The sequence below is a fragment of the Haemaphysalis longicornis genome, unplaced genomic scaffold, assembly GCF_048455015.1.
Source record: "Haemaphysalis longicornis isolate Haplotype H1 unplaced genomic scaffold, Haemaphysalis longicornis Haplotype H1 scaffold_13, whole genome shotgun sequence".
NCBI classification, from domain to species: domain Eukaryota; kingdom Metazoa; phylum Arthropoda; class Arachnida; order Ixodida; family Ixodidae; genus Haemaphysalis; species Haemaphysalis longicornis.
The window spans coordinates 57,729,821-57,801,909 of NW_027526233.1; positions in this window are offsets into that span (position 1 = coordinate 57,729,821).

The following is a 72,089-nucleotide window of genomic DNA, read 5'->3' on the forward strand; positions in this document are numbered from 1 at the left end:
CGTATTGCAGCATGATCTGATCAAAGCGTTTGGAAGCGCTTCGTGTAAAGCGTGGCGGGCGTTATTATCTTGTTTATTGCGGGGTGTGCCCTGGCATGAATAACAATGTCTTATTGTATAAGGTTACGTCCGGCGTCTAGTCAAAAGTTACCCTACACAAATTGCCCTGACAATACAAAAATTAGGTGCCAAATCAATATCCTGGACGGTGATGCAATCGTGGGTACAGGATGAATTGAAAAGGTTCCCACAATTTAGGAAACATTGACCTGACTGGTGCCAGAAACTCTCCGCATGTGGTGCTAAACTGTGGGTGCCCTTTTTTGAAACTCGCTTTCTTTTCCATTTGTTAATGTTGGTCTGAACGTTTGGTGACGGGGAGCCAAGGGAATCGCCGAGCCAAGTAATTTGTGAGGCCCACTTCGCTTTTTGCAGGTGCGGCACGGTGAGCTCGTAGCCTTCTCTACCCAATACAGTAACCCGATGGCCGTAGTGGGCCTCTCACTGGAGATGGGCGCTTACCTTTTCTTCATGAAGGAAGCGGTAAAAAACTCCAGCATAATTCCTTACGCTCCATGCAAACGGCGCATTCTTACCCGCTTGGACTTGGTAAGTTTTCAAGCTGCTACATCTCTGATCAGCAAAATAACTGCTGAACCGTTACTTTATATTTGACGCATAAAAACACCACTACAAAACAACAGATATTGCATAGACATGAATATTAGGGACAGTGTTGTAGCTTTTATTGCTATCAAAGGTTCTGGCTTGGGCCTCTTAATGTTAAACATTCCCGGCCTCCATCAAAAGGAACGGTTCAAGCCATTGAAGCGAAAAAAAAACTTTGTTGCAATAATTACTATGACTATACTGTGTAGTTTGGTCCTATTGCTGCCGAAGTCAACTGCCGCTTGGCGTTCGAGTGCTGTGGAAATACTGCGGTACACAATGCTCTACTTGGTGTCCCACGTGAAACAGGTGTCCAGCCAATCGAATTACCCTGACTTTGTGGTGACCTTTACATAAAAGCCGATTGCAAAAGCTGTGATATGAAATGGCGTCGCCAGTCACGTTGTTCTGTTTCTGCACATTTGCAACAGTTTCTGCGTAAAATTAGTGCCAGGTAAGAAAAGTAGTTGTCATGAGAAAGCAAAACTCAGTTGGATTCCCTCTCTTCTGCAGACAAAAAACGGGCTCCTCAAATGCATTCTTCCACCGGTTGGAGGACACTTATCGTGATCATCGCAATGATTGGGGACATGCGTCTTAAACGTTGAGTGCCGAGATTTCCCTACACCAGGCCACAACAGCCTATATCATATTGGTGATATGATGTGATCTCATGTGATGTGAATATCAGATAGGGACTGTGTGGGAGACCACCTTTGATTACACTGTAAAATTATTACTTGGTAACGATTTGCGGAGGTAATGGTGTATATTACATAAATTCGAACACTGGACCAATAAAAATCTCACGTTTTTATAAAGTTTGAAAAGTAACAAATTATATGGAGAGCACTGAGAAATTTCGAAAGATAGAAGAACCCCATTTTTTTGTTACAACTTTGCATTGAAGCAAAGTATTGTTTCTTAACTAAAGCTTTTTACACTGTTCTTAGAGCTGCTACAACCTATCTGAAGAAAATACAGCTGCGTAGGCTATTCATATTGTTACAGCACCCCACAGAACTGCACATTAAAAGGTGACTGCAATCGTCACGCGAACGTACCCCCTAAACAAGGAGTGTTACGCCAGTGTAATTAAGGTTTTTGACGACATCTAATTAAACGTTAGAGCTGTCTACTTTTTAATGAAGGGAAAATGCTTCAAGCAAGCCCCATATGACACTGAAAATTGGGCAAAGAGGAAGCTGCAACGCACGCCAAAGCATTCATGCGCCTCCTGCACATCTGAATTCAACACACGCTTTCTTCACAAAAAAGGGCGGACCTATGTTTTCTAATATATATGTTAATAAATTGACAAGTGAGATCAACAAGATTGTCAGCCAGAAAGGTGTTTAGCACGCGTGGATGTAACCCTTAAAGGGATGGCGGCACGGCTCTACCGTGTCGGCATTCTGCATTTGGGGGTAAAATAAAATTTGGGATTTTTAACCGCTGCTCTACATCTGTTCGGGTGAAGCACAGGTACTGTGCTTTCTTTTCTGTTTTGGCCCTTTGCCCATATGCAAGTGAAATGGGATAAACAGACGCCAGGAAACGCAAAAGGCGTTGGGTACGAATGCTCTTTGCCTTTTCCACATAACTGTCTTTCAGCCGTGACATTTTTGGAGTAAGCTATTCATATTTTTATCAAAAAATAGCCCTCAGTGTAAAATTCTGCAGCCGAACTGAGTAATAAAAAACCGAAAGATAAAAAAAATATCTGTGGCGCTGGTGCAGCGAGGTCTAAACAGTGTATAAAAAAACAAAAAATGGGGACGTAGCAGTCCTTAACACGCAACAAAATATGGGCACAGCAACAAATAGGCGTTTATAAAATCGTTAACGACAGCAAGTGAAGATAGCTGCGATCTCTCAAAAGGAATAACCCCAGCATAAAAAAACAAGCACACACAACAGTCTGTAGTAAATAAAAAAATGCCTTAATGACCCTTCCTTTGAAACGTTCATAAAACACAAGCCGTCTTGAAGACTTCTTGAAGCATCTTGAAACATTCGAAAACTGCTTCTGTGTGGCAAAGTATTTTCGGAAACATATAGAACAATCAGTATAAAGGATTTGTTTGTAAACAGGTTTGACACATCTTTGTTACAACAGACATACTTCATAATTTACAAAAAGGCACCCTGAAAATGTTTTAAACATCTGGCTTGACTAGATATTTTTGTTGCACAGAAGACAGTTATTGCCGCTGTTTTCGAAGCACTTGGTTTATATATTTTTAAATTATTTTCTTGGGCTCGTGCTCTACAGGCGTGTGGTACCTCAAAGCGCCGAAATGGGTTGGTTGTGGTTAATTACACTAGTGTAGTTATTTAAATGTATATTTCGCGCAGATACTGTTACACTGTTAACCAACATGCAGTGCCCCCACACGGAGCTTATACCTTTGTGTTAGGGTGACCTAGCCCGAGGTGGCTATGACCAGTAAAAAGGAAAATAAAGTTCGTTCTGGGTAACTGAACGGGCTCCGAAAACAGGACTGTGTTCCTCCTTTCATTGAAGAACTGCATTCCTTATTCGTTGGCCTAATGGTCTTCGGTATGCAGTAACCCCTGCTCAGCCATTCGTCCTTCTCTTAATCATCGTGGTGTCACCTTTGGGCCATCCCTATATATGACAACCGTTGACGAGGTGAAACAATCACTAAAGTAAGTAAAGTTAATTGTCCCGCTCAACCTTTCTGTACCCATGCCTAATTTGGGAAACATCGAGCCCTCTAGACCATGCGGAGACGTCTGGCCCTGTTACTAAGAGCAGGACGAAGCATTCTTCTAGGTCAAGCATGTCACCCCCGACACGCGACTAGACATACTTTTCAGCTGCCGCGGCAAGAAAACTAATTTGTTACTCCGAACCATTGGCATCCCTGCAAAGCCAAGGTACAGAATACCTGCCAAAAGTTTTCAAGTTCTTTGAAACCACCTCTGTCCAAGGCCGTCCGCTGTCGTGTAGCAGTTATATTCTAACTCGCGCGTTTGCGCAGAAAAAGAAACCGTCAGCAATTTTACGTGTCACTAGAAAGCCTCTCTGAGCACTGCAACCTAGTTTCTCAATTCCAAAACCTGCAGCGAGACAGCACTTGCTGTGTCACCAACAATGCGCACGGAAAAGACGCTGCTGAGAAAAACACATTGAAGTTAAGACTTTCTGGTCCCGACTGCGCTAGCGATGGATGCATCCAAGAAACATGCATTTAAAAACGCTTAACAAACATGTCGGGCGGGGGGAGCTCACCCTTAATCGCTGCAGGGAGAGACACCTTGCCACCAAGTGCAAGCATTTAAAAACCGTCTGCAGCGTCTGCTCCAAGCGACGATATTTGGCCAATGTTTGCAATTAGAAACCCCAAGCCCACTGAAACAGTTTTCTGAAGCCACGTTCATTCTCGGCACGCAGTTCATCATTGTCGACGAGTCATCTTGGTATAAGGATTGTCCGCGGGGAAAACATCGCTATAGCTTCGTCTTCCGAAATATTCGACATGTGACAAGTTTCTGAGTTCGCACCATCTCCGCCTTTCACAGTCACGATTGACATTTTCGGCAATATGTCCGCATGCACTGGGATAAGGGGGCGAGTGTATTGGTCATGGTGAAACCGAGTGGTCAACGGGTTCTTTCGTCAGTACCTGTACAACCATACCAAATGCTTCCCCGGAGGTCGAGGCAAAGATGTCCGTGGGAATGTTCAGGGCAAAAACACAGAGCTCATTTTTCCAGAACGGTGACGCATCGTCCTCTCTTATAAGATATAACTGTATGTATAAGTTAGCCATCGGTGTCTCGGACGTTGAGGTGAATATCTACGCATTTTCCGACGTCAAACACTTCATCAAACACAACAGTGAAGTGTTTTACGACTGTCTCGGTACGTTCAAGGGCAGTGAAGCTTCAATGCAAGTTTCTTCAGATGCTCCACAGCAATGTTTAAGCCTCACGCACTGCCGCATGCCTAGACAGATTTAGTCACCCAAGAAATGGAACGATTGCAAGTGTTTTTCACCCTGTTGGGATCCGAGGGCAGATATGCTATTACTACAAGCGATGCAACCACAGCCCCCTTATTTAGGCCAAGATAAGCTGTCGCAAAGCCTCGGTCTTCCCTACGCAAGCCACGGCAGCAACGAAGGGAATGGCATGCGCCGCTAACATTCTGGTGTTGGTAAGGCTTGGTCGTCACACACCAATCTTGCAGCCAAGCCCCATCATGCTAATACTACAAGCGGCGTAGCCAGAACTTATTTAACTGAAAACAAGCTATCGCAAATACCCGATCTCCCCGATGAAAACTAAACAAGCCACAAATGAATGAGCGCTTTCGAACAGAAATAGCTTGCAATTTGTCTCAAGGCAGCCGATAACCGCAAGTTAAAAAGAAATTGTTTCTCTTCTGCTGAAAGGAATGACCCCAAAGCACGAGGAGGAAGTGAAACCCGACAGCCGCTGCCAGCTTTCTGCTGCTTGCTTGCGCTGCGTCGACGGATATCTGGCGACCGTAGACATTAGCGTTGCTCACGCGTCAGCTCGCGTCGCCAAGCGAGAAAACGCCGAACGTACGCTGTATATGGTTGGGCCTTTAAATTCTACTAAATGTGCGTCAGCTTCCTAGCGCATCAGCCCCAGCCTCACGCACGGAGCGAAACCATCGGCCGCCGCCCAAAACGAGATAGAAAAAAAAAATCCTCGCCGCATGAAGTAGCACACCAAGAGAAAGTGACGTCACGCTGTGACGTCACGCGCCGGGGACAGCGCCCTCTACCATGAACCTGTGACTATTAAAAATTACTCATGGTTTGCATGCCTGCAACAGAGTTTCTGGCAGATGCTTCTTTACCCAGGGTGTCATGGCCTGCACAGCCAAATTCCTTCTTGTCATCGACTGGGTGTATGGCTCTGAGTTGCACAATGTGGTACCGCTATAGGGTCTTCACAGAGTGCCCGCAGAACACTTAATGGCTCCAGACATGCTACAGTGCTTACAAAATCGCAATAACTTCTTCAAGGTGATTTTAAAAGCGCTGTAGCCCGAACCATTAATTGAACTAGCTTACCATTGAGATAAGCGCGGTTACTCGTGCATTGCTGTCGGCAATACTTTTGCTAGGGTTACGTAAGAAGATAATGCATCCTTTTTTACAAGTATGTCCCAGGAGTCTTTTTTTACTTCACCCTTCATTTCTACCTAGTTGAAATGCGTCGCGTGTTGTCAGCTCTAAGTTACAGAACTAGGGGCTTCGTTGCCCTGCCTAGTCTTCATGCTTTGTTGCCCGTAAATTTTGATTGCTGAATTGAAATTAGCTTAACAGTACCATTTCTTTATAGGTGTATAATACAAAACAACTCTAATTATTATCATGTGGTTGTATATATATAGGAATAAGGTTTGTTTGATGTATTCAAGAAGACGTTTTCATAGAATTCATAGTGTAAAGTAAGTTATCGTTTCATTATACTGAATGGATTCTCTGGGGACTATCACCAACAATTACTACATAAATGCCATTTTTTCTAGAAAAAAAGTGCCTAAAGGGCGAAAAAAACATTTATTCTTTATAACTGCATACATGCCACTATTCGGCCGATCGGAATTATAAAAACATAATAAATAAAAATATCAATTTTTGAAAAAAATGAACTCAAAAAAATAAATATGTGCATCTGATACATCTCAACTAAAAAATAGAGAACAAGGAATAAACAACAATGCCTGGAAAAGAATGTGTCTGCTAAGAATAACAATGCGATAACACGCCAAACAGGGTAAAGCTCAGCATTTATACAACTGCGAGGAATTACACAGATTGGTTATGCAGAATATCGAAAAAGCAGCAAAAAAAGGAAACGTGAAAAAATTCGCAAACATCATTAAAAGAAATTAAAAATGCGGATTTTGTATTTCTGGTCCAAAAACCAACGGTTGAAATAAACAGGCAGAAATGAAACTTGGAAATAGGAAAAAAAAAGTCAAAACGAGCAAACTTTGTAACCGCTGCCTTTTCACACCCGTGCAATAACGGGGAAGTAACCCATTTGTTGTCGATATTAGTAGGTGCAGAGGTACTTGGTCCAATGATCTTTAACCAAACCACAAAATAAAAGCGCCTAAAAATTACAAAAACGATCGCACACAATCAAAGTTATGCGTCCGAATAAACACTTAGATCAAACAATAATAAAAGAAAAACTCTAAATAAACCACGAAAACACGAAAAAAATGTACTCACAGTCCAACCTGGCACTATTATCTTAACACTGAGAAAATACATCAGTGTCTTATAAACACACTAGATCACTCTATAGTTGTAAATTAGAACAGTGGCAGAAAACAAACGAAGAAAACAAACTAAAAGCAATAAACTAACCCAATACACTTGGCTACTCAGCCTGTTCTGCCTGAGAACTCACAATGTAGTATTAAGAATGGTCAAAATGTTCTTGATAATTTTCGGCTGTACTGCACATTTTTCGGAAAGCCGGAGGTTTTGGGCAAGGTTGTTTATAAGGGTTCATGGTGCGACCAGGCCTCGTTAGTACGGATCGTTCTTCGTGATATGCTTGCGAATTCCTGATATTTTCCCCTTTCTATTTGGCTCTGTACTCTTGTATAAGCATGCTGGCTTTGAGATTCGGTTCTGAAGTAGAGTTGCGATTTTTATACTCTTATACCAAGTAAATAGGAATAGCTAAAGCATATAAAAGAATTCAATAAACGAGCGTATATTGACCATGGTCAATTCTCATTATTGATTGTCTGCGCCTATGAAGAAAGCGCTAAACGTGTTGGACAGTTTTAACTTATTCGAAGCCGTGCAATGGGGTAACAAATCCCTGTGTCTCTTGACGTCAAGATTGGAAATCCGTTGTATACCCAGAAGGGGAAGAAAGGCGTCTAATAGACTAAAATGCGAATTCATGGTTCTGATTTCCTAAAGTAAACGTGTTTAGCCGTCCTAGCAATATCTTTTTTTGCGACGGAGGTCCATAATTCGCTGGGCAGTCCTGTGTTAATTGGAACCTAATTACCCTCACCTAATGAACCTCGTTAACTCAACGGTAAGTACAAGCAACGTTCGAACGTTGCCGCTCAATAACTGAATACCAATATGAAATATTGGTATTCTGAATACCAATTGGTAAACTGAATAGGTAAACTGAATTCTCAATTGGTAAACTGAATACCAATACTGAAATATTGTTTCGAAGTATTGCAAAATCGTGGCTACAAAATACACGCAATGTGGTGAAAACACGTTTCATAAGATTATTCTGTTTTATACAGTTATTTTGCGATAAAAAACACAAAGCTTATACACAAAAGTTTAGTAATAGACAGTGGCAACAAACAGCACGCAGAAGGGATAAATTTGTTTTTACAGATGTATTTGCGAAGATAAAAATGTCATTTGAAGATCGGACACCCGCCTCTCGAAAATATTTATTACTATATTTGGAAGTGTATGAGCACAGCGCATGAGCGCAAGTGCAAAATTGGTCTCGCCAATTTCTCAGGGTAAATATTCTATTCTTTTCCAGGGCTGTGAAGTAGAACACTTTGTTAAAGTACCAGAGTCATCATATGCTGCTACCGTAGGACAATTTAGGGACAGAACCGTGCTTTATGACTTGCCGACCACTATTGAAGAAAAGGTAAGTCTGAATTTGCGCGAGTTATCTCCTCGCTAAAAGTCACGGTTTCAGCCATTAGATCGTCGAATCTATTTAGTCTTCTTATGTCACGTGCTTGCTCGAAAGAATCACTGGAATTACAGAGGTGGAGCGTTTAATTTAACACAACGGTAATGTATTTGGAACACCTAGCAACACTGAAAGAAATGATATTTAGCACGAAAACAAATCACCCTGAACCCCTGAAGAAACCCTATATTGAAATACAGTAAAATCAGAAGTCAATACAGTAATGTTTACATATAGATCGACAATCATCATAAACTTCGTATCTAGTAAACGCAATCCCAAGAACAGTCTTCAGAAACTCCTCTGCAGCGGATATTTATAAAATGTGCTAAAGCAGCGGGTACTTATTGGACGGGCCTACCCGGTCCCTGGCGTTGACGTGGTGTAGACGTTGTGTGGCCATGACCAGGTGGCAGCCGGAGTCAGTTATAGGTTTGGGGTTCCAGCATGGATGCGCGTGGTTAGTTGTTGGGGCGGCGTCGTCATTGCGCTGCTTGTCCCTATCTGTGCCCTCCGTTGCTCACTCATGGATGACGAACGAAGCAGGAGACATCGCCTTTGTCTGGTCAACTGCTTTAGAAGCACACGGAACCTTGGAGTACGGGGAAGGGTAGCCGTATGAAGGACGCGAAGAAGTGGTGTGACGGGAGTACATGCAAGAAGCAGCACGCCGCAGCTCAGTCAAAATGGTTACCTTCGTTGCACAAAGGAACGTTTTTTCTGGTTACGTTTTGGTCAGGTTAAAAACAGGCATGGTAAACACTTGTGCTACACGGTTAACGTGCGTTTGGAATCGGCGGAAAAGATGACAGTGGCTTTTAAATTGCAAATACCAATCTTCTCCTTTGCGCACAAAACTGCGCTTGGCCTACCCACTGCTACTGCGACCCACAAACTACTCGCCTTGGGAGTTCACAACACGTGGGAAGAGCTGCAAGAAGCCCATCATTCAGCTCAACTACAGCGCCTGCAATTGACTCCCACTGGTCGACAGGTCCTTACAGCATTAGGACTCCGTCCGATACCCCCGAGGGAACAAAAACAACGCATTCCTCTAGCCCTGCGAGATGGCATCCGGGTGGCCCCAATTCCTCGCAATATGCACGCCAACTACCACCTTGGCCGCCGGGCTGCCCGTGCTCGAGCTCTGACTGCGCGATACGGCGAAGACCCCAGCGCCCTATATACAGATGCTACCCCCTACCCTGGCCGCGCCGGCCACGTAGCCTGCGTAGTTACTCATACCGGCCAATGCGTCACTGCCGCCACTACTACCACAAGCTCAATCAATGTCGCCGAAGAAATAGCCATTGCCCTGGCCGCCATTTCCCGCCCTGACCAAGTAACCATCCTCACTGATTCGCAGACAGCCTGCCGAAATTACCAAATTGGCCGAATTTCTTCATCAGCACTTCACATCCTCAAAAACTGCACAACGACCCCTGACATCCGCATCGTCTGGGCTCTTGGACACGCCGCCATCCCCGGCAATGAAGCGGCTCACGCCGCGGCTCGCGATATAATACACCGAGCCATTGCCGACGTTGGCCAATGTTTACCCCCTCACGATCAACTCCACCCAGTCAGTGGCTACACGGAGATTCTCGCGCATTACCGGCCAACTCGCCGTCGTCTCCCGCCACCACACTGGCGCCTCTCCAGAGAGGACGCTACAACTTGGCGGCGGCTCCAAGCGAATACCTATCCACATCCCACCCGCCTCCACCTCATCTTCCCCACCCAACAACCTTCCCTCTGCGCTTACTGTCCCCAGCCTGGCACCATCTACCACATCATATGGGAGTGCCAACGAACTCCAGACTTGCCCCCCCCCCCCTTTCCAACCCAACCTTCGAGCAGTGGAGGGCTTCCCTGGCCAGCCCGGACCCGGATATCCAGCTTAAGTTGGTGACCCGAGCACGGACGGCCAGCCGAAATCAAGGCATCCCGGACTAGGGACGCCTTCCACGGGGCGACGCCCACCCATCAGCCTCTGCTGGAGAAATAAAATTTTTTTCTCTCTCTCTCTCTCTCCTTTAGCCTCCACAGAACATTGCCTGTCCCGCTTTCAAATTATGCGGGGAACTTTCATAGCCTGACCCGGAGGATAAATTCTTAAGAAGTACGGGAAATGACACACGACTCAAACGGGCGATGCGGCCGGTCTCCCCCATATTCGCCTATCATATTCCGGACCTAAAATCGGGTACCAAAAATATTTCGCCCTGTACACGTTGTCCAGGCAGTAATAAATAGGTGTGGGCGGATAGACGACTCTGTGTGTGATGGGCAGGCAATAATTCTAATAAAAATAGTACTCGTTTTTAAAACCAGAACGACAGTATATTCCCAGGGAATGTTAGAAGTTCAAACAACATGGTTGATGGTGTCGTCTACGAGTGGCCTGCTGGTCCAACACTGAGGTGGAGGAACTTGATACGGCCGTCGCCAAAAGGGGAATGGGGTTAGTTTCGATAGCGTGCTCTACTGTGGACGTACGCCCAAGTACCTCTTCTGACTTGAAAGTTGAACGTAACCGCTAACGCAGCCGAACAGGTTGGGCTAGTTGGGTATAATCTAGAGCATCGTCAACACTGGCACAAGAAACGTCAGTCGACAATTCTAGAGGTGACGACCCGGAATCCGGCATATCTCTCTACTTCAACCTGCGATGTGCCATATTTGAGGTTGAAAACAGTAGCAGGGACTATACGTTTCAGAGTTTCAAGAGTTTCAGTTTTGGTAGGCTGCCACAAGGGCCGGTACGTTTCCAAAAACATGGCACCAGCCGCGGATTAGAAATTATAAATGGAAACAGCAGAAGAAAAGAGTTTCCAAAGAGAAAGAAGACAGATGGTGTGAAATACGCATTGCATTGGGGTTAGATACACAGCATACAGGTACGCAAAACAAAGAACATGGTGGAATGTTTGCGTCTCCAGACACAAGATTCGTAGCAGAGCGAAATGGTCAAAGTCATAAGGTTCACCTGAAAAAGTATAAACTTCCCCTTATGCGTGCACAGTAAACCACTGCGTTATTACACGCGAGGAATTCCGATCATAAAATTGCACCACGGGGGCAATGTGGATGCACTATTACCACAATGTAGTACAGGGCTCTATAAATAACTACTCGAGCCGTGATTAAAGATACTGGCTATATCTGCTACGCTCTCGCGTTTCCCAATGGTAGTCCATTCTTCTGAGTCTCTCTTTTGCAATGCGAGCAGCAGAGATTGTCGTAAAACGCAAGCACGGCAGCTTGTCATAACTGGAGCAAAAATATGAAGCCTCCCTTATTAACTTTGGTGACATTGGTAAGAAACGGTTGAGGTTAAGGCTTTTTTACTTTTCCACATCGGCGCTGTACTTCGATAAGGAACTGCTGTGACTACTTCTCTACATCGATACGAACAGGACGGCCTCGCCTCAAGAATCGACAACGACAACCTGGTGATTGCGAATGGCTGACTGTTATTATAGATGGTTCAATTTGAAAAGAGATTTGAGATAAATGAACGTAGCTTTACTTAACCACGGGCAAACGGATCAAAGCTTTAAGCTTTAGTGCGTAGTGTTATAGGTTGGTGGCAGACGACGGCAGTAGCGTGCAACGTGCCCAGGAATCCAACATCGAAAGCGAGTACAGCGATGTTTGGGTTTTGCCATGCACAACGGGTATGCCGTGTTATCTGAGGTGGAGAAAGCACAGGCTTCAGACCGCGGGTCGAACTGTCCACGTCGGCTGGAATGTCCATGTGGACTCCATAAATAGTCGCGTAACGGTGACGACTTCGACATCTGTAACTTGGAAAGTTAGTGGCACGTACTGCGGACACAGCGCCTGTTCTTCGGCACCTTGCCTCTGAATGACATATTTGAGGGCAAGCTCTAGCGTGGAGAACGGCTTCGCAATGGAGGATACGAGGGACAACTGATGGACCACTTCCTCACTCAGGAAGTCCTCTTTCTGGAAGCGCAGAGAAACCGGTGGAAATTGCCACCAAGCATAATCCAAAATCATGGCGTGCAGTGAGGCCCCTTCCTTCTCGAGTCGATGACATTTTTACACAAGGTAATGAAATGGGAAATCGTGTGCAAGTCTATTTACCCAAGCATTTAGAAGGCGTCGTGATCTGTACCTTTTAAACACCGCCTAATCCGTTTCAGCTTTCGCTAAAGATGACTCGACCACTTACGTAGGTTGAGCATGTCTTAATTTTAATTACTGAATCTTTCACGAACTTGTGCTTGAATAGCCAAAAGCAGCGCCGCTTGAAGCCAGCGCACTTCTGGTTGACGGAAAATTACATAATGATCTTGTACTCGGGCCATGTCCTGAAATTGCTCTCATTGTTTCGACACCATAAATTCTCGATGTCGTTCAGATACAAGAAGCTATTGAGTGTTAAAGCGCCATCTCGTTTTTTGTGCGTGCTCGCACGTTCATATGACCACAGCTTATCGAAGTCGCTAGCATTGGTGCCGCTAAAGATTAGCGGGGGTCACTGGCGAACGTCCATGTAGCGTGTCGGAGTCCGCGACGAGATTTTACCTCTCTGGTGCGGTTTGTTGTCCATAGCCAAGGGAATCTTCACGCTTACGTTTTCTAGGTTAATATATCAGCTGGGTCTTCCCGCACTTTAAACAGGCATTATTGCCGAAGGTTCTAATGTAGGCGACTGCTTAGAAACCATTAATTGTGAGCAGCAACAAGCAGTCAGAAAAAAAGGATACCCATATGTCCCAATGGTGACACTAATGATTTTCAATCTCTGTGGGCTGGCCATGAAGCTGCTTACGATCTTCAACCTGAACAATACTGGGTAATAACGTTTCTGGCGTTTTTTGTCTTCATAAGCCATCTCCAGTACGTAATAAAAATTAGAACAGCGGTAAATACACGTACTGGAAGAATATATACACGTAGGACAAAAACTGGCCCGTAGTTTCTATTCCTCTATCCCTCTTTTGTCGCGCTGGTATAATATTTCATAAACTTGAACCAACAACCTCGGAGGAAACTCCTAATACGGTATGCAGTTAGCAAAGTTCCTTGTATAGTTTTTATAGAAGCGGAACATATTTCTCATACAGGAATATGGTTTGTAACTGTTATTGTTCATATTAGAAGTTTTCTTAGGGCGATCAGTTTTAACGAGAAAGCATTATGTGCAGCAAGAGGCAAATAACCTGGCATTGTGAGAAGTGCAAGGCCCCGAAATATCACGCACCTTCAACCAAGAAAATAAAGGGAGCTCACACTAACGCGTTACACTTGAAGGCAGCGATGCTGTACGCAACTTCAGCATCATCACAAAGGTTTCCGATCACGATCGCAATACATTTGCTGCTTCCTCCCTCCTCCCGCAACGACCTTTATTCCATTATTATGGCTATAGGTGCGATGTTGCTTAATTTTTTAGAAGTGATAATCATTGGACATCACCTTAGAGGGGAGTAGGCTCCAACGTGTTTTTCTCGTTCCGAGCAAGTATTGGCGCCATTATGGCGAACGCTGGAGTTGGCGAGTTTACCAATGTTGGCGAGTTTCCCTCAGTGGTTTTTGCTTGGCTAAGACAAACCTGCGCAGGGTAGACGCGCACACGAGCGCCAGGCATTTTCTTGGTTTCCTTAACTGCCGGGCGGTCGCCGTTATGCCCTGGCTCACGCGTGCGCTATCGGTAATGTCTTGGTATTTTTAACTGCGGACACAAAAAATTACGATTTGCTAAACCACTTCTCTGCGAAAACAGCCCCATAAGAAGCGTGCACCTAATTTTGAAGTCGGCTGGTTCTCCATAAATAAACCTAGTGTGCCGAAACGGTTCGAAAATTGTTTTCCCATCAACTCAAAAACGACCACCGGAGAAATAGCGAGAGACTACTGATACCAGAATATTCAACGTCCCGTGTGCGACCCATTGCAGCAACACTAAGCGGGTTGACACACGCCGTCAGCCATGAAGTTACAGTGAGAGAAAGGGGGGAAGAAACAGAAACAGGGGAACGCTTTCAAGTATCGACGACCAACATGACAGTAGAACAATTTTCGATATTTATTATCAGGAAAAGCCATTAGGCTTTCGCAATTAAGCCAAGAAAGCGTACTTTTGCCTGCTGAATTTTAACGAGGCTTGCTGTGCAGCCAACTAAAATGATACACTCAAAATGTTTCAAGGAAGACGAACATGTGGCTAATTTTCTACATCAGCCGAACGGCCTGCATGTTCATGTTTCATCAAGAAACTAGCGGTCATGGGTAAGCGGTACGATGACCACCACAACCGGGCGCTCACCAAGTCTCCCTCTTCCTGGGTGTGCAAGAAACACAACTACGGCGTCGGCGAAGACTTTCATACGTGACATGCCTATGCCTCCCGTGACTGCTCAACTTCCGTCCGGCGAGTCTCGGTGGAGGCTCAGCGGATCAAGTCAACGTGTTCGTGGGTTAACAGGAATGAATTGTTGAAAAAGAGCAGTACAAGAGCTTCCATCTGTTTATACCTATATGTATGAGCCATGACTGCGGTTACTAGCTCCAAACTTTAAACTATGACAAAGGACAGAGCCAAAGATACCTAAACTGGAAAAATGTCGGTAACCTGGATATTGGGGTTTTGGTCGGTAAAGTACCGACGTCAGACTTGGACGCAACTTGAGAATTGGTCCTCGGTACGAGACCCATAGAAAGCGGTAAAGCTTATAAGATATTCACAGCTTTTACAAAGGCTTTAGCTGTTGTAACACGAATATAAATTCCAGGGGCATTAAAAACAAGCTAGATAATATTATATTCTTTGAAACCATTAGGCATATATTTGATATTGTGCCTCTTTCGAAACGTCGATAAATAAAATCCACTATTTCGCAGATACTGATCGAAACACATTTTCACAGACCAGGTGGGGGGATCGAGTTGCAATTTACTTTAGAGAATCAACAGTGTATACGGTCAATAAGAACTTCTGTTCAAGCCGTAAGAATATTGATTTCTTAAGGATTCATTTTGGAAAGACTACCGGGTCACTGCTTTCTAGACCCCAAAATGGCTCACCAGGAAAACTTTAGTATTCTCCTTGAACGACCCCGTCAGTTTGATACCAGTAAGAACAACTCTGGTTACGGATGATATCAATAGAGACGTGAGTTCAGCAGATAAGCAGTCATTCTCGATAAAGAACATGCTGGAGCTATGCGCACACACATTTTGTACGAAAACCGATTAGGATATTTGTGCTAGTGCTACCCTACTAGATATCTGTCTTTCTAATATTGATATCGACAAAATTTGGGCTACCATACATTCGTTTGATCATTGTGATCATTTACCAGTGTTTTGTTTTGCCAAAACAAGTATTACTGGGTGTCGCAATAGTCGTGAAAGAATTTGTCGGCGTAGAATATTCAATTCCTGGCTGGAGTAGTTATACACCTTCTCAGATTCTTAGGCTAGAATGATATTTTGTTTCAACATGAGGCACACACATATGGCCTATTTTTAATATGCATAGTAGTGTGCTACGACGAAGCGTGTCCACCTGAGGAACAACAAAGTAATTCCCAAAACGTGCGAAACCCCTGGATAGTTCGAGAACGTTTAAACGAATTAAAGTAAAAACTCAATGTGCCACTAATTTGTGAGCACACGAGAACATAACCTACTTCTCGAACATAACAAATATACAAACAGCAAGGCTTGAAAAATGACAAGCTCAGACACTATGAACGCCTCTTCCAGGCTATACGCAACGATTCAAAAAAAGATATTCCAAATAGAGAATGTGATAACCGGCCACAAAATAAGCACGCAGCCGGATGTTGCTCGCTTGAACCGGCAAGCTCAGTGAATAGGCATTTCTTCAAAGCAGGTCATCTATTGCCAAGACCGATAACGATTAAAGCAGTGCTGTATTAAAAACGTCAAATATCCCAAACTCTATTTTTTTAACTCCCAAACACGCGAGCTAGGTGCAACCTGTTATTCCTAAATTTAAAAACAACGTCACATCTGGCATCGATGGTATCACACTGCCTACCACTCAATACATCGCCCTGAATATGTTGACGTACTAGCTGCTATTAATCATTTGGCGTTCTCGACTGTAGTTGTCCCCTAAAATTGAAATGTAGCGCGAGCTATGCCAATTCACAAGGATGGTAGCCATGATCAGTTGTCGAATTGCAGGCCAGTCTCAGTATAGACAATATTTTCAAAAACATTTGAAGCTGTAATGCATAATAAACAAACTTCTTCAGCACACACAACGTAATTTTACCGTACCAGTACAGCTTTAAAAAAACAAGTCAGGAGAACAAGCTCTACATTATAATAAGTACAATATATTACAAAACATAGGGTGAAACTTCGGTTATTGTGAGACCCACAAAAAAGCAGTTGACTCTCTTAATCATAAATATTGCTGATAAAGCCAAAAAAGTGAGAAATATGGGCAGACGCGACTGACCTAATGAGGAGCTATTAAAGTAAAAGAAGCAATTTCTTGCATTTCTTGTGTTTCATGTATACAGAGGACACGACCCTATTTTCCTCCACTAGCGGTGTAAGCTATCTCCAGTATAAAGTAAACAGATATTTCCAAATATTGTGAATCTGGTAGCACAAAAAATCACACAGCTCCACTCCGTGAATGATGCCGAAGGTGCGAAGCACTGGGATGAAAGTTGTTTATTGCCTGTGTGATGGGCGTCATCGTCCGTGCATGCTGATCCACTCAGACTTTCAAATGATTTTGAGGTGCAGTAAATACACTGTAAATAACAAGCGCACACCACGACAGAAAATTTGCGTCCAAGTATTTCGCACCCTCTGCGTCCTTACGGCGTTTTTTCCGCGAATTATCGTTAGATGGTTTAGGGTTTTTGATTTATTTTCGCGTTTTGAACTCTTTGAAACTTGCGTTCTTTGCTAGTGCAGTTACCGGCGCTCTCCCCAGATGGCGCGTGAATGGTACTGCAGTGTGCGCCGCTCTCGATAGATGGCGTACAATGCTGTGCGTATGGACAACTGTAGACCTAGGCACGGACATTGCGAGGTACTAAATGGCTTCGCCCTTTAAATACCTTACAGCTAAGCGCAACGAAGACAAAATATATGATTTAAATCAATAAAAAGCAACATAGATTATCATCATCATAAGCAGCAGCAGCGTACTAAGGTCAACGGCAGGACAAAGACCTCTCCCCTTAACCTCCAACCGCCCCTGTTTCACGGTGTTCGACTCCAGAGTTTACCCCCGAATAGCGTACGGCATCCATCCATCGGAATACTGGCCATCCCGTTCTTCTATTCCCACCTCTTGCTATCCAGTCTTTCGCCCTAACTGTCCACCGGTTGCCGGTTCGTCTCACAGCATGGATAGCCCAAGTCCATTTCCTAATCATTATGTTAACTATGATATCGTGTACACTTGTTTTTTCTCTAGACCAAGGCAATTATATTGAATATCGCGCAATATGGTCAGTCAAGTCAAAGAAAAAAGTTCTTAAAGAATACATTTCAAGAAAAGGTATCTTTGCATTTGCAAAAGACACTTGGGCAAATAAATTAAAAACCACTATTGGCATTCTCTACATAATAACCCGTTTATGGCCGTTTTGGCTCAAAAAACACTTCTATAAAACTTTTCTCAATTCCAGGTATTGCTACTCAGTATTACCGTGGGGAAGAACAAAAAAACTAATAAGCCAGGGCTGATAGTCTTACAAATGAAGGCTCTCCATATGGAGTCAAACCTGGATATAACCAAGTTGACAAAATTTCAGACTTTTTCCTTACATGCAGGTTTTGAATTGAGGCTCGCGTAAATGAAGCAAAAACAAAACCAAATGACTCGACTTCAGTTACGGTGAAGCCACCATTAAGGGGTTACTTCACCGTGAGAAACGCCGTTATTTGCGCCTGCGGATTTCCCACTGGCTTGATGACTACGCGGCACTCCAAAAAAGCCTGGGCATGTATCCCTACATTTGCAAATATAACTAAGGTATGCCTTTTGCCGTTAGAGTTTTTACCGGTGCCTATCCTTTCGAAGAACCTAAATAAAGCTGAAAGGGTGCCTTTTCGTGAACGTGAAGATCTTTTCCGCACTCAAAACTATCGAGCGGGTGCTACCTAGAATACTGTAACAAGCGGAGACGATCTGCTCTCTCGGCAGCGAAGACTGCCTTTCAAATTGCGTGCCTTTCTTGAAAAGGCAAAAGTTTTCTTTTTCTGATAGATGAAGTCATTCCCGGCGATACGACAGCAGAGATATCTGTGGAGACGCGTGACTACAGGCCGGCAGGTGGGCCTATCACCCAACTGACCCCGCACTCACACATCAAAACACATTGTAGTTTGCGGTGGTGGCGAAATTCGCTATTGTCGTGCATTTCTCGAATCAATTTTTCAGAAACAGGGCAAAGAACAACGACTCATCCACGTAGCGAATTCGTTACATCAAGGATAACAGTCGCAATACCTTCGTTTCATATAGGTCGCAAACACACGCGCTTCAATGGGGGTTCCAATGGGGAATTGAAAAACTCCGTTAAATTCAGAAATTTATGATATGGAGGTTCGCCATAATCATGTTCAACTGTATTTGCGAATATTCTTATAAAGTAGGCAAACTTGAAAAAGGACGCAGTGCTTCTTCGGAACAATATGCGTGAGGCTGACCAAATTTATTATAAAAACTTTTACAACGTTTACACAAAATAAAACTTCGCGACAAATACAATGGCACTAGCTACATATACACATTTAAATATCCCAAAATACATTCCCCCAAAATACAAACACTCTACTGCAGGCTGCTTTTTTCAATACAGAGACATACCAAGCAAACTTTGAGAGCAGAATCATTCCAAATACACCAGAAACAAATATAAAACACAGGTGGAAGAATACCTTCTAGAAAAATTATTTTTCCCAATGACTAGAACTGTGGATGTTGTTTGAACTTGTCGTTCAATGCTCTGGTTTCGAAGTTGGGTTCATTTTGAAACATTATCATCGTTGTTCTGTTATTGTCGTATTGTACGTTTTTGTACTTTACTGTACAATATTGTACATTGCTTTCACTGTTCTATATTTTCAGCTGCTCTACATGTCCCTTATATTTTTATGACTCAAAGCATATTTTGGAGCTTTTCAATTTTTCCTATATATTGTACTGCTCCAAAGGGTGCTGCAAACTCACAGCCGGGTTCCTCGTACTTCTAAAGAAATGAAATCTTTAAATCTCTAAAAACTTGCAAATTCCTGGCTATTTTGAAAAAGCGCATCGGTGTACAGTTTATAACAAAAGTATAAAAATTCCTGACATAACTGCTGCTAAGGTACGTCATTGTAAACTAAAAAACTAAAATAGCAGTGACATCTACAGTAAATTCATTAAAGTTGCAAATAGCGTTGACAAAAAAAGCACCAATAAAATGCTACATACAACGGTAAGGTGTATTGGAAACAAACTTCGGTAACAACCTTCCTGTAACGTCTCAAATATTTCTCAAAAAATCATTTAGCTAAATTAGGCCATACATTTTAATTGTTTTTGTATGCTGCCAAGATTGTTCTTTGGGGTTCGGGGTCAAAAAGGTGTCCCAATCACGCAAATACCAGTCGAAACATGACCCATAAAACTGCGAAAGGGGAGCCGGGCGTTGAACCTAAGACAGAAGCGAATTACGGCAGAATTGTGTGCCTATGTAGTGACAGTGTACTAAAGCTGCTCCACACTTTTCATACATCAGTTTTGCTTACGGCAGCTGAAGATGCGGTCATGCCAGTTTTGGGCATCTTTTCATTTCACATGAAGGAGAAATGTTGTGGTTTTCTAGCCGCTATTTCTAACGGGGCGTGTTTAGGTCGGTAGTTACAGGTTGTATCAGTGTGGTATTTGCTTTTACCACCGCTTTTATTGTAGGGCATCACTGTGTTATCTTTTTGCCGTTATGACCCGGAAGTGCTTTACACCATTGGGTGTGAAGGCGCGGCTTCACTCTATTTTTGTGTGCTGTATAACTGTTGGGAGCACTCGACGGGCGTAGTTACCCACATTCACAATGTGAACGCAGGTCCTCTACATTAAGAGGCTGCCCCCGCGGGGTCGGTTCTCATGGCTCTACTTTGACGTTCACTTGGCCGACTTCCGAGGAACCTGCAAACGGGACAACCCGTTTGCGAATGTGGAGACGCTGAAGACATTCTTCGGCATAGGACCTCGCCCTTGAAATGACTTGATGACTGGTTTTTCGTATACTGAAAAAAATGTGGCAACTATTTTTAATGCACTGTGAATAAACAGTTTAAAACCTTGGAATTAGGAAAATAATAACGCTGTTTTAATTTTTGCAGAGCTTACGCAGTTAAAATGTCAATTCTCGGTTGTTAGATCTTGTAAAGTTGAACACAAGAAACTTATGGATGCCTGCTTCTTCTGAATAAACGTATTTGAATAGGTGCCAGTCTTGGTGCCTTTTTTCCACATTCCCTTTTTTAAAATGATAATTTTTTTTTACACAACAACTTACAAGACCATAAACTAGGTGGATTATTTTCACTGTTTTTTTTTCTCTCTAAGCCAAGACATTTTGAATCATCTAAAATTTTGCGAGTACTTGCATACATCTTTGTATTTGTCTTGATGCAGCTATACCCTGCAATAGGGTTTCGATCTAGCTTTCATTGCGGGGTCGTATCCATCTTCTTTATTCTGGTAAAGCTTTTTCAAAGATATGAATCCTTTTTCTTATTCAGAAAGCCCCAAGACACCACTTCGGCTTTGCCCGACAGACCAAGCTTTCCTGAGCCTGGAGTGGAGAGCAGGGGAGACTCCATTTCAATGAACTGGGGTTGAGGGACCAGGTGAAACTTAGTTGTTTTGCGAAGGCTACATTGAGATAGCGCGCCATATTTCAAGTACGGCACTTTAGACACTTTTAGTGTATGTAGTTCCACATATGAGTGGAAGAAATTGGGCTTTCCAACTCGCTTGCGCTTAGAATATAACCCACAGTTTGGCATGGTCGCAGGTGTTTCAAGTGCATTGGAGCTTGGGAATGAAGGCGCTAAGATGATTGTGGTAGCGTATATAAGTGCCGCTACTGGGAGTTTGAAGAAGTTTGGAGGTGGGGCATAGATTGGGTTGTCAATGATGGTAACACCAAGACCGAAATAAACCAGGGAGCGGTGTGAGCCACCTCATTCTCTGGCTTTGAGAAGTGCCCTTAATTGTGTGTACGCGATATGGAGGTTTGCAGCGCTTTATTTGTCGGGGGAAGGTTGATTGTGGGATTTCTGGTACAATGTTCCATAAAGCTCCATGGGAGTCTCAAAATAGTTATATAATGTTGCTTGAGGACTATGGTAGCCTCCGCCTTACTGGTTGACGAGAGGAGACTAAGAATCACCGGGAAACCATGGAAAGCATTGCAAACGACATCGCAATCCACACAATGCTGACGTAGGTAATGAAACTTTTCGGATATCTTAACTAACTTTTCAGGTCCTGACTAACACTGAAGCTAACTTTTCAGGTACCCCTACCCCTGGGGCTCTTTCTCAGTGCCTTCCGTGTGCCTACGTACCGAAACGCAGCCTTCGACTAATGCAACCGTTGAATCTGGCCGGAAGAAAAGCTCCACCATAAGCTCCAACACGAACATCAGCTGCACATAAATGCCCAATCCAGAATCAGTCTCCGGTCTCATTTTCTTCACTTGTGCTCTGTTCTGCTGATGTAGAGTAGTGCAGCCCCCATGGAAATAAACTGTAATCTACGCTCTGACTGGTAACTGCCAGTTTTGTGTCGTATGCCCTGTCGGGGGAGGCAAAAATCATTTTTATTCATCGGATTAGTGCGAAAAGCCCAGGAAATAACGATCCCCACACTGCGGACGCCGCTCCTGCATCTATTGAGCTGCCTTGGCTGCTTTCCGCAAGAATGTTTATTCCTCAGCCTCTCACCCCCTCTATCTTTTCTTGTTTCCTTCCAACGGCTGCATTTCCGCACCATGGCAGTCATTATATTAATCCCATGAAACCGGAACTGTGACTTAGCTCTATCTTTCCACTGCCCCGTCCCCTTCCAGTGACGCATCATTTAGACGGAGATAAAGAGACTTCGTAATCATCGAGAACAGTGAAACGCACCGAGCAGGACATCGCTTGCTGTTTAATGCTGCGGTCGCTCCTACGCTTCCTTATGCTGGTGTGATGACTTCTCGCAAGACTCGCCATTCCCAAGCCAGTCCCGCTCATGCTCTTGCGGTTTACATTCCTTGAGATGATATGTGACGGAATTACCCGATTTCCACCCTCAAGGTTTCACGGTTCATTTCGTTTAGGGCTGCATTGCGGTACATCTGTCCATGGGGAAACCGCGGAAAAAAGCAAGAATTGGAAGGGCCTGCGGAAGGCAAGGAGAATTTTTGCGAGACGTTGACTAGCCTATACAAGGAATGTTAGCACCGCCCCCAGGAATGTGTGGTAACCAATGTCATACACGATGATTTTTACCCTCATATGAAAATGGCAAATGCTCTGCACGTACCCTAATCTGACATAAATTACGGAACTGTACGCTGGCCCTGCGGAGCTAATGGTCGCTTGCAGATGCCAATGTTCTTATGGATGACTGATGCGTACGTGCATACGATATGCGTGCATACGATATGGCTACAGTAAGGCACACTCGCGTGTCAGGCAGTAGAGGGGGATTCTTTCAAAAGAAAACAAGAAGCCAGGCCATCGGAGGTTGCTGGAGATACCAGCATTGTGCACTAAGCGATGTTCCTCTCGCTTGCAACGATTATCTTGCGATTATTTAGGCTCATCGATTCTTATGTTAGACTTTTGACAAGGATAAGTTGCCAAGCTGCACTAGTTGTCGGTCCAAAATCAAGGTTTTATTTTTATAGCAGCTCTGTTTCGGTACGTACAAGGACGGCATGTGAGAGGATAGCCGGAGACGCATAGGCCCTTGAATAGGCATGCCGCTGCTGAGGCAGCCAGGCAGCATCTGGAAGATAGGCAGCGGCTTGAGATCTTCGCGATGAGAAAGGTCGTTCAATGCTTTTCACTGTTCTCTCGTTTTTACGAAATTTCTTCACGTCGCCCGAGATGGACCTGAAGCTGGGCACTGCAACACAAAAAAGGACCAGGAATAAATATATGTTTCTCCAGCGTTGGAGCGGCTGTTAGGGCGCCGGCCCTGTGGTGGTTGTCCCTTGTACGATATGCATAGGCCTTGGCTGGCAATGCCGACCCTCTTCACAGATATGTGCTGGGTTCGAGAGTCCGGGCGACTGAGGTGATCCACCCACTCCTCGTAAGAAGGGCAAGTGTGGGGGACACTTTGAGGTGGTCAGCACTCCCGTGATTTAGGGCGCCGGGGTTCAGCCTAAAGATTGATTTAAATCGACTGTGTTCCGGTACAAGAACCGCTGGCATAAACGGACCAGAGAGCACGGGCGTCACACGCTGCTGAGTAGGCATTCCGGCGTGAAAACACTATAGCAGCATTTCGAGGGTTAGCAGATGCGTGATCATTGCGCCTCAAACGATGGTCTTCCCCGCTGTTCAGTCTCACTCCTGTGATTAGTATTACTCTTCGCATTCCCTGAGATAGCATGTCAAGAAACTGTGCTGTTCACAGGTGGAGGTAATAGTCCTTTGTAGAGTGTAATGTCTGTGCACAGAAAACAGTCTGGTCACAGAAAAGAGCAGGAGGAGCAACACGCTGTAAAATGAGCTTTCTGTGGGAGGTCTGCAACGTCAAACCAGCGATAAGAAGGTTAGCGGCGGCGTCAGCATTGCGCAATAAGGTAGGCGTTCATCGGCTTTTTACATTTCTCCGAGGACTACAAATGTTTTTTTTTTATTTCAGGCAAAATGACGCGCCAGGATTCGGGGGTTTCCAGGAAGAGCTAATGTTGGGCTCCAGAATGGATGGTTTTTTTTAATGGGTGCTGTTTTATGGTACATAAGCAGACGACAGGATAGGACAGAAAACGCGCAATTCTGGTCTGATGCTGCTGTCAACTTTCATTGCGCTGCCTTGTATAGCCGCCAACAAAGCCAACACTGGATACTCGAACCGACTTTAGCTTTGTGTGGCAAATGCCTAATTCCGCTGCTTATGTCATCTCTGGGCGTGTGAAGCACTTTCCTAATCACCGCAGAAGAGTGAAGGGCCAGGAGAAAAAACATCGCCCAAGGCTGAATACTGACACCACTGCTAACCTACGTTGCGTTGCGTTGATTGTTACCCTCCCGAATTCCTACTGCACAGCATCTTCTTACTTCGACTCGTTTCTCCAGTTCTGCCGACTGCTCTTACAGCCTCATCAAAAAGAATCCTTAAAAGCCTAACTGACAGTAAGAACCGCCTTTCAAAGGCCCTGTTCCGAAATGTATGCTACCTTGCGAGGTGTATTCAGCCTTTCTAATTACCGGGAGAAGAATGTCATTTACCACGCAATGCTGACAATGGTGGTAACGTTCACTGCGGTGGATTGATCGACACCCTCCTGAATTCCCATTTGAGGACGTGTCCCCTACTGCCCTTTTTCCCATCCTGTCAACTTGTGATGTACCATAAGGAAGCCCTCTCCAAACTTAACTTTCGAATTTGGCATCAACCGTTATATCGACTTCGGAACTGCCCACTTATTCTGGTGGATGCCATCTCAGTGGACGTGAGGAACACTTGTGATCCCCGAAAACGATGGAATGGCTCGTGAACGGTAGTGTTTATAGTGCAATGATGACGCCGCTTCTAACCCTCACGCACCTGGTTGATGGCTCCCTTCAATAACGCCAATCCCGGCACTTGTAGAGTTTCATCCTGTCTTTCATGCTGTCCTGACGTACGCTGATGTACCGCAACGAAGCTCCCATCGAAAAGATCCCCTCAATGATAAATGATGCAAATGCGCGCGGAAAGTACGCTCTCCCATGACATTAGTTATCTGAGTGGATATTAAGAGAATTTGTAACTAATGCAGAAGACGTGAAAGCATGAAAAACGACTTAGCTTACTCCTCATATAACCGAGGGCCACACTCGCATAGGGCGTGGATGAGTGGGTCCGTAGCGCCACAAGGGGGACAGTGAAGTAGGACGAATTTTTGTGGGTAGGGGTGCACACGGTGAGCGTAGTATGACACACTGCATTATCATGAATTGCCACATGTGCGCAGCCCACGAAGCCAATGAAGGGTAGGTTCCTGCAGAGGAGCCGGTAATATATCGTTATCTCGCTGTAGGCAGAACGATCGAGCGACACATTTGGGGGGGTGCTGTGTTTAAGCTGAAAATAAACTAAAATACAGGATTAACAGCTGGGGCGTGATAGTGTGCAGCCTCAGTGCAACCTACGCTGGTTTGGGCCGTCGTTCACAGTCAAATTGGGAGTTTGGTAGGAAGAGTCTGAAGAACATGTTTGTGGACAGTAATGCAAATGACGCCCTTTGTGTTATTTCGGGGCCGTTCGGGAATCGGATTTAATGAAAAGGGGTAGGTAAATGAGCAAGAGCAAGGGAACTGGCCGTTTCCTTTACAGTTACTGAAGAGGTCGTAGGCGATTGTACCGGGGAAGTAAGGGAATGTTGGGGAAGCGCCTGCTAGAGCGAGTGCAAGGCAGGGTAGGTGGAGTACGGTGCTATTCCTACGTAGAGTGTGAACTCACAGGAATGGTACCGCAGGCTAGATAGCATCCGTGGAGGTAAGTTGGATGAGACAAAAGGCTGGAGAACTACATCGTTTACCGCACAATTCTCACGGTAGCGCTAACCTTCATTGCGCTGCCTTGATGGTTTCCCTACAGAATGGCGATTACAAAACTTGTCTCCGCACTTTGCCCTTTCGTCCCCTCCTTCAGCCTTTATAAAAATAAAATCTGGAATTTCAAACCGACTATTACTAAGCCTCCTACAGCCGTGTTCACACGTATATATCATATACTGCCACATGAAAAGCATTTGCAATATTCGGATAAAATGGAAAATACCTGAAAACGACCTCACTAACAGCGCAATTCTGACACCACTGCTAATCTTAAATCGCGTTGGCTTGATCGCTTCCTCTCACATTGCCCATTCCGCACACACTCCCCGTGTTTGCTTTCTTCCGGCCGGACTGCCTTATGCTGAAGTACCACAAAGTAGTCCTTATCGAGATGAACCTCGATTCTCGAACCGACGATTTTGTGCAGCTGGCAACTCGTCTTCCACATGGCCTCTGTTAGCACGGCGACATGAAGAGCACTTGTTATCTTTTGAAGTGAGTTAAAACAAGGGTAAACGCAAGGCTGAGCACACAGTGCTGCCCGCGCTGCTACTTTCATTGCGCTGGTCTCAAGGCCACCAGACCCAATGCACAATCCCCAATCTGCCCTTACCGGTTCTTTTCTCTTGTCTTGCTGCGGCGCAGCTCAGCCCTCATAGAAATAAAACTCCCAATCATTATCTACCGGGCGAGCACCCAGTTCGGAACATATGTCACCTTTTGGAATGTGAGGACATCTGTAATCCCGGGAGAACAGTAGAAATTGCAAAAGCAAGGAGAACAACATCCTATAGTGCACAATAGGGAGGTCGCTACTAAGTTTCATACTACAGGTATCCTGTCTTCCATAGCGCATACCTACTCCTAAGCGTATCACACCCGCTTCTTTTCCTCTCGCCCTCCAGTCTGCCCTAGTACAGAAAGGCAGCACTCATCAAAATGACCCTTGGAATCTATAACTCACCATTAGCTGCACCTGGCCACCACCCAGTTCAATGACTTATGCATCGCTGGGGAAGAGAAGAGCATTTGTAATCACAAGAGAAGATAGATATCTTGGATACAGACATCGCTTATGCAGAATACAGGTGCCACAGCTAACCTTCCTTCAGGTGGCGTGTTCGTTTCTCCCCAGCATCTGCTTTCTAAATCATGCCCCATGTCTTCCTTTTTAATGATGTCTGCTGTAGCACCACAATATATCGCGCATCGAAATACAATCTGGAATCTGGAATTGCCAAATTCTTCGGCCAAATGACCAGCCAGTTTCCCTGACGTATACCATCTCGGTGTACATGAAGATCCGGTGTAAACTCCGCGCAAAGGCATCTCTCATGCCCTTATGCTGATGCGACGGGTATATTTCCTTGTGCAGGATTGAGCGCACCCGTCCGAGTTATTCCAAAGCCAGTACCCACCCTTTCTATTTTCGCCGGTGCTGCCGTCTGCTGACGTAACGAAAAGCAGCACCCCTTAAATCAACCCTCATATTTAAAACCAACAAAGCCCGCCATGAAACTTGCCCAGTTCCGTGACGTTTATTATCTCGCGGGATCTAAAGCGTCTTTTTATTAAGCGAGAAAGATTGAAAAGCCCGAGCAACGAAGTCCCCCACTCAGCAGTGCGGACTCTTTTGCTGACCTTCCATGTGCTGCCTTGATAAGAAGCACCTGAATGGATAATACACCGCCTCTCCGTGTTAGAGCTCTTTTCGCCGGTTCTGAAGTCCGTGCCTCTGTGAGGAGTGAAGGACAACCCCCTCTGCAGGTTCTTGAGTAGGATGTGTTGAGTTGCGACTACGGGTAGCCACAGTCACCAGTTAATCAGACGTGGGCGCTTTGAGAGGTTATAAAGAAAACATGTATTACAGAACAAAGGACGATGCAGACAATATTAAAATACTTAGACGATAGACTACCAGAAAGCTAACAAAACCCAAAACGTCTAACTAAAGCACAGAAAAACCTATCAATCTAAGCGCCAGAAAAGTGCCTCAAAAAAATCTCACAACGAGTTCACCGTGACGTGGCGTAGGACTCGGAGCGTCGGGGTGTCTCGGTGCGTTGCCCTGAGGGCCGCGTTGGGAAGTCTCGCGTGCTGGGCCGTTGACGGTGCAACTCCGTCGCTGCTCCTCCAAGAACGGTACTTGCAGGAGCGGTCGTGGTCGGAACCTGGTCACCACCAGGCGCCACGTCACGGAAGGCCGCGGGCAGTCGGCACCCGGTAGCCGCCGGTAGACGATCTCCAGGCCGTGGACGTTGAGGACCGGGGCATGACGCAGCGTGTGTGCCACGGGCCAGGACACTGGGGATAGGATGCTGGTCCGGGGAGGCCTTGGCGTCATGTAGATCCCTTTGAGCTTGGGTACCCGAGACCCGATGAGCTCTCGATCTGCGCCTGGACGCCGCTCTCCTCGAACCGTCCTTTCCGAACTCCTCCACTAGAATGGCCGTCCTTCCTCGTTCCTGTGTGGCCTCGTCACCCCTCCGTTGTGGCAGGCTCTCGTAGGTCACTCGCGTTCACCGTTATCGGCTCGTGTAGCCTGTAACTTCTTCTTTTTCGGCCCTGCCAAAACGAGGACAATCCCTTCACGGGCATGTGTCCGTCCGCGACGTCGTCGTCGTCGTCGTTCCCGCCGACTGAGCGCTTCACCTTACATGTGCTTCCCCTTTAGAAAGTTTTTTTTCCGTGAAAAAAAAACTGCACAAGGAGGTGAAGAATTACTGCTGTGTGGTCGGATGGGGTAAACGTAGTTGGCATCACGGTGAACACCATCCCGCACACGGTGAACACAATCACTCACATTCAGTGACTGTCACGCACACTTGAGCACTACAAGTCTCCCGTGAGTCGCAACAACACTTCACGATTCGCAGTGTCATTCCACCATGGAATACCATTTCGCTATAGTACAAAAACTACTCCTACACTTTACACAACAGTGCACTAGAGAAACATTTTCTACAAGCATTTGGTCCGGCCACTCTATTTCCGTTCTCTAACAAGTAATACATTAATACCACAGTCTATATGTCTGAAGCGACCCGTTTCAAGCCATGTCGATTCCGTGTTTTCAACCCTCTTCATTGATCTGAGGCTTCATCTTTAGTTTTTTGCGCCTCTTCCACTCCGCACCCTTGGCGAGGCTATCAGTTTGGTTCTTAGAACCAGCTGTGCTTAAGGGCCCTAAAATTTCAGGGACCTTAGCTGTGCTCACATCGGTAACGCGCTCAAGGCAAGAATCGCGGCTCAACGGTTCCGCCACAAACCAGCGGCTTCCAGGTTTATCCGCTTCCTTTCCCTTGCGGGCGATCTTTCGGGCCCCTTTGTGAGCTCGCCCCCAGATGGACGCACCGGGTACTTTGCTACTTGCGCTATCTGGCTTGCAGCGCTTACCCTGGACCTTGATTTTTACTGCTCGCCGTCTGACTTTCTTCTGATCTAGTCTCACCATTCTCTTTTTTGCCTTATGCATGCCCGTTACTCTACGTTTCACTTTAGGCCTATCCTCATCAACACGAACGTCCTTCGATCTTTTTGCTTTGCTCAGTTTTGCGTGCATAGGGCCGGTTTAAACCGTTTTCCCGGGACATTGCTTTCGCCCTTTCATGCGTTTTCGCATGTTTTTGACGTAGCCTACTAGCCCCTGCACGTACAGCCTGTCCTTTTTTTGAGTGTCTTGGCCGCGTCGAATCGCTCTGTGTGGGGGTGCGTTTCCAGCTGGTTATCCAACTCGTTGCACGGCTGCGCTTGGCTGCTCTCACATGGCGCATTCCACTCATCTGCACGCGTTGGACCTGCAACCGCGCCATGTTTGAGTAGGGGATCAGCTCGCGCTTCGCACGCGCCTCTCACTTCAGCGTTCAGCGCCTGACAATCTTTGTCTCCTTTTCTGGTGCACGCGGACTCATCGCAGTTTGCGACGCTCGTGACGTCTCCCCCATGCGCCTCGGGTTCGATGCTCTCTTTTTTCCATGCTTTCTCGAGGCTACGTTCTGTCGGTGACAGAGAGCAAGATATCGTCTCCTTGCTATTAGCTAATTTAGGGCAAAACTTGATGCTATGACCCACTGGGCGGCAATCCGAACAGTAAGGTTGCTTTCGCCTCGACCGACAATCTGAGGCTTGGTGACACAGCTTGTCACACAGAAAGCACCGAGGGGTTCTAGCTGGGATTTTCATATTCCTGCCCTCCTTTGACGACCCAGCGTCCTGCTTTTCCTTGAAGCGCAGCAGGTTGATTTGATGCTGCGCCTCGAGGAAGTGATCGGCGGCCTGCGTCATTTCCACGAGTTTCGTGCAGTTCCTTTCCCGTAGGAAAACTGCTAACGCGCTGTGGCAGTTGGTCAGGAATTGCTCTGAGACAATTAACTCTCGTACTCCATCATAGGTTTTAGGAGTACCTGCCATCTCCACCCAGTGCTCGAAGAAACTGTCTAATCTCGTCGCATATTGCTTCGCCGTCTCACTGTCTTGCGGCTTGCTCTGCCGGACCCTTTCCCTGTAGCCTTCAGCCGTGAAACGGTAGCGTTGCAGCAGTGCCAGTTTAGTCTTATCATAATCGACGGACTCGTCAGGAGACAGCCGTCCGAAGACCTGCAAAGCTTATCCAGCTAGATGCAGACTGAGCGCGGTGGTCCATTTCTCTTTCGGCCAACGCTGTCCGTTCGCCACTTGTTCAAAACGCTTCCGATAAGCGTCCAAATCATCACGAGCTTCATTGAAGGTTGGAATGAAGTTGTGTGGATTGACATTAAAGACAGGGCTTTCCGCAGAATGCGCTTCACCAGCAGTTACTCCTGAGCCTCTACTCTCCCCAATTTCTGGCAACCTGAGTCTTAGCTGCACGTTCTTTTTTTCCTGCTCGAGTCGCACTCGTGCAGCCTCGCGCTCCTGACTGGTAGCCTCTCGCTCTGCTGCCCTCTAATCTCGCGCCTTCGCTAGAGCATCGCCAACCCACGCACGTAACCCCACCCCACGCAACCCAAGACTAACTCCTACACGTTCATCGTACACCGATGCAGGGATGACTGTCGCACCGTAACCTCTCAATGCGCAAACACCCTCGTCCTGTCGGGGACGCCAATTTTGTGAGGAGGGAAGGAAAACCCCCTCTGCAGCTTCTTGAGTAGAATGTGTTCAGTTGCGACTGGGGGTAGCCACAGTCACCACTTAATCAGACGATTGCGCTTTGACAGGTTATAAAGATAACATGTATTACAGAAGAAAGGACGATGCAGACAATATTACAATACTTAGACGATAGACTACCAGAAAGCTAACAAAACCCAAAACGTCAACTAAAGCACAGAAAAGCCTATCAATCTAAGCGCCAGAAAAGTGCCTAGAAAAAAGTTCACAACGAGTTCACCGTGACGTGGCGTAGGACTCGGAGCGTCGGGGTGCCTCGTTGCGTTGCGCTGAGAGCCGCGTCGGGAAGTCTCGCGTGCTGGGCTGTTCATGGTGCAACTCCGTCGCTGCTCCTCCAATAACGGTACTTGCGGGAGCGGTCGTGGTCGGAACCTGGTCACCACCAGGCGCCACGTCACGGAAGGCCGCGGGCAGTCGGCACCCGGTAGCCGCCGGTAGACGATCTCCAGGCCGTGGTCGTTGAGGACCGGGGCACGACGAAGCGCGTGTGCCTGCCACGGGCCAGGACACTGGGGATAAGATGCTGGTCCGGGGAGGCCTTGGCGTCAGGAAGATCCCTTTGAGCTTGGGTCCCCGAGACCCGATGAGCTCTCGATCTGCGCCTGGACGCTGCTCTCCTCGAACCGACCTCTCCGAATTCCTCCACTGGAATGGCCGTCCGTCCTAGTTCCCGTCTGGCCTCGACACCCCTTCGTTGTGGCAGGCTCTCATGGGCCACTCGCGTTCACTGTCATCGGCTCGTGTAGCCTGCCACTTCTTCTTTTTCGGCCCTGCCAAAACGGGTACAATCCCTTCACGGGCATGTGTCCGTGACGTCGTTGTCGTCGTCGTCCCCGCCGACTGAGCGCTTCACCTTACAGCTTCTTATGAAACAAAGGCATAATCAAAATTACACCTTAAACGTAGTACAACCATTAGAATGTCCTGGGACCGGCTCAGCTCTGTTAGGCGCGTCACCTAGGATGATGTGGAGAATATTTGTATTATATGTAGAGTCCCTAAATTTGTGACGTATGTAGTTTAGGCTGACGCAGAGAGCGTAATTTAATTGTGGAAAAACGGGGAAAACCCTCAAAGAACACCGTCGCTTACCGCAAATTGCTGATGCATCTGGTAACCTCCAAGGGTCGGCTTTTTTTGCCTCCCCAGAGGTATGCCCAATCCACAGCCAATCCACAGCCTCTAATGCTCATGCTCTGTCCTCCTATCTTGCCGGAGGGTGATTCATCAAACTACAGCCATCATAGAAACCAAACTATAAATCTGTAGCTTACAAATGGCTCCGGGGCCGTCCGGCCGGCTAAATTACGAAGTCTTGCGTGGATATGGGAGTAATGCATGGCTTTTTCAGATGATCGTAAAAAGTCTGGCCAATTACATCGCTTACGGCAAAATGATCAAGACAGCCGTAACGCTCCCTGTTATGATTTCTGGCAGCCTCCAGCCACCGAAGCCAGTCAGGGGCGGTTTTTATTTTCTTTTATCCCGCCCCCTGCTCAGACACCGTCACGTAGCCCTCATCAAAGTCTTGCCCCGACTATGGAACCTACAATTAGCTACGTCTTGCAAACGCATAGTTCCGTAATGTAAGTCAGTCATGTCTAATTACGTAAATACCCTTTGCATTCAAAAAAGGATCATAAATGCCCTGGAGGAAAGACATCACTTACTGAACAGTGCTGACACTGTTGCTTATGTTCTTATTTGCAGCATTTTATTTATTTATGTTCTTATTTATTTATTTACTTATTTATGTTCTTATGTTCTTATTATGTTCCTATTATGTTCTTATTTATGTTCTTATTCTTATTTATGTTCTTATGTTCTTATGTTCTTACTTCCGATGTTCTTATTTGCAGGGTCCCCACCTGTGTCGCCATTGCCTCGCGTCTCACTCGTGTTCTTGCCTCCTTCCTAGGGCCTACTGATTAATCTGCACAGAGCACGTCGTCGAAATTAAACTTCGAATTTTCCGCCGACAATTTGCTCAACAAGGCAGCAGGAAAGCTTCTAGATTTCAGTTATATCCGGGGACATGATGAGACATCGTCATCGCCTGGAAATAGCAAAAATCTTGAGAAATGAGATCAATGCCCTCACAAGCGCTTCGCCACATCTAACCTTCCTTGAGCTTGCTTGTGGCATCTGCCTGCATACCTATTGCACATCGCATTTCTCTCGTAATCTTTCCCACGGAACTGCGACCTGCCTCTTTACCAAAAGGCACGCTTCGAACCCATAAACCTTTACACTTGGAAGCGAGAATTATCTCCACCAAGCAGCTGCCCAGTTTCATAAAGTGATCCCTGGTACTGTGAACAGCATTTGTAATCGTTGCACAATCGTGACGATCATGGCCGAGAAGCATTGCATACAGCACGATGCTGACGCAAGTGCTAACCATCGAGGTGCTGGCTTTTGTGCTTCACATCCACATGCCCACTTAACAGCCGGTCGCGCCGCTGCTTTTTTTATCTTTGTGTAGCTATCTGCTGATGTACCATAATACAGCGCTCCCCTAAACGTTGCTACTAATGTGAAGAAGGCCTATATTTTTCCTAGCAAGTGCCTAGTTTCGTGACGTAATTCATCTAGGGTAGCGGGACTAGCCTTCGACATCACCGAACAGTGAAAATATCCGTTAACGACATGCCTAGGCACTCAGTGATGACTAGGCAGCTAACTTTGCTTGTCCTGGCTTGCCGGCCACTCGCTAGCATACCGATTCCGCAGCCTTTCTCGGTCATGTGCTTTCCTGCGGCCCTGCTGCCGGCTTATGCACCAAAATGCCCATGTCGAAAAGAAACCTAAACTCGGGTAGGGAGAAATTCTGTCGCGTAGACGCCGCTCCGCTCCAAGAATAATTACCCTCAGGTAACCATGAAGCCAGTGTAAATTCAGAAGAGTAGCAAAAACCAGAGAATAAGGATATCGCATAGCAAACAAGGCTGACAATGGTAACAACCTTCCACGTGGTCGCTTCCTCGCTTGACACCAGCAGGATTGCTTCGCAGCTTCCCAGGAGGTGCTCTTGCCTGCGGTGCTGCCTTCTGCTGATAAACAAAATCATTACACCCACCAAAATGTACCTTTTATTTTTAAACCTACAATTACTTCCGCCAGCGAACCCCAAGCTTCGTGTCATAAGGTATGTTGGATGGTGTGAGAAGACTTCGTACTCTTTAGAGAATCAGCCAAAGGCCAGGGAGAGCCATCGCTTATAGCACAATTAACACTCAATTTGTTAGCACCGTGTGCTGGCTTGCTCGTTGCCACACGGAATGCCCATCCCACAGCTTGTATGCTATTGCTCTCTTATCTGGTCTTGCTGTCTGGTAATGTACCCAAAGGGAGAACGCATCAGAATCAGCCCTAAATTAAGAACCCATCAGCCCCGCCACCTGAAAACAACCAAGCTCCGTGTCGTTAGTCATACGGGGGTGACGTCCAGAGCCTTTATAATCACCGGAGAACCATAAAAAACACTGATGGAGGCACTTATTGCCGCACAATGCTGATGACAAATCTGAACTAATTTCTGTAGGTTTTCTGGCTCCCCCTAGAATGTTAGTTGTGCTGGCTTTTCCGCGGGTGCACTTTTCTGAAGTTCTGCCATCTGGCGATTTATTGAAAAGAAGCCGTTATCGAAATGTACGCCGAACCTGGAAGTTACCATTAGCTTTGACCTGTCAAAGGCAAATGTTCGTTCCGTAAGAGTACTTGTAATAACTGGAAAATTCCGCAAACTCCTGGAGCAGTATTGCTTACAGCACAATGGTGGCACTACTCCTAACAGTCCAGGGTCTGGTGGCTGGCTCCTCGACAGCGTACTTATTCGAAAGCGTATCGTGGTCGTCTTCTTGCTATCGTGCCCTGTCTGGTTATGCACCAAAACACCGTGCTCGCGTACCCACTTTTCAATCTGGAATGAAAAATTTGCCCCTCCCTACTGGCAAACACCGAGTTTCGTAACGTATGTAATCAGGCGTGAAGTGAAGAGCACTTGCCCCTGGCTAAACACTAGCGCTCATGCCGCTGGATCATGCCGCTGGCTCAACGCTAGCGGCTTGACATTGCTTGGCGCAAGATGCTCCCCTTACTGTTAACATGGAGGATTAGTGTCTAAATCGGCCATTGAGGTTAGAAGCGTGTTAGCTTGTTCGTTTAGTTCTCTTTCCTTCTGCCTTTGGCATGCAGATGTACTGAAACGCAGGGCTCATCAAAATAAACATCTGAATGTGCTAGCGATCAACTTCTTCTGGCCACCAGAGACCACCGTGAAGTTAGGCTGACTGGCTATTGCGACAAGCTTATATAATTCTGAAGAAGCGTGGAGCGGCCGCTGAGGATATCGTCTACCTCAGAATGCCTGCGTGCTTCTAAATTTCGACGTCCTCACCAGGAGGCTTGCGGCCATCATGCTCATATTTCCGCGTCCCCCCACGGGCTCTTTCCTCGTGTCCCTCTATTTCCCAATATAGAAACGTAGCCCTCCAGAAATCCATACAACAATCAGGAAACAACTATCAGCTTCGAAAAACAGTGAGGTTAGATATCTAGTGTTAAGAGCATTTATGTGTATGATATTAACTGGCAAAAGGCCGGGGCACTACATAATCTGCCGCAGAATGCTTGCCGGGGTTCAACCTTCTACGTTCTGGCTTACCGAATTCCTTCCACCATGCTTACTGCTCAGCCTAGGCTGCTCGTACTATTTCTTCCTATCTTGCCTACTCGTTATTTACCGAACGGCGGCTTTCTTCGGAATAAAGGCTTGAAGTTGGAGCCGGTAATTGGCTCTTCGCAACCGCCGAGCTAAGTGGCCTATTCCATTCTGGGTGCAATAGTGCCCATATAATCAGAGGAGGGAGAGAGAGAGAGAGAGAAGACTATTGAAGAATGAGAAGGCTCGTCTTAGGTCTTCTTTCTTGCAAGGGTTCAGCCAACTGCCATGGGAGTCAGTGGCCTATCTTGCTATTTGCACCAGGGCCTGTTGATCTTCAGTGGTAGCGCTGGGCAGCACGGCCTCCCACTGCACATCCTTTTGGATGTTTAGTAAATATGTGCTGTGTTCCTTTTGATTCGTAACGATGCTCGGGCAGTTCCATATCATGTGTGAGATGGTAGCCCACCCTGAAGAAATATACACTTAGGCTCTTAAAGTCACTATACATCTCATGGTACAGGACTGAGTCTGGAAACGAATTGGTCTGCAGTAGTCGTAGTTCTAGAACCTGTTTTGTTTGGAGGGTCTGGTGGGTGCCGGGTATGATCATCTGCCCTCCCTATAATATTTGAGAAATTCCCGATACGTAAGATGCGTGCCTTCGTTCCAAGAAGTGTGCGTGGATGGTACTGGGAAAAGTCGATGGTGAGAGCGCAAGCCAACTTTTCTGCCTCCTCGTTGCCTTCTAAGGTAACGTATGCAGGGATTCACAGTTACGGGACTGTGGGAATTTCTCAACGTAGATTAGATGTCTGGGAATGGCACGTGTCTTGGGCGATATACATCCTCTAGTGAAGTCTCAGACGCACCCTGCGAGTCTTAGACTACCAGAAACAACTTTTAGATGCTGGAGCTCTCTTAGGCGATAGCCGCTTCGTTCGCTTCAACCATGTGCGTAGTTACAATTGTGCCAGCCACATGCTCATTCTCTGGACAATTGTTTGCAGGTAAATAAATGACCCTCTTCTAATCGTTAAGATGACGCCGCACGAAATCAGTTACCGAAATGAATAAAATCATGCTTGAGGCACCCCGTTACTCTCCCTACTAGAAACTCGCCCCCATCGCGGTATTTACTTTTGTCTTGCCATCTTACGAAGTAAATACCCAGAGCCCTAATAAAAGTACAACTCCTGTATATGACACCGAGAATAGGCTCAACTGGCCACCATGGAAACATCTATTCGATATCATAGAAAAAACGCACTATATTACCAGTGAATGCGCAAAAGCTCGGTTCTGTCATCGCTTGCTACACCATGCTCACGGCGCTGCTAAACTACCAGGTTCCAATTTTACAGCTTCGTTTCTGCATGCCCATAACCCACCATGCCCGGCGTTTGCTCTACGCTTGGGACCACCGTCTTTTGATGTACCGAAACAACGCGCGCATCATACTATCATCGTAAATCTGGCACCAACACTCGGCTCCAATTAGAACATCGAATTTAGTCACCCTGAGAGAAGAAAGCAGTTTATATTCACTCTAGAAGTGTCAAAAGCTAGGATCCTCACATTCGTACCACACACTTCAGACTACTACTAACCTGTGTAATACTACTAACATTCAATGTTCTTGCTTCCTAGCTTCGGGTCAGCATGTGTAAGCAAAACATGTCCCGCTCGTGCTCCATTCTCAAGTACTGCCGTCTAGCGGTGTACGGAAAAGCAGCTGTCATCGATGTCAACTTGAAATCCTGGACCCGTCCACCAGCTAAGTAAACCAACCTCCAATGTGCATGGCAACGGCCTTACAGGGTCACGTGAGGGGCCCATACATTCACCGAAAAACGTACAAGGGGTTTTCGCGGAAGCGGAAGGGCTCCTTTAGTCAGTCCCAAACTTGAATAAACTGGCCAAGCGTCTACACTGGAATGCTCGCGTTAGAACCGGCCAAACCGGCTGGCTGGTGTGGCGTTGGAGCGCAAGTGCGCGCGCATGCTCATTAGGCGTGAAAACAAGACCAGTCCTTCCAGAGCGCTTGCAAAACAGCGAACGTGTGAGAAACGGCAGACGCAGTCCAGACTTGCTCGACAGTAGTGGCCTGTCGCCGCGCACATGGGCTAACACTGAGTGGGCTGTTTCTCCTTCTCCCTCGCCACTGCGGTGCTTTAAATGTAAATACGAGCTCCACCACTGGGTTACTTTTCTCTTCCCTGACGGAACGTGCGCCACAGCAATGTGGCATTTTCAGCATTCAACGTAGATTTTCTCCGTCGACATGGAGCCCAGCAGGGCCATACGTAACACCTTGCTGCCAATGGTGGAATGGCGGACCGTCGGGCTGCGCCGCAACAGTAGGTGAGGCTTCGGCTTGGTATTCTAGTGCGCCGAGTGTTGTAACTTCTTTGCAGAGGCACGAAATAGAAACGGTGGCTGGAAGGTGCTTGCCGTATCACGGTAGTTGGTCGACATGGATCTGAACAGCCTGCTGAAACTGGATTTGTTATACGTTGCAGAAGAGCCCGGTCGAGATAGCAGCAAAGCGGTTGGAAAACCGGTAGTCTAGAAACAAATTTAGCCTGCACAGCCGCAGGTGACGAAAATGGAGATGCAGTAAATGAAGTCAAAAAACAAATAACTGAAGAACTGCCAAGTAGAGGATTTATTGGAGACTGGCATCTGACGCATAGCCAAAACCCCTGAAATGAGACGAGATGTTTTCTTCAGCCCTTTGCTATTGGCAGGGAATTACGGCTGTTTTAAGCACTTTCTACCGCACTTTAAACAGGCGTCATGGCCCCAGATAATTTTGAGTGTGCTGCCTGGCAGAGGGAGCCCATGTGTTAACCGGGAGAGACCCCGAGGAAGCAGAGCATGACGGAGGTGCAAAAATTGCCTTGTTATTACAGTACAGGTAGTCTCCAAAAGCTTCTTGCTCAATGATTCAAGAAGCAGCGGAACACCGTTTTGACAGTTACTCAGGCTTCGCGTACAAGCTGTCAAGTTTGGTAGCAAACGGGATAAAAGTAGCTGCAGCACTTGATGAGAGGGCAAAAACGTTTGAGGTAATCTGCCTGGAACAGTTTTCTAGCAAGCTCCGAATAAACTGATCAAATGGGTTCTATGTAAGCAAGACGTGAAAACAGTAAGAAAATTAGCTGTCTTTGCTAAGGAGTATTGTTCTGAACGTCCTTCTGCTAGCACAAAAAACTCAGCTGTTTCAGAGAGACCATTTATTGAGCAAAAATTTTTCGTAACTGAGAAAACAAAGACAATGGTAAGGTAAACAAGGAATTCCCGGAGTCGGGGAATAGTAAGTCATTTGAGGCGCGCAAGCCTACTGTGTGTTACAATTTAAGAAGCCTGGTCACGCAGCCGCTGGGTGCCATTTCAAAGTTTTTCCCGGTCCAATTTATTGATAAGCCAATACATTCATGTTATGAAAATTGACACAAAGGAATACGAAGTCTTGCATAACACAGTTGCGACGTATGATTCAGTGCATTCTTCTGTAGTTCAGGACAGATTTGCCAGGCGATTTTGTGCGTCTGTGGCAGGCATTAGGGAAAGAAGTGCTGAGCGTCCAAACAGAAAAAGTAGACTTGAAATGTTCCTTTGGCAATATTAGGAGCGAGGCAGCCGTCTCAGACAGACTAATGCCATGGTGTCCTTATCGGTTATCGAACCGAACAATTAACCAGCTGATACAGTCGGGAATCACATTCGACACGAGGCCTGCAAGGATTGTCACCAGGTATATGGCGAAGAAATGTCTTATGCAGGCACAGACGCTCTTTCAGCATTACCACTCACGATGCTGGGGAAGACCAGCGTGGTGCACTAGGTAACAGTTGAGGCGCACCAGCGTTTGTCGAAGAAGAGACCGAACTCGAAACAAGTATCCTTTCTCCCACTAGCCACGGTTTGCACGTGCTGCCTGCAGCATCAGATTGGAATTAAAAACGCTTATTGAGCATAAAAGAGGGCGGCTTTCGTAGTCCAGATAGCCGCAATATAGCGCAGCAGCTTGGTCGCGAACGATGAGGCGTTCTTGGTCCACGCACCGTCATCTGGCCAGCTCGCACTCCCTATGCTCTGGGGATAAGGAAGGAATTGGTTGGGTAGGTGGTGTTCGGGACGAATCAAGAGGGGCAGTTGCAGGGGCAAGTGGAGGGAGCGATGTAGTGGAGTATCGAGGTGCTGTTGAATGTGTTGGTCTGTAGTAGACGCCAAATTCAATCCGAAGGTGTGCTGTGGGATGGGTGAGAAAGAGGGCATTGAATCCGTAGTTGGCGATACTGGTATGTGATTTCAGTGTGTTGGGAGGCACTGAGGGATAGGTGGAGGGTTCAGAACATCAGATAAACATTTTTGGAAGGACAGATAAACGATACCATGTTGGAAAAATGTCCAGAAATCGTTGCCAAAGAAGGATCAAGCAACAGTTATTTTTTTTCAAAGAAGCGGAAATTTGTATCCTACATTCCACGAAATGAAACGTATAAAACAAGACAAAGTACTGCTACCCCTAAAAGAACAGGTAGAACATTTGGAACTTTCCCATCGGGAATGTTGGTGAGGTAATTTCGGCGATCACAGGCAAAAGTGAGGCTGCTATGCGAGAATTTCTTGCCCGCCTGTCTTAAACACTCTGAACAATTTATTCGTGGCTGGCGCGCTTGTCAGCGTGCAGGTCGACCGACCGAGAAACGAAACGCACCGATTGTAACAGGGCCTAATATTTCTGAGCCACTTCGCAAATTCGTATTTGATGTCCTTGGACCTTCGCATGCGACAAAGGCAAGTCTGAAATTTCTTTCTACCAAGGCCTGTACCGCAAGCAAGCGTGTTGAATTTTTGAGTACATTTTATCCCGGTCTTGGTAGCGTCTTCACTAGCGAGTTTACCATTACGTTTCGAAGCAGTGGAGTTTCCCAATACGGCATAGCTATTTCCAGCATCTCCGATGCAAGACTGACTGTAGACAAGGTTCATTCTCTAATAAAGCGCATATTACCATAATGGTATTACAAACAAAAGAATGGTACACCGCGTAGCCAGGCATGCGTTTTGCTTTGCACTCAGTGTAGCATGAGTCAAGTGGCTTCATCCAAGCAGAGCTCCTGTATTGGAGGGCATTGTGCTCACTACTTTATCTAATTTGTGAGAATTTGGAGGAGAACAGGAGTGATACGACTGTGTATTGATCAATTATAGGACTTAACGCGCCGACGCAACTCAGGCGAGGAGGTGCGCAGCAGTGGAGGGCTCCGGAATAATTTTGACCACCTGGGGATCTTTTACTTGCGCCGAATCTCGTACACAAGGGCGTTTTTGCTTTTCGCCTCCATCACAAAAGCGGCCTCCGTAGCCTGGAATCTAACCAGCGACCTCCTGCTCAGCACCAGAACGCCTTAGCCACTGAGCCACCGCGGCGGGTATGATGCAACTGTAGTTGAGTATTTCTGTAATTAGTTCAGATCTTGTACGACACGCCGCTTCTCGTCGAAGCTAACATGCTCGAGGCTCAGGTGAAAGCGGTAAAGCCATATGATAAAAATATGCTGCGCGAGTTTCGCGAAGGTCAAAAAAATTCTCCCGCACCTCCCCGAAGGGAATCGTGCAGAAATGCGAATGCATTGGGTGCACCGATGAGTGCGTTGCGGGTAATGGCGTAATTAATGACGAGAGTGTGAACGTAATCATTTATTCATCAGCACCTGTTTGTGTTATCTTTGTACCTGACGGCCACAATTACTGCCTTGTGATCGCTAAAGTGCACGGTCAAAGGGTCTTTGAGAAGCATACGCGCATCACAGTTTCGCGTAAAGACCAGATCAATGCAACTCCCGTGAATGGTAGTGGGTCACGTGTCGAAGCCGGCAGAGAGACAATGCATAGAGGGCCTGGTCTGCATGTACTCGACCAGCCACTCGCCACTCTTCTTGCGCACGTCAACGTTGAAGTCGCCAACCAAGACTATGGGGTCAAATGGTTTGGAGCGCACGCGCACACTTTCCACAGCCGCGTCCAGCTGCGCGGCAACGGCGTCTCGAGCGGGGTTGGGCGCGAGATACACGGTCACCACAAAGACTCCGTCTCCGGTGTAGGCAAGGGTGTACAAGTCCTTGTACGGAGACGTGTCTCGAGCGGGAGACGTGGAAACGGCGTGCGATATCAAGTTCCCATACACCTTAGACACGAGACTAACACCGCAGTACTGGCCGTCCTTGCCGCTTCGAGCAAACTAGTACAGCTCGCTTCAAGCGCATGCGTTCGGCATTGAGCGTGGAGATATAACACCTGCGGGCGCACGCCGACGGAGCACGACAACTCCCGACTAAGAAATGCATTCGCATTTACGACGACGACGACGACGAAGGCAGAACTACGAGGCGCGCGCTCACGTGCACTCGCGCTAGAGGAATGCAGGCGCACGCCGCTCGATGCACGCAAGACAACCCCCGACTAATAAATACATTCGCCTTTAAAAATCGTTATGCTACACAATTCGGAAGAGAACGAGTCGGAAGTCCTGTGCACAGGCACCAGGATTTCCGATCAAGCGCTTTCCGGCAGGAACTATATTATCAAATTCCTGTTCGCCACAAGACAGTGATCATTTTTTTTCTAACTTGATGAAGCCGTAGGTGGAGCCAGCACTTGTCATACGTTTAGTGCTAAACACTGCCAGTCACAAGATTCAGCGAAACTGATTGACGTTTCGCTATCTGATTGACGTTTCTATTGACGAAGTTGTGAATATGGTAGTGCACAACGCAGTTGTCAGCGAAATACAGAGTACAGATCCCGCAGATTGATTGTACCAGCACTACGTTTAAAGCTTTTCGGTCGTTGTCAGCCCGCTTACACACGCCTTAAGGGGGCAATGAACACAAAATACAAGTTTGTTTTATTGGAAAGATTTCGCGTTTTATAGTGCCCGCAGCGCTTGTCCGGGTGCAAGCAACGTTTTATTCACTGAGAAATTAGTCAAATTTAGTTAGAATTTTGATTTTCCCACAAAATCGTGTTTTTGGTTGTCTGCAATGACATCGCAGGAACCGACCACTCTGCAGCCGATTAGGAAGCATTGTTTAACGTTGCTGGACGTAGATGGCGTCACCATACCACGGCAAGCCGTTTGTTGCGTTTGGTTTGCTTTTACCATATTTGAAACTGCATGTTTTTGTTCAGAGAGAAAATATTTCTTTTGTGAAATATAGTGCTCGCTCGACAAATATAATCACGTACGACGCAGTCGCTTGCGTCAAGCGGCCAGTGTGATCTGACACAACCTCAAGACCCCGTAGTGCTGTGCATCTAAATAAAGCATAGTGCGCACAGTACCAACTGCCATATGCATCCGTACTTCTAGGTTTACGTGTGGCTTCGTAACTACCACTGCCTTCCCACAATTCTTACTGCTTCCAAAAAGTGCCCTAAAATTAGGGGGAAATAGCTCGTTCGGCAAGCTGATGAGCTCTTCATAATTTGCTTTTTCATTTGCCGGACACCTCCCATCACAGATATAGCTGGTATGATATCATAGGTTCTGTTGCGGAAAATCAGCTAGTGAGTCGCATGGCCATTCCCTTTTTTCTTAACTATATAGCATATTTTGGCGATGTTTACGTTAAAAGTGGCGTCAGTGTAATTGTAACGAGGCAATCTTTTGAATGAACGAAAGTTGTGTTTTGTCTCTATGGCCGTTTAAAGAAAAACGCGTATATTAAGGTAAAATGGGACGCCATCACAGTGACTCCGTTCACTTTTTTGAAGGCTGACCCCTTTAATCATCCAGTCCTAGCCAACCCGGACTCATCGAAGCCATTTCTTTTGCAGTGTAACGCTGGCGAAAATCGGTCGGGTGTAGGTGTAAGCCATTAAGCCAAGAAGCATAAAATGGGCACGAGAGCTGAGTTCTCTACGTGAGCCGGTAGTTATGTGCTCGAGAGAAGGCCCAACGTGCCATCAAAAAAGAGCGTTCTTGCCTGAACGGGCTGTGAAACAAATTCGTGTTATTTATGGAGATTTTAGTTTCCATTTATGATTCATCAACACCCGCTCACACGGCTTAAACAGAGGTCAAATAAGAACGCAGATTGTAGCGTTTGAGCCTTAGCTTGCAACCGTATGCCTTTATTGTAAAACATAACGAAGTTCTCTGCACGAAAATACAGATTATTTAAGAAGGACTTTCTCTTCCTCGGCGTAAGACAACAATTATGCAGCAGTACAAAGTTTCGAAATTTATTACCCTGCCATTGCCTGTCGCAGGTTCATATTAGTCTCTAGTTCTATTTCCTTAGAAAAGTACTGAGCCACTCCGCGCATCATCATTTGACCTGATCATTCTTGGCGGTTCTCTAAGCACCTTGCGTGGGTTCGCTTTCTGACCTATGTTCAGGACCTTGCCCTTGAGCACGTCTCCTACAGCAATCTAGCCAGGTCTGCCGGCCTCACCCTCTACCTACAACAGGTGACGCTTGATCTACCCAAAAGCAGTCGGACGCCTTGCGGCCACCAGAAATCACGAAGGCCCAGCCCCTGCCAATCAGAGTAGCTCCACGTATTCAAAAATTACTCTTTCCACTCCTGGTTCACCTTACAATATCCTGTTCTCTCCAGTGCCCTAAGTCGGCAATGGTACCACTATGGTGCATGTTCCCAAGAAATTTCAAGTTAAGTGGCGGAAGTCTAGCGTGGCGTGTTTTCTACCTCGTATCGGCTCATCTGACAAAAACACGCCCCAAACTTCTTCTATGCACCCTTTTGGCGGGAGGAGCCGTTGCGATGTAGCGAAAGCCTATCTTCAGCCCATACCAAACTGGATAAAACTGGCCAAGCGTCTACATTGGTACGCTCCAGCTAGAACCGTTGAAAGCGGCCAGCATACGAAGCGCGGGAGCTGAAATGTGCATTCAATCATTGTCGAAGCAAGACCAGTTTTTCCAAAGAGTGCAGTCGAGCGCACTCGCGAGAAACGGCAGACGCCGGCAAGAACTATTCCTTCTATTCGCGTGCCGCCACGCGCGTGGGCTACTACAAAATCTGCTGATTCGCTCTCTTTCCCGCGATGGTGGGCTAAACTAGAAAAAAACCGAGATACACCACTATGTTCTTTTCCCTTGTTTGTCCGCAAGTGGCCCTCATAAAATGTGACTTCTTCTGCGTACGGGGTCGACTTTCTGTGTCTGCTTGGAGCGCAGCTCTTCCAAACGTAACAACGGGTTTGAGCCAACATTGCTCACCACAATAGGGATCTGCTAACCCTTCAGGTCGTGGCCACACTCTTGATTTGCTAACATTTGATGTCCTGGCTTGTATGTTTATCTGCCAGCATGCCCCCTACACAACCTGACTCTTTGGTAGTCGTACTTCCAGTCGTGCTGTGCAACAATGTAGCACAACACAAACGTCACCGAAATTAAACTCATTAAACTGGCCCCAGCCATATTCTTGACTCCGCATTGTCCATCCTTGTTACGATAACCAATGGGGCTGAGGTTAGAAGCCTCTTGCCCGGCAAAACACCAAAAGGCCCGGCAAGACTTCGGCTACTATAAAAAGCTTACGGTGCAACTAACTCTCTATGTACTGTTTTGTGTGCTTCCAGCCAAAGGGGTCAATTCCTAGCCACTCGCACTCGTGCTCGTACCTTTGCCTTGCCGACGGCGATGTCTCCAAACGCAGCCCTCACTATTAGCTCCGGCTAGCTTTGTGGCGGAAGGTATCAGGGTGGTGACGGGAGGTTGTAATATGAGCGCGTGATCGTGAAAATGTTGGGACACGACGTAGTTTGCCGTAACATGCGGACGCTGCTGCTAGTCTTCGCTGCCTTGATTTTTATTATCACACAGGCAGTGAGCCATCCTTTTTCTTCCCTCTTCGTAGGCGTCTTGCGGTTTGTGTTTTACACCAACCCTAACCTCCACACTACAGAGGACCGCTGTCAGACTGTGTCGGAATATGAGAAATCGGCAATGATTTTTTTTACCAGCACAATGGGAAAGAAATCGGTAACCGTGCAGAGCCTAGACGCCAAGAAATGCCCCTTTACCTAGCCCCCGTAAGCGCTAAGGGTGAAGGGGTGATGTGCTTGTGCTGAGATTAGAAAATCACAAGCAAACATTTAACTCAGGAGCCTTTAAAGAACAGACGAAACAACAATAACCATTCCTGCAGAATGTTTTTGTTCTGGGGTCATTTGTCCACAGAGGCTATGAGGAAAGTGATGTGTAAAGGACGTCGCTGTAAACTATCTACACACCACGAGCAGTTCAGCACATATGAGTTCACAACGATGAGTACAGTATGGTGGCAAATGTGCAAGCCCACGAATAGCTATTTGCGGCGGACCAGTCTGGTTAAAATGCTTAATAATAAACAAAAAATGCATGCTGGAGATCAGGTCTCAAGGGGCATAACTTTATCTCTAGGCGAACATGAAAACTGTTGAAGCTAGTGAAAACGGGGTGCACGGAGCAATACATTTTGTTACACTAAATTTCGTGAGTTACAAGTCAAATGTACCATAGTTCTTTTGCTGACCTTCAGCTTGTTTCGTTGTTTTCTGGGGTTCGCACTTTTGTCCGTTTGAGATGTACGACACTGCTACACCCTGGGCGTGGTATACAATCTGTGGAGTGTAGGACATTTTTGTTTTTAACAGGGGTGTTGTCTTCCAAGGAGTAGTACTATTGAGGAACGTATTCAAGGTAAACGTTTTACTCCGGAAATCATAACATGAAATGGAAACAAAGGACAAGAAAGGCCAGGCGGAGCGAAAAACGTGAAAAAATTTTAAAGCATAGTTGTTGTTCTCCTTAATCGCCCTTTTGTTACCAACGCGCCTGCATGAGAGCCATCTTTGCACAATTGGGGCCACATGATGCTAAAACAACGATGAAAACTTTTCACGCCGCCGGCATCAAACCTGGTGTCTCGCCTTTCAATTTCAATTGCGGCTATGTCTTTTCGATACCGGCGCCATTTTATTTGGTTCGTTTACAATTTTTAAGGGTTCGTTCAGCGGGATTTGGCTTTGTAATTGGTGCATGGAAGTGCACTTTGGCTGTGGAACTACGCAGCTAGATTACAGGCTTTAGCAGCGCGGATTTATTACGTTGATTTGGCTCAAAGGGTATTTGATTGCCTAGTTTGATTGATTGATTAATTGTTGGGATTATCGCGCCGACGCAACGCAGGCGATGAGGCGCGCCGTAGTTGAGGGGTCCGGATTAATTTTGACCACCTGGGGATCTTTATTGTGCGCCGAAATCTCGTACACACGGGCGTTTTTGCTTTTCGCCTCCATCAGAAAAGCGGCCGCCGCGGCCGGGAATCGAACCCGCGACCTCGTGCTCAGCAGCGCAACGCCTTAGCCACTGAGCCACCGCGGCGGGTGATTGCCTAGTTTGTAGCACCTGCGCGTGTTTATTTGAACAAACCCCAAAAATACTGAAAAATTAGCAACGCACTTGCCTGCACTAACCATTCTTCACCATCATCAACAGCGTAATCAGGTTGGATGATAGTCAAAGCGCAACTCGTATTCAACTCAAACGCTCGTTCCCTGTGCTGCAATTCTGCAATTAAGGAAATTCTGCATCAGAATTTCCTTAATTGTTCCCCCGAACGTGTGATTGGCTTTATCCTTCTGGACCTCTATCCTTCTAGACTTCTTTGTATAGGTTACCCTGGTGGGTCCACTGGTTGTCTTTCTCCTAACTATATGGCAATTCAATGGCGACTTCTTTTTTCTATTTCAACTAGGATAGCTACTCGACCTTGTTCCCTTATTCGAGAAGTTCAATTTCTGCCCCTCAGTGTTTCTCCGATTATTATCCGTTACATATCCCGTTGAGACGACCTAAGAAAGCTTTTCAGTTCTTTAAAACGTCCACATATTTCGGCTGAATACGGCGTCACCAACAGTATGCATTCGTTGTATATTTTTCTAATGAGACATATATGGAGCTTCAACTGCAATATTTGGGAGCACTATCCGAACGCGCCCACACCTATACGTATATTGCGGGAGATTTCCATCTCATGATTGGAACCATTACTCATTACTCGTCCGAAGTAGTCATTTTTTGTACTTGTTCTTTGTCTTTTAACTTATGCAGCTGAAGGTGGCAGCGGCGTATCTATTTTATCTCAGTTTAGATTTATTCGTATTTATTTTAGCCCAACGGCTTGGCTTCATGATTGTAGTTAATCATTTGATCACGTGTTCTGCGGTCTCCCTTAGCAATAATATATAGCGCCTGCAACAAGTATCACTGAAGTATTTTTTGTTTATCCGGGCATACTTAAAACAGTTTTGGCGAGATTGTCCTGATCTTACCTTCTTTTAAAGTGGGAATTTGTCGCTTTCGTTGCGACGGGTTATCATTCCACGACAGCACTTTTAATTTCTAGCCTAAACGTCTGACGTAGGCCTGTTCTGTTTCCTAGTCTTTTGTTTCTTCAAACACAGCGGCGCTGTGTAAGGAGTCAAACGCTTTTTAATATGCTCCCGAATTTGGACAAACGCAACATGATCTGTTTTCCCGCAATTTGTGCACCCAAGACGAGCCTTACGTTATATTCAGGCTGGAACAAAGGAGCAGCTCCTCTCGCAATTTGTTTCTTCAAATATCTTCGTGCCCGGCACGGCCCTAACACTTTTGTGCCTGAAGCGGAAACTGCGATCCCGCTGCCCTACGCTCGTATTTTGCCGCCGAGAGCTCGCTGCTTTCGGCAGAAAATTCCGCTGTCGCTTATCCCGATAACGCCTGGTGCGGTGCGGTCCATGCGGTGCGGTCTAGAGGCAAGCGCAATTGCGAGCGTTGTGCAGCATACGCTCCCATTGTGCGTTGTTTGTTTGCACTTGCCTGCGCCTTGTGAGCCCCTCCAAGGAGCTAACAAAATAAGTACACCGTCGCCTTTCAGAAAAGGGCGATCGTGCTGTCAGAAGAACAGGGGAATTTGAATGCGGCGAGGCATCTAGGGCAAAGCTAGTCAATATTTCCAGGATGGAGTAGGTGCTTCAATCGCATCTTTCAAAGTGCAGCGACTCGTAAAGCGTTCCCTGGATCGAAAAATTGGCCGCTAACCTATTTACATGGCTTAATTCGCCAGCGAACGTAGCTGCCAGTTTTTACATGTAAACACTGAGCTTGTGCAGTTCACCGCAAGGGAACGTCGGCGTGAGGCCGTTGCGCATTAAAAAAAATTCAAGGCTGTTGGGTACAAAGCTTCATGCACCGCGCCGGATTCTTGCTACATTATGCTATATTATCAGCTCCTTACCCCGATGTGGAACGCTTTGTTGGCCAATTGCCTTGATGTGAAGTGTTCATCTCTGTATCTCCCCAAGTGCATGCAATTGTGAAAGCCCCAGTGTCCAGTCACAGCTCACCAGCACGGTCGTTTAAATTGACGCCCCGTATTTCTGCAGAATGCCGGATGCGCACGGCTTCGCCCCCTCGTCTATCCTAATACAAAATAATTTCACAATATGTTGCACGTGCTCCGCGCCGCTCGGTGTTCTGATTCATCGGTGCGGTAATTATGAATGAAGTAAAGTACCTGATTATGCGGACTTCTGGGAAACTTGGTATTGCATCGATGACAGGTGAAGTGCAAAAAATTACACAAGGGTCGCATAAGGGCAAGACAGAACAGCGCTAACTTCAAAGTAATATGTACTCTAAAAAACGGTCATATATATTCACAAGACGTGCGCACATCAGCAAAAAATTACACTACAGAGCGTATATAAATATATGGCGTGTGATTACTCCTAGGCCTTATACTCACAGATAACAAAAGGCAGCAACCTAAGACTGTGTATCAAGTGGGTCTCCAAACGCAAAGAATTCAATACAACGAGAACCAGACAAAATCAGAAAAAAACTCCCAGCTCCCCTCGCGGGAACCCCTGTGAGATGCGACGCATAGGGGGTTCACGTTGCAGCGTTCGACAGCGGAGGAATGGCGGTGGAACGATGGAGCGGGGCGGCGCAGGCACCGCGTTTTATAGCGCGCATAACCGTGAGGGGACGCGCCGGCGCACGTGCGTCTGCCGCGGCTATGACGCAACACAATCCAACACAATTCACTTTAATCCAATACAATCCAAATCATAATCAATCCAATCCAATCCAATCCAAGCCAAGCCAAGCCAAGCCAATCCAATTGAATCCACTTCAATGCGAGAGAGTTTTCGTTATCGGAGAGGAGAGGGGGTGAGCGGCGGAGAGCGCAGCTCGCGCGGCGAGGAGAATGGGGGAGGGGCGGACGCCGACGACAACGCGGACTACCCCGGATGCAGGGACAAGTCGAGTGAATGAAATGCAGTCGCATCTAAAAAAGTGAAATTCAGACTTATTCGCCCCCAAAGAAATAATAATAATGCGGCAAAACGGTGGTGTCCAATTTGGCATTCCCCGAGAAGCAAGATATGCAATTTCCTTAGCCGACCAACCTACCGACAGCATGCTCTTGCAAATGTTACCTAGGCGCACCATTTCAGCCACCTCAATGATTTCTCTTGTGAGTTGGTTGTTGTGTTTTGCTATAATCACCATCTCTAAAGTGAGGCGTGCATTTGCATTTCCGGCAACGTTCACCGAGGTTCCCTGTGTGCCCAATCTTCCCGTTTCGTAGATGCGCACGCAACCATAGGTTAAAACATCGTGACATCTGGCCGAAGCTATTGTGACCGCATGGTTGACGGATGACATGCCCCTGATTTTCGGCTGACACGTCGAACTTGTTCTAGTTTTTGATGCTAGAGCCTTTTTTAGGTTTTTGCACGTGTCAAGTCGCTTCACAAAACTTCGAAAGCATTTTGGGAGATAAAAAACAATCAGTTTGACAATGCTTCGTGAACCGATCTGCTTGAGTCAGGGGGATAAGTTGTGCACGTATAGAACAACAGCTTTCTACCTTGTGACTTGCTTCCTCGGGTTAACAATGAACTGTTCTTTTCGTGACGAAGGCTTCAAATCACTCAGTATCTTGTTCGCAACCGAAGAAAGATGTTGCGGTAGATACCCGGCTTTCCCCAAGCGGTATACTTGGCCCTTGGACTATGCTCACACTTGTGAAACAGCGGCGAATCCACGGTTTACTAGTTATGAGTAACCGGAGGAGTGGGACAGCAGGGGCTTCATTGCTCGAGCATCACATTTCCAGTAGGTAAGTGTGGAAGAAAGGTAAGGCTGAGATCCAGGAATATCAAACTGTTGCGTCCTGGATTCTCGTGTGCGATCTGGGATGGCGCTGTCGGCGCCTCGTCGGTATCCTTGACGTTTCCGTCCGCGGGATCCCAAGCGATGCTTGGGGACAGGATGGAAGCGAACCCAGCATCTTCTAGAAATGTAGTGTGGCGGCAGATAACACGGACCGTGTGCGGTGAAGCGATGTATTTACATGATACGAAGAACTATTTACATGGAGCATTCACAGATCCCGGACTGCGTATCTCCAAACGCTTCGCTAGACAGAGCTCCCACGCCACATGCCTGATGTCACTGCGCGCAATATTCATTTGAACACCTGCTAAAACGAGGCCTCCGTTCGGGCCCGGTGGCCTCGATTCACAGTACTGAATACTGGCGCTGGTGGCTTGTGTTTGGGCCCCAGTAGGTTTTCTTTTTTTATGCTGAGCTTTTTTCCTAGCTGTAATTTTTTCCCCTGCACCAATATACCGGTTTTTTTCCTAAATAACAGAGATTTGGTATGTTTTAGATCGCTTTAGGTTTGGCGCGCAGCCACTGACGGCGTTTAATTACCGTTCTGCATCGCGAAAACCAACGCCGCCTGTATTATCATTGGCTAAGGCGTGAGAAAAAAACAGCCAAAGGGCTACTTTCCTGTTGCTGTCTCCTAGGGCCCTATTCTCGACTGCACAGATTCCCAAGTGATTCGCCATGTTTTTTGCGTAAGCATGATTTCAGCAATCAGTAACGTGCTGCACCTATATCTATGACTACATGCAGAGTCATTTGACGCTTCACTCATAAGGATCACAACCATGTTATCAAAATATTGCGCATAAAAGATATAAAAAGCTGGCAAAGAAAAACACATTTCTGAATTACAAAATTGGCGTCAACACCAAAAAGAGATCAAGAAACGTTGATCCAAAACCGAAGAAAAGGTGGATGTCAATTTTAGAATTTTTTTAAATCGTTTAGAAATCATTTTAAAAATCATTTTTAGAATATCATTTTACCGTATGCAGTTATTTCTTTCAATCGCTTTTAGTAACACAGCTGTGCTCTCTCCTTCAATACAAGCTTTGTTGCGTCATCACCTTCCCAGCCGCCACCACCGTGGAAATTCTTATGGCAACCGCCTCTACGCTTTCGTTTGCTGCTACGTTGCAAGTTTATGGCGTGATCACACAAAAAGACGGCCGCGACAATTGCTGGTATGACACATGAGAGGAGCAAAGCGGTAGGCCTGATAACGGCGGAGCACACAGATGTCGCCCATTAACTAATTTGTCAAGCTTGACTTCAAACAGCGCTGTAATGAACAAAAAAGTCACTTTTCTTTGTTATTTTTCTCTTCATTTCGATCATGTGACCCCGCGGCTTAGTAAGGGGATCGTGGACACATACCATGCATTGAATTTTTCTTTGTCATGGGGAGGAGGCTTGCACAGCCCTCTTATGTTACGTTCCCGACAAAGAAATAATTTTTATTTTATAGCCAAACTAAAACCAAAATACTGCACGTTATTTGTGTGCTCCGTGATCGCTGACTTGGAAACGGTCGAAACTATTATTTGTTTCGCCAGAAAACAAGCTTTAAACCGCGCATCATGCGAAACTGCTCCCTCGGCAAATTCGCGGACATTTCGCTGCGTCGAAGATAGGTGAACTTTTTTACCCTGTTTCGCAGCAAAAGCAGCCGTCTTTTTCAAGCTGCTACCTAACAACACGTCATTTTAACTCAGGCTGAAGTTGCCAGTGCGTCACGTGATCGTTACTGATAACTGTTTAAATTATGTCACGCCTTCTCAGTCAGTCCCAGCGAGGGTTTTCATTACAAGCAGTACTGCTGTTGAATAGGAAACACAGGCTTACGTTGTCATGTCCAATGCATTTAGTGTTGTTTTTTATAGCCAGCCAAGAATTGTGCTCTCCACGTAGAGAAGAATAAGACAAACTCCAGAACTTTTGAGAGTAAAGGTCATAAAACACCAAAATGACGGCAGCACACACACTTTGTCAACCGGAAGCGCGTGTCTAAGTGGAAAGCCTATCAGAAAAGACTTGAGCAAATTCCCCAATTTTCCGAGAATTTGTGTAGTCGAGAATAAGGCCCCTACTCTTTTCCACTCCGTACCTTTCCTGCATGCTTTCGTTACCTTCGGCCATCTCCGCTTCTCAGAATCTATGCAAAATAGTTGAAAGTTTGTTTAGGGTTCTTCGGGGGGCGCTTCTACGCCTTCTTGTTTTGCACGATACCTGTCTGTCTTTTCTCTCGCCGATAAAACCGCCTTTGCCACGGACGCAAAGTCAGCAGTGCTGCCACCGGCTGATGCCACTATGGCGCTTACTAGCTTGGATCCCGGGCACCGAAATTTTGGTACTGCGGTATCCTCCCTCTGTCTGCTCCGCCTTTCGGTATTGTTTTTTTTACCGCTGTTCACCATCCAGCATCAGTACGCACTTTTAAAATTGTGGACTGTACTGTAGAAGCTCCGGGACAGCGTGGCTGGACCCTCACCTGCTTATCCATTTGTTTTCTATAATCTTCTAAAATTTACAAGCACGCGATATTTTGAGAAAGTAATAGTAGAAGTGAGCGCCTGAACGAAAAATGTGCACGCAATTTTTTTTGTCCCTAAATTCCCCAGAGAGAAACATTTTAGTTACATAAAGACTGTAACACCCGAAAATATTGTTTTTGTGTTCGTTATTTGTCCACCCGACAAATAACATGTTCTTACACTAATTCAGCTCTCTTAGAGACAGCAGCAAGTATGAAGCGAGTGACACGTTGAACAAGATTCACAGTGCGCTCCAGGAATAGCGGCTTGTCGCGGCTAAGACGTGAGCGAAACGGCTCGTAAAACCCCAACAGGCAAGCTGACAGACATACGTTGTAGAAGTGCATGGAGCATTCGCGATTCGCGAGCGGGACGTATGGTGGGATGTCCGCGGGTTCGCGCCACATAGCGGATGAATGCCTGATCAAAGCCTCTCTACCATTCCCATTGAAAAGCGCGCGACGCGTTAGGCAATGTTTATACAGGCGGCGTTGGTGCTAACAGACATGTCATGTGGGTGCTCGTGTAGCGAAGGGTGTAGAAGTAGGCGTCCTGGCTGGCTGCGGCGCGCCCACAGCTTCTCCCTTGTCTTCGGCGGTGGAGTCGTGGCATGGCGCCAAGGAAATTTTCTAAAACGTCTAATGACAAAATTATCTTTATTGCAAACACGGCTGTTGTATAGACATGGGAAATCTTACATTACTTCGCTGACGTCCAAGGGCACTAGGCTGGCAGTAGAATTTACGGTTCCCTAAACATGGTCGAAGGACGGCAAGCCGTTTGACCAGCGCCGATTTAGGAGACTGTTAATTATTTTTTATGTACCATCTATTTCACCTCTGCAAGAAAACAGGTTATGGTAACAGTCTTCCTTTGGCTAATTTATTACCTTTTGAGGTTATTTTATAAATATTTTAAATCGAGCAAACAGATTATTATCATTCTTATCTACGAAGCGCTTGCATAGTTCATATTTTTGTGGCAACGCGCTCGACAGTTATCCCTTTTTTATTTTTATTTTTTCGCAGATTGCTTTGAATTAACCATTAACAATGAATGCCTTGAAAGTTTCAAGGAAACAGTGATAACCATCTTCAGCCCTATATTATTTGTAGGAATCTTGCGAGTCTATTGTTGATGTCAGTTGCCTCAATTGAGCGAGTATATTCTTCGTTATTTTATGAATGCAAGTAGAAACTTGTTCCCGTTGCCTAACTGGTGGTGGCTCGAATTTACAAAAAAAACAATTTTGACCTGTGTTAACTGATTGCTGTCAATATCCTACCTCAGAGCAATGGTGTTGTCGATAAGGAAAAGCCTAAATAAGGTTGTGTATTAAGGAGTGACTCTATTTGGCTCCCTTATAACATTTATAGATACGTAACAGTAAATATTTGTTTTTAATCAAGGGTAGTATCTGTGAAAAAGTTGATATTATTATCCCCTCCTATTACCAACTGGCATAGATTCTCTGTTTTCAAACTAAATATTTTCTCTACAACGGGCAGAAACTGTGCATGGTGAGCTGTAAACTATTGAGAAGAATGAGTTTTTGGTTATACCCATTAGTCTTTAATTGTCTATTGTTATACAGGATAGTCCATTATTAATGTATCTTTTCCGGTCTGACTTCGGTAACATTGATATTTCACCTCCCCATCCGACCGTTCTGTTCATTAAAAAAGTGGTATAGGACGGCAGTTAGAACAGAGACGAAAAAATTGTATTGCAGGTTTTCGTGAGTATATTATGAACAAACTAAACCAAAAAACTTGAGAACAATCGTTCAAGGTCATGGGAGTTGTTTTCAGCAGACTGTAAATTAAGGTTTGAAATTTTCAAGGCTCTATCGCTGTCAAGGTATTTTTCTCCGGTAACGAAATGTCTGAGAGAGAGAAAACTCTTTATCCGGCGAGGCTCGTGATCCTAGATGTCAGCCATGAGCCCTTGTGCTCTAGCAGCGTCTTCGGCGAGCTGGACGGCCCAGACTTCATCCGCTGGGTCGGAGCTGAGCAACACGGTCTCCCATTGCTCCTCCGGAGTGATTCGGCGCACGGGTGTAGCCACCTGCGTGCAGGCCCTTAGCATATGTGCTAGATCTGCCCTTTCTTTACATTTGTAGAATTTGTCCGAAATTTTTCCTGGATAGCAGTAGCTATACATAACCGGGTTTGGATATGAATTCGTTCGATGTAGCCGCCATAAGATGGACTGCCATTTGTTTAGTAACGGCTGAGTGAAGGAAACGGGCCAGATCCAGGCGGTAGTGATTTGTGATGTCCTTGGACAGGAGCCGATCCATATCCGACCATCGGAGCGAATAGGCGAGTGTGGTGCTAGGGTCGATGTCAGCTTGGTCGGTGAATCCTCGAGCTGCATCGTGCGCGCAATCGTTCCCGGCCAGGCCGGAGTGGGCAGGTGCCCATATCTGGTAGATTTTGCTGGCGCGCGCATCGCGACAGAAACCAGATGTAAATTTCATGCATCCTTGCTGCCTTGGCTTTTTTGTCAATAGAGATGAAACGTTTGGGGGCATAGATGTACAGCATTGCTGGAAACGTCTCTCGTTTTTTAAGCACGAAACTCTACAGCACGAGAAGTAAAAGAGTGTCCTAATGTCCTTTTAGTACCCGATGCGCAAACGACTTTACCGGTGTTTTTGTACCGTGACTACATGAGACGAACGACGATTACGATGACGACGACGCCGACGACAGAAAACGCCAGCAGGCGCAGCCCCTAAGGGCCCTCGCACTTAAAGGGACATTAATCAGCTTTTACGTCGAGCTTTCTAAACCCCATTGAAACAAAATAAGCCCACCAACGTGTTTAGGGGAGTGCGGCCACGGTTATTTCCCGTGAGCGACTGTTAAATAACTGTCTGCAAATAATTGTTAGACTGTGCTTTTCTGTTGCTCTTGACGGGATGAGCCGAGATTTAACAAATATAAAAAATCAGTCAAAATTTACATCATAGCATATATGTTGTAGTGCTGCGAAAATGAGCTCGCCGACTTGTTAAATAAGGCGGGAGAGCAGGTGTTTTCCGTGAGCGAAGTGGCAATAAAGTGCTTTCGGCTTGTAATTGCTAGACCGTGCAGGTCGCCTCTTCTACACTGGCTTTGCGGAGTTTTTAGAAAGAATGAAGAGTAATTTGCTTTTACTTTTTATTGTATGCGGTATTTCTTATAGAGTAAGCTCCCCAACGTGTTTACAGAAGTGACCTCAGCGGTTGCGGGTGGACGAAGCGACATAAAAGCGAATTCTGCATATAATTTTACACCCTGCTTTTCTCTGCCTGTAGACGAGGAATAGAGATCTATGAAAGAATTAAGATTAATTTGCCTTTACCTTTTAGCAATGTATGCTCTATTGCTCCGAACATAACCTCATCGACATTTCTATAGAAGCGAGACGTCGGTGGTGTTCGCGTGAGTGAAGTGACGTAAGAGCACTTTTTGTTTATAGTTCATAAACCCACCAATTCTGTGCTCATAGACGATGCACAGAGTGATAAAAAATGGATATAATTTGGCTTTAACATCTTAGCATTCTCGGCGGTATTGCTGTGAAAATAAGTTCACTGACTTTCGTAAAGAAGTGCGACCACATACGTTGACTGTGAGTGAAGTTACATTAAAGCGCTTTCAGAAAATAATTGTGAAACTTTCAACTGTAAAAAAAAAGTTGATGAATCGGCATTTACGTCACAAAGTTTTATGTAGTATTGCGGTGAAAAAATAGCTCACTGTATTGTTTAAATGTGCGCGACCCCAAATCTTTCCCGTGAGTGGAGACCAATAAAGCACTTTGATTTTTTCTCCTGGTAGATGGGTTTCACAAACTTTTAAACGATGTTTCCTTTACGTGATAAAATTTTGTGCAGTATTGCAGCACAATTGCTCTTACAGTCTTGTTTCAGGAAGTGCAACAGTGATTGATGCCCGTTAACGAAGTGACATAATTAGCTGAGCATGGATAATCTATATAGTGTAATTAGTAGAAGGTGCTTCTCGCAGGGAATACACAGGAGGCGTCAAGTTCTCCTTAGGGGTGTAGATGAATTGCCGGTAACGTTCCGAAATCACAGGCAATCTTGCCGAGAGATTGTGCTCAACGAGATGTTTAGAATAGTTCGAGCACGTGGCTGCCGGGTACATAATGACATTAAGCGCTCTGCAAGTAAGACTTTGATAATATAATTAGTAGAAGGAGTTAGTCGCATCTTGTAGAGGGCAGCGTGGCGTTCTAAGAATAAATTGCGATGGCACTTTTGAGCACAGATGGAAGGAGTAAGCGATAACTTACACCCCAGCCTGCCATCAAATATTCTCTTTTCATTGGGAGATCATCAAAAACACCCATGCTCTTCTCGCATGGATGAGTCTTGCAGCCAATATTCATATATTAACATGTTTTAAAACACACGCTTCAGCGGAACGCCTGCAACACCGGTAAATGCGTAATCTTTTTTTATCGTTGGCACGCAAGGTATTTTGTTCTGCATTATAACAAGGCCAGTCCGTTAAACCTACGCTAGTATGCCCTCTGAACTTGGTAGTACTTGCGCACCCACACCGGGATTGAATCAGTCAATGGAAGCGTAAGGAATTAGCGTCCAGAAGCTTGAACTCGTAAAACATGCATGACGCGGTCGCGGTAATCCGAAACAGAATTCTTGCACCTGCCTAAAAGCACGTTCGCCCTCCGCCACACTCCTGGAGCCATGGTCAATTCTTATTAATCACTTATAGGGCCTCTTCGAAGGATAACTACGCCAGTGAATCTCACATTTTGTTTTGAGATTTGCCATTCCCTGGCGTCCCACGCACCTATTAAGACACGCGCACACAAACGCACGCGCTCACGCAAGCACTCAAAATTGCTGAAACTCTTTATTTCAACTTTTGTTTTCCAAAGACTCATAAGAAATCTTTCAAATCTGTGTTCGGTCAGTCTTTACGGCCGGTTTGCAAGTAAGAAGAATCCCTTTGGGGGGCATCTTAGCGCCTCTAATGGTAGGCTGTCTGAAAAAAGACAAGAACACAAATAAATATTTACGTGCGTACGGTTTTTCTTAACATTATCTGTAGGGCTTTGTTTAAAATACAACGGGGATTGTGGGGGGGGGTCGCCAAAATGGAGCTGTGTAATGGTTTTAGGGAACCGCAGCTTTGAGAAATATAGAAGCAGTCAATGGAAGTATGCGCTCTTACTGATAAATGTGTCTACTTTTTGCCAAAACTTTTCACTCTCCGTCATCAGAATAAAACCTTACTTAGTTTTTCTTCTATAAATTACCGTTTGGCATACAACAAATTATCTTTTAGGAGAGCGAGCTTTCAATGGATTTTTGCTTTTGAGGACTTTCAAAGAAAATGCAATTGTAATTCAAAATAAAAGAATTTAATTTATGACACGGCAGATGGCAAATACTCGAGAACTATCATCGTGACTAAAAACAGCTGTTTGTCTCTCAAGAAATACAAGGCACTTTCCATTGTAATTATTAAAGCATTTAAAGGGTGTGTCAATCTGCCACGCCTTATGGGTCATAGTTTCAGTGATCAAAACAATGCTCTTCAAATAGTTGTCCTGCACAGAGATTGAATCACATTCTGTTTCTTTGAAGAAAATAATTAACAGTTTATTGTCGTCGGGCTCCCGTTTTTTCCCCTCTACGTTACAAAAACCAAGGCGCACATTGCCATCTACTGGTTCTACTAAAGCACCAGCTATTTTAGAAGTTGCCGAAAGAGGGGTGCCGTTATTTTTTTTTGGGCGTGAGGTAGAGGCTTGGGCACCTACTGTAAATCGTGTGTGAGACGTCCCCCTAACTTGCCTAATGTTCCTAGACCGCACCTATTAAGCCCAGCCTCCTGGGGTTTATTTTCCCCGTCGGCCTTCTTCTAACCTGTGGGTTGGAGGCGACACCGAATATGTACAAGGTAGAAAAGAAAGTATGGGGAAAGTTTTTTGGGAGGATGGTGCACTAAGGCAGCGCGAGACGTGCTCGGAAGCGGCCACGCGCTCCTAGATAAGGCTAGAATACCCAGCACCGTTATGTGTTTGCTGGTTGAGATGCATCACCTATGCTCCGTCACCGCGAAGACTGCCGTTTGCGCTGCCCTCAAATTTAGTATAAGGGTGTATCGTAATCGTCGACCAATTGTTTTTTCACACGCTTTGTGCTCGTAAGTTTTCCTAACGTAGCCTTACGATTGTCGCCTTAATAACGTGGTGAGATATCTTGTGGAATGCGCTAGGCACTATCCACCCTATCATTACGATGAACTGATATTGTAGGCCACACGGGAAATGCAGCTTTTCAATATGCAAAAAATAAAAATGAATCTCTCTAGATTTTGCGAAATTGTCGCATATTGCAGTAATGCAAGACCGAAGAAACACCAGTGCTCGAGACCCCTTTCTCTTCTCCTGAGACTCCTCGAAGAGAGAGGGGCCCTCACACGGATTTCTGAACTTTCCGCAGAACGTTCTACAATACTTGCAGGCGTGGATCGCTTTGTCCGCAGGCTTTTCCACCTTTCCCGTAGTGGACTGCATTAGCGTGCGCTAGAACAGGCAGCAAGTGGCTTCGCGAACTCGATGACCGTAGCGCGAACTCGGTGTCTGTGTACCGCTCTTCAGAGGCGAACGAACCTGAACTGGCAAGGAGAAGAGCTGGAGAGATGGCACGCACGAAACGCAATGGCATAAAAGCCAGCTCTTAAACGCGAAGGAACCACCTTAGATGCCCACCACGGGAACCGTTTCCCCTGGTTTGTTTCTTTTTGTTTTATGCGGCGGCAGAGTTTTATTTATTCTTGGTTAGGACTAAATTTCGGGGTTAGGTCTTCGCTGCTTTGTTCATTTATCAGGCTCGTGTGTACCTTTGAATTTTTGTCTCGTACTGGGGTGGCCAGGCAAGGCGAGACGGAAGGGCTTCTGCTAGATGTGGGCACTCAAATTCATTGTTAGGTTTATTCGTTTATCTGTTTGAAAATTAATCAGTTATCAATTTGTTTTGATTGTTTTATAAATATTTATGTGGTCTGTTTTTATTTTACGTGTTGTGCCCGGCCTGCCAACACAACCTTTTGTTTTCCAAATGGCTGCACGTGGTATTTTTCGCCGCCACCGCTAACCGTGTAGCCTAGGCCCTTCAGGGTGGAGATTCTACATACGGCTTCCGAGCGGAGCGGTCGCAGAATGTCGGGCTCCGCTGAAGGAGCGGTTCTGGTGGTCCCTTCGGCCCGCGGTAACAGGTCTGGTATTTCTTCAAACGATACCCAGGATTATCAAGTTATGCTGCCTCATCTGCCATCTGGACCATCTGCCCTCAACACAATTTTTTTGCACGCAGCCGTCAAAGGAAGACCGTACAAGGTTGAAGATTTCGGCAATACGCTGGTTCGTTTGGCTTTGCTCCCCAAGGTTATATCGTTGGGGGCATATCAGATGAACCATGCGTGGGCGGTTACGTTCAAGGATGCGGAAGGTGCGAAAAAGTTGATGGCCGCTGTCGAACTACTATTGAAGGACCGTCGGTGCCTCGTCATCGACCCGAGGTACCAGGAGGTGGGCTTAAAGGTCCACTGGGTACTCCACCACGTCCCCGACGACACATTTCGGACCACCTTAGGGCCATATGGAAAGGTAACCGACGTGGCTAGGGACCGGTGACGTGTGCAAGGATGCAACGCTCTCTTGTCGACAACACCCCTGGTCACCCTCAGGTTGAGAGCGGGCGTCGCCGTCGACGACATTCCGCACCAAGTACGCGTCGCCGGAGAGCAAGCCCTGGTCGTCGTGCCCGGGTGAGCGCCCCTCTGTATGCATTGCCATCGGAGCGGACACATTAGGCGAGAGTGTAGAGTGCCACGCTGCGCTCTTTGTCATCGTTTCGGCACGACGAGAGTAAGTGTGTGCGTTCATACGCTAGTGTAGCCGGCTCACCGCAGGACACGGCGACGGCGTCGTTCGTTATGAACGAAGCCGAGGCGGACAATTCCGCAAGGGGTGGTGACGATGATCACGCGAAGGAGGTAACGCCCCCCGAGCCAGCTACTTCCCCAGCGGAAGACGGTAGTCAGGGGGAGATAGTTCCTCCCAAGGAGAAGATGGATGAAACAACAAATGCGTTGAAGGAGGCTAAAATGAAGGACGACGAGAAGTCAACCGACGAAAAAGTGAAGAGCCAGGACATGGAAGAGGAGGGGGCGCCGGGTTCGGGAGCGGCTACGAGAAAATGGTCCTGGGAGCTCACCAGAGACAACACGCAGAGCGCAGGTTCAGCGAGTTCCGAGCAGCCACCACTGAAGGCGACCACACAAGTCCGGCGGCCTTCGACCAAAACGAGGCCGAGTGTAACACCGGAACAAAACAAAGGCAAGGCGAAATCCACTAAGTTCAGCACGACGGAGGGCGGGCAGGGAGTGAGCGTGCACGACGCCAGCAGGGATGTATGTGGTGTAAGTGGACGGACAGTGGCGAACAGAGTCAGTGGGGGGGAGGTGGCAGAGAGAACCGGCAAAGCCAAAAGGAACCACCACCACTGAGTGCATGGATCTGTATGCGAAGACGGAGGTTACTCCAGCACCAGGAAAGCGACCTGAGTCAGATGTCGCAGGACAATATTTGTGTTTCTTCTCTCGTTTTGTTCTTCACTTTCAATTTTACATGATAGTCCACAAAAAACCATTGAGTATAGCAACTTTGAATCTACGAGGCCTTGCGGAAAGGCGCAAGCAATACAACAAGTAGGTTACTAAATAAAAAAGAAAGAGACATCCTGGCTGTATAGGAAACAAAAGTTGAGAGTCAAGAGCGAACCTCTTTGATGGTTCGTCCTTTCGCAAACGTGTCTGTGTTAGCCATGCGCTTGGGACGTCTGCTGGCTGCTGTTTGTTTGTGAAGAATGCAGTGGGAATTGAAATAGCAGAAATTTATTCTTGTGAATCTGGTCGTCAAGTGACGTATGAAATGTCTTACTCTGGGATTTAGTTTTTCGTTATACGCATGTACAACCCGAATAAGGTCAATGAAAGAAAAGTGTTTTTTGAAACGATAGCGAGCAAATTGCAGGACAAAGACAACGTTGTTTTGCTCGGCGATTTTAACTGCGTCTGCACGCGAGAAGACAGAGAAGGCTTAATGCGGAACAGGTACCGGAGTGCTCAACAACTTCAAAACATACTGGATAAGCATGATATGACAGATGTGGCTCACTGCGCAGCAAACGCAGACGCCCTGCCCGGCTGGACAGAATTTATGTATCTCATCGATTTGCGCCATCGTGTAAAAACTACGCGGTTGATTATGTTACTTTCAGTGACCATTGTCTGGTCTCTTTTTTATTGGGAGGGAGGAGAGAAGGTTATAACAAGTGTGACTGAAATTTATGGAAGCTCAATGCGAAAATTTTAAAAGATAAAAAGTTTAACGAGGCGGTGAAAGAAAGTCTTGACAGAAACACACGAATGGAAAAAGAAAACTGGGGGAGCAGATGGTAGTCGTTTAAGCAAGAAAGCAAAATGTGTGCGATGGAGAGGGGGACAGTTTTGACTCGTTTAGACATAGAAGAAGAAATATTCTGAGGAATCTACTTGTCCTTGAACGTGAAAGGCCGGGTGTGTTTATTGAAGACATAGCACTGATAAAAAGTAAGCTCGAAGCTCTAGATAAAGAGTGATTTGAAGGAGCAACGGTGAGGGCAAGGGGAGAAAGGTTTGTGGCTGGGGAAACGCCTACTAAAAGGGCTTTAATTGTGTGGCAAGGCGAGCTGACCCACGAGCGGGAGGTTATAAAGCGGGCATTCGTTGAGCATTATACCGAGCTTTTCAGCCCCGCGTCATCGGGAATTCAAGACTTTAAAGACGATTTCTTTTCACTAATGCCTCGTTTAGAGAATGATGTTAGACAAGAACTGGAAGAGCCCGTGTCATTGAGAGAAATCGAAGAGGCAATTGCAGATTTAAAAAAGCGTAAAACGCCAGGCCCTGATGGACTGAGCACAGAATTTTATAAGCATTTTACTGACATTGTAGCACTTTTCTTTTTTGATGAATTTGCCGAGACTTACGACGCTGGTGTTTTGCCTCCATCGTTCTCACGTACGCAGACTGTGCTAATAACGAAAGCTGACGATTGCTGTAAAAGGCAGTCGGTCACTGGCTATCGCCCAATAACGCTAGATAACATGGACTTAAAGATACCCATGAAAGTTATAGCACAAAGAATACAAAGAGTTATTACAAGCGTTGTTGGGTCGCACCAGACGTGCGGAATCAGGGGTAGGAGCATAACTACAAACATTTATTTAGCCCGCACAGTACCGGAAAGTTGCGATCTCTATGCTCGCAAAGTTTCTATGGTCCAAATCGACTATGAGAAAGCGTTCGACAGAGTGTGCCATAATATATTGTTTTGTATTTTCGAACGTATAAATGTTGGTAGTGTAGTTATAGAAGGAGTGCGCATGGCTTAACGTGAATGCTTAAGGCAGTTGGTAATTAATAAGGAGGTTACAGAAAGTATCCCAGTGCTGTCTTCTGTCCAACAAGGGTGTCCGGCTTCACCCCTACTTTTTGTATTTTCTTGGCGCCTTACTGTTTGAAAGTTATCAACGATGCTGAAATAACTGTGTTTCATCTTCCTCAAGCAAAGTGAAGCTGTTAACTTACGCAGATGATGTGGCGCTTCTTTGTGAAGATATGAGAAGTATCACAGAAGCGATCAATGTAACTAAACAGTTTTGTAGGGTAACAGCCAGGGTAGTGAACTGGACAAAATGTGAATGTTTTTGGCATGGTGGGTGGGAGTCAACGCCGCGGGTTTTTGCCAATGTCAGTTGTACGGTAATGCCGACGTGGTATCTAGGGGTACCGTTGTACTGTGGTATGTGCTGCAAGCTATACTGTGTTCCCGAATGCAATTGCAAAAGATACATCGTGTTTTTGCTGTGTTTATTTGGGGTTCTACGTGGGAACGCATGAGACGAAGTAATCTTTTTTGGCCTGTAAGGGAAGGCGGTGTTGGATTGGCCCATGTTTTTGTAAGGAAGATTGTGAACCGTTTTTTGCTATAGCGGGATGTAAAACATCCATTCCTGAGGATGTACGTACAAACTACACTATCAAATGTAATTCCAAGCTTTATTGTGTCAACAAGCAACGAAATATACGTCATTAAGTGTTTCTTAAAAAAAGTGGTGCAATCCTTTAAATTTCTGTCCGATGGATGTACCATGGAGAATTTGGCAAATGTATCGAGGGCAAAGAAAAGACTTGAACGAAACGCTCTTTTCAGTACCTCTGTATCGTTCATTGTATGGGGCAGGTGATGGCCAAGATGTTTTGTCGCGGGTGAAAAAAATGGTAATCCCCGCCTTGGTAAGAACATTTTTGTTTAAGATGCTCACCGCCACACTTTCCGTTGGCACATGGATGGAGGAAAAAAGGCTGTTCTTTGGCTGGTCCTCAACGTGCACTTTGTGCAAAAAACCCGTAAGCATTGAACACGTTTTTATAGAGTGCTGGGACGCCATCTTTTTCTGGGATGTTCTATAGAGAACGATAAAGAATGATCTTCCTGTAACACCGCATGAGATACGTTTCTTGGCAGTGGAAAAGGATAAAGTGCCGTACGACATGATAATGATCCTAGGGTTGCACGCAATTTGGCGCTCCCGTATGGCCGTGCGCCACTGTGATGTCAATGCTATGACGGTGAGCAAGTATTTCTTACAAAGTGCAACCAGCCTACTTGAAGTGTATCGTTTGCTGGAACCTGAACTGGAACGGTTATGTGTATTGGAAGAGCTGTCAACAGTTGATATTTAATTTAAACCTTTCAGCCAACCAAAGCATGGGCGGTGGTTTTTAATCCGGCGTTGACGCATGTTCCTTTGTAACAAAAAACGGTAATAAAAAACAGCCCTTCAGAGTGGACGAGTTTGTAAGTAGCACTGTTCACGGCCTACAATGCCCCGGGTTTGAATCATGGGTTTTTCTATCATTTTTTTTATTTAGGCACGCATTCCCAACCCCTGCGCCTATTTTTCTTGTCTTCTTTTTTTGTTCCTTCATGCATCTTGGCCAACCAATTCTAGCCTTTTCAAATCACCGATAACATGTCACGGCAAAACAAAAATTTTCAAGTGTTACGCTGTTAAAATGAAAATCGATATTTGAGTGTTTATTTCCTGAAATACAGTTGTTCGGTAATAAAATAACAGTGTTTTCATTGGGGTCAGGATGGGAAACTTAGAGCCACATTTGAAGTGGAAGGAAAGAGGAAAGGGGAAGTACCAGAACAGTTTGGCAGCGCGCAGCAATCTTGATTGTGATGCCTTGATTTCAGAGCATAGCGTCAGAGGTGGCAGTTGTAGAGCGCACAAGACACGTGGCGAACCACCCCTTCGAAGAAAGCGAGCGCTTGTAATTACACAGCGTACACATCGCAGAAGCGGCTACCAAACACCAAAACTCTTCACTCTCAGCCAGGCCGCATGACAAAAGCTTTACTCCGAACCAAGCGAACCTGCGCAGAGCGGTAAATGCTGCTTGCATACACGGTTGGGGCGATCTTAACGCCTGGGCACCCGCAGGATATGTAGGTGTAGATCATTCCAAGGCAGATTGAATTCATGACCGCAACAAGCAAGACCACACATTGGATGTTGTGTGGAATCCTTGCTATAAGACGAGTTCTATTCAGTAGCGAGACAGCTCATACGAAATTTCATTAGCACCACACAAAGAAAAGCCAGGCTTTAATGTTTCGGAGCACGCACGCACGCACGCACACGCACACACACACACACACACACACACACACACACACGCACACGCACACGCACACGCACACGCACACGCACACGCACACGCACACGCACACGCACACGCACACGCACACACACACACACACACACACACACACACACACACACACACACACACACACACACACACACACACACACACACACACACACACAGGCGCGCGCGCGCACGCACGCACGCACGCGCACACACACACACACACAAACACACACACACGTACGCACGCACGGATAAATATATTTTTTATTTATTTATATATATACATAGAAATAAGAGTTGGCAGTCAAGAAAACTTCAGAAAGCAAAGGGGAGGCTGTGATAGGTCTTTGAAACATAAAGAATTTGGAAAGAAAGTGGAGAAATCTCCCTCCAGGTGGGATCTGAACCCACGACTTCCAGAATACCGGATTGGTGTGATAACCACTACGCTACTGGCGGGGCGATTTTCCCCCTCCACCTTCTGGGGTATTTATGTTAAGGTATTCTTGTTTCCTGTGCTTGGGGGTGGTGAGCCAGTGCCACTCGGATTACTCGGGGTGAAGGGGACCTTCTTTTAAAACCCCGGGCCATGACTCGAGTGTCTACGACATGTCAAGAGTGGTCGACCAGCATTGAACTCTCTTAAGCTTCCTATGAAACCAAGAAAGCAAGAACAGAGGCCCTCACTATGCATGTAGCGAATCAGAATGGGAAATGAGGGGCTCGTTGAAAATAAGACAGAAATAAGAGTTGGCAGTCAAAAAAACCTAGGAAAGCAAGGGGAAGGATGTGGTAGGTCACTGAAAAAGATAAGGAATTTGGAAAGAAGAAAAAAGACGGTCCCCTTAACCCCGAGTAGTCCGAGTGGTGCTGGCTACCACCCCCATGCAGAGGAAATAAGAATACTTTAACATTAATACCCCAGAAAGTGGAGGGAAAATTGTCCCGCCGTTAGCGTAGTGGTTATCCCACCAGACCAGTATTCTGAAGGTCGTGGGTTTGGATCCTACCTGGAGGGCATTTTTTCTCCACTTTCTTTCTTTCTTTCCAAATTCTTTATCTGTTTCAATGACCTACGCCGTCCTCCCCTTTGTTTTCCGAGGTTTTCTTGACTGCCAACTCCTTTTTCTGTCTAGTTTTCAACGAGCCCCTCTCGTCCCAATCTGATTCGCTACATGCGTTGCGAGGGCCTCTGCTCTGGCAGTGTTGGTGGCATAGGAAGCCTAAGAGGGTTTAACGCTGGGTGACCACTCTTGACAGGTCGTAGACACTCCAGTTACGGCCCGGGGGTTAAAAAGAAGGTCCCCTTCAGCTCGAGTAGTCCGAGTGGCGCTGGCTACCACTCCCAAGCACAGGAAAGAAAAATACCTTAACATAAATTCCCCAGCAAGTGGAGGGGAATACCGCCCGCCGGTAGCGTAGTGGTTATTGCACCAGACCGGTATTCTCGAGGTCGTGGGTTCGGATCCCACCTGACGGGCATTTTTCCTGCACTTTCTTTCTTTCCAAATTCTTTATCAGTTTCAATGACCTACCACATCCTTCCCTTTGATTTCTGAGGTTTTGTTGACTGCCAACTCTTATTTCCGTCTTATTTTCAACGGGCCCCTCATTTCCCATTCTGAATCGCTATATATATGTATATATATAATGCCGCGAATTATGCATTGTATTTATTTGTGTTTTGCTTTTACCGCCCGGCTGCCCCGGTCTGTGTTATCTCTGCGCCTAGGGAAGCGCGTGCTCTATTCTTTCTGTGCCGCATGTGTTATCTATTCTGATAGGGAGAGCATGCCGATCTAACGTGAACAGCCCGGAATAATCTTTTTCGATCTACAATGTTCTCGATGCGAATCGGGGGTTCGAGAACCACGCGCGCTGAAAGATAAAAAGCCTGCAGAGCAGACGCTAGGGTATTCGACTCGCTGTAGCTCGCATGCGTACGTCACTTTGTTGACCGCTGATTCGCCGCCTCTTGACTGCTGCTTCGCCACCTCTGTATTCTTTGAGTGGTTAGGGGAGCGCAAGTTCGCTCCAATAAACATGGTTTCCTCGAAGACAAATGCGTCGTCTGTGGCTTCGTGACATCTCGTGGAGGTTCGGGGTACATGCACCCTACGCCCTCGTCAAGCCGACAAGCAAGTCCCACTCTTGCCAGCCGCCGACAGCAAGGTCTTTAGCCGGAGTTTGGACTGCTTGCGGATAAAGTTAAGAAAAAAGACGTCGTCACCACCACCATGATCAACGCAGGCACCACGACCAGCACTACCAATCCTGCCCTCGTTCTTCAACAGCCCCGGGAACCACAATCGTTCTGCGGATCCCCAGGAGGAAACCCTGAGGACTGGTTGGAGAAAGTGGAGCGCGTCCGCAACTTTAACAGGTGGGATGACGAAGAGACTTTCCGCTATGTTTTCTTTTATTTAGAAGATACGGCCTGAACGTGGTTTGAAAATCATGAAAGCTCCCTAACCGGCTGGACTCTTTAAGAGGGAGCTCCTCAAAACATTCGCCACCATAATGCGGAAAGAGCGAGCCGCCATTTTGTTGGAAACCCGCACACAACACCCCAACAAAGGGGTTCTGATCTTCGTTGAGGAGATGAAGCAACTATTTCGCCGCGCGGACCCCGAAATGACGGAAGAAAAGAAGTTACGCTTCTTGATGCGCGAAGTGAAAGAGGAGCTGTTTGCTGGACTTGTCCGCAACGCGCCCAAAACCATCGCTGAATTCATGACCGAAGCCAGCACGATTGATAAGGCTGTCGAAGTGCGTGCATGGCAGTATGCCCGGAACTTTGTTGGCGCGGCCAATGCGAACTGTGTCGACAACACGCGGATTCCGGCTGAACGCCTACGCGAGACCATCCGCGCAGTAGTGAGAGAGGAGCAGCGGAAACGTTTACCGATGACGCCGCAACCCCAAGTCGCTTGCCCAACTGACGTGATCCGGGAAAGAAGTTCAAAATGCTTTGGGAAATTCTGTGCCATCCGAAGTACACTGCGAGCCCCACGTAATGACGTACTCCGCGGCTATTCATCGACCCCGCCTAGCTCCAACACGTCGTCAAGAGGCACCGTGCTACCGCCGCCAAATGACGCCCGCCCGACCCGTCCGACTCCCTGTAGTACGAAACCAGACGTCGAGGAACACTGACGCATGGCGAACGCCAGATAATCGTCCTCTGTGCTAGCACTGCGGAGAGGCCGACCACATCTACTGTCGCTGCCCATACAAGAGACTCGGACATCGTGGATTCTCCATTGACACACCATGCCCGCGAACCGGCCAGCGCCCATCTGGGATTGAAGAATACCTGTCGAACACCAGCCGTGGACCAGCTCTTTTCAACCGATCCCCGTTGCCCTACCTATCCCAGTCCCCAGACCGCCGTAGCAGTGCTGACTTCGCACGTGGAAGGTTCCAAAGTCCACGCGAGGGAAACTAAAGGCAGTAACTTCTGGAGGTGAAGTTGCACAACGGCGGAAAAACGAAAACTCTCCAACGACGCAACGATTCGCCGAAGACTGTGACTCACGACATGCCCTCATATCGACGAACTGACCTAACCCTGACGTGTTCCCCAAACACGACAACAGCCAAAAGATGCGGCGCGTACCCGACATGACCGAGTCTGCCCCTGAGAAGACGACGACAACGACGACGCACAGTGCCACACCGTGCCCGACCGCACAGTGCCCGACGAACCCGGAACTCGAGGAAGGCGGCGTCCAACCTCCAGTTGCCCATCGACGGCTTTGACGTGGTCGCCTTCATCGACACGTGAGCCGACTACTCGGCAATGAGCTGGTCATTCGAGTCTAAGCCGAGAAAAGTTACGACAAGATTGGACGCTCCGCATATACGCACAGCAGGAGGCCACCTCGTGACTCCAACTGGAACGTGCACATCGCGCGTCACAATAGACGGCACGATGTACGCAGTGGTGTTCGTCATTTTGCCTAACTGCTCCCGCGACGCAATTCTCAGAATAGACTTTTTGACGGACAAAGGCGCAGTAATCGATCTGCCGACGAAGTCGATAACTTTTTCCTCCGATCACTCCATGATGCTGGAATCGAACCACGCACACCGTGCAGCTGTAAGGATCGTGATGGTCACCGTCTTGATGGTCACCGTCTACTGTAAAGGTTCTGCTCCCGACATCGACGCAATCGTGGAGAGTGGCCAAAGGTTGCTTCTCGACCGCTTTGTGTCTGTCGCAATAGGCATTGCACGGTTTAAGCAGCCAAATCCCACATTTTGGTTACCAATTTCACCGAGGAGTACCAGCATTTAAACAAGGGCACTAAAATTGCATTCCTCGAAGAAACGCAACAAGCAAGTGAAGAAATCGCAGTCGCCGACTTTGAATGCTCACCCGACCATACCTTCAAGCTTTCGGATCCGTTCGACATTAATACGGTGCTACCGCAAGAAGAAAGGAACATGTTATTGGTTTTTCTGCTTCGCAACAGCGAGTGTTTTTTGTCGAACTCAAAGTTACGTCAGACACCTCTGACGAAGCACCGGATAATCACCGAGGATGGAGCCCGAACTTCCCGACAGTCACCGTACCGCGTCTCTTCACGTTATCGCGAAGCCATCCAGACTCAAGTCGACGACATGCTCAGCGACGACATAATACAGCCATCTAAAAGTCCGTGAGCTGCGCTGGTCGTACTCGTGAAGAAAAAAGACCGCACTTTAAGGTTCTGCGTTGACTACCGGAAACTGAACAAAATCACGAATAAGGACCTGTACCCCCTGTAACGAATTGATTACGCCCTCGACCACCTCTGCCACGCGAAGTACTTCTCATCGATTGACCTGAAGACCGGATACTGGCAAATTGAAGTGGACGAGAGAGTCCGAGAGAAGACTGCATTTATAACCCCGGACGGTCCATACGTGTTCAAGGAACCAGCCACGTTTCAAAGGGTCATGGACACTGTGCTAGGTGGCCTGAAGTGGCACACCTGCCTTGACGACGCTGTGGTATTCACCCGGACTTTCTACGAACGCCTTGCAAGGTTGGAGTCTGTACTCGAGGCCATTCTCTCCTAGGAGTTAACGCTGAAGCGCGAAAACTGCCGCTTCGCTTACGAGGAACTCAAGTTTTTGGGACACGTCGTCAACGCCGTGCGAGTCCTGCCGGTCCCGGCGAAAACATCAGCCATAACGAAGTTAAGATAAGACGGGCGTGCGCAGATTTCTCGGACTGTGCGCATACTACCGGCGCTTCGTAGCACACTTCGCACGCATTGCAGAGCCACTCACACGCTTGACGAAAGATAGCACGCCTTTCAGCTGGGAAAGTGCCCAAGAGGAAGCGTTCTGCGAACTGCAACAACGCCTCCAAAGCCCGCCCATGCTCGCTCATTTTGACGACAACGGCGAAACGGAAGTTCACACGGATACCAGTGATATAGGCTTGTGTGCTGTCCTCACCTGAAAGCAAAGCGGGTGCGAAAAAG